Genomic DNA, 70710 nt, shown 5'->3' on the forward strand with positions numbered 1-70710 from the left:
AAAAAAAAATACTAAGAAAAAAAAATAGAACACGTAAATAAGGAATAATAATATAAAGAAATTGACAATTGTATGTGTAAGTATATTACAATAGACAGTTTGTATGTACAGGTCCGCTTATGTGAGGGCAAATTTGGGAGTGTTAGACTAAGTGATTGTGTGATTAGACAAATAAGTGTATGAGATGTTATAAATAGTGTTTGTTTTGTTCCCAAGATTATTGTTAAGCTGTGCATTAGATTGATTGCCTGATGGAAGAAGCTCTTGCCTTTGTATAGCCACGTTCTGGTGTGCTCATAGCTCTGTAAAGTCCGACCACCGTGGCATACATTGTCAAAAAAAAGAGAGAGTGTGCTGGATGTGAGGGGTCCAGCAGTGTATTTTGCTAGCCCCTTTTGCTTACTCTGGGATGAGTACAGTTCTTGAAGTAGAAGCGGAGGGTTTTACCAATAATTCCACCCTCAGCAGTTCAGGCCAGCCACCCTCTGTAGTCTTTTCTGAGGGTTAGATTTGTCTAGGCTAGGCTAGACAGAACAGTTATAGAAGTGCAGGACGGATTGATTCATTTGATGGTTAAGTGGTAATAGTTTGCCGAGTAGGCTTTTTCCAACCAATCATTTTGTGAGAAGTTTTATGAATAAATGGCTTTCTTCACATAATAAACTGATAAGGCGGTGGGTCATTTTTTGTAGGTCACCTGTGAAAATGTGAAAGTACACTACATAAACCCACACAAAAGAATCAAATCGCATGTAAAACCCAGTAAAACTTGAGATTATGACTTGTGACATTAGAGACAAAACACTGTTTAAATATGATAACTATATGTATAACACTGAAAATTAAGAAGCAATATTGATTGAACAATACTGATTATTGATAACAATACTGAGACAAACACTGATGATTAGTACACAACAAAAAAATCTTCAGCTTTTTGTTGTTATTGGGTTCATAAAGAAATAGTAATAGTGTTAGAAATGGCTTGTTAAATGCATTCTATTGAATGAATTTTAAAATGTACATTTAAACTTTCTTATTTGAAAAAGACTTTATATAAAAAGCAAAATAACTATACATGAAATACTTAGACAATTATCTTTTTTTTTTCTTTTTCGTTCTTTGTGTTGTTTTGTATTCCACAGGGTGGCAGACATCATATGGCATGTCAACTGACTGTAAAACGAAAGTCATTCGGCACATCATTTTCATCTCTGGACCGGTAAAAAGAACAACAGCAAGCCAGATCAGTTTTGAAACAATTTTTTTTCAATAAAATTGTTTTACTTAAGCATTTCATGTTTTAGCTAAGACAATAAATTTACAGTCATGCCAACGTCTTTATTATCCTTCACAGAATGTTTACAGTAAACAACATGAATTGGAAGACATACACAAAGGGGACTTACCACCATCTGATATAGCAGTTATCATAGATACTGTTTCTTGAAACTCGCCAGAATCTGAGGATTGGCATTTCGTGTACAGTTGCTTTACACCGAATCAAACCTTCACAAGTACTAACCGAGGTGTGCAAAACCATCCACTACTAGGAATATATCAGCCAGGCATACTCTCCTTGGTGTGACAGTGCCGCCTCTTGCTATGGTATTCGGTGGATGGGGTTGTGATACTTTCACTCATTATAAAGACTATGAACGAACAAGTGCACTCATTCCATTAACGAGGAGAAAGGCATCATAAGCATTTCAGGCATCTATACTTCGCATAGTGGTAGTATGAAACACTTGTGTGCGCACGACCGTATTAGAATCACATTGCATCTACATCTTCGCAGTTTTGGTCGCTTCTAACAAAACCAGCCGGGCACCAACACGCCGACCCGCTTCTCATACACAACGCCTCACAAACTTTCGTTGCACAATAGAAATCACAGCGGCGCGGATCTCGTGCATTTGTACGGAATCGCTCCTTACATGAACACTTATACCCGGCTTTCATAGGAGTACATGTATGTTCACAGGCGCAAACGTGCACCGTGCATTATCCAGAACGACCGCACGTCCTTTGCAAAGACCCCTTGAGAGTCCTCACACAAAAATCCATCCAGTTCGTCCGTGCATGGTCTCGGCGTCCGCGTTCCGTCGCGAGACAGACATGCATAGTGGAAGGCACGGCGCTTCTTCGGTCTCCAAGTTGGTATTCGCCTTCGGAATGTGCGGTTTACTTAAACACTTGTCGTTGGTGTGGAGTCCGCCCAAAAAGTGCCCGACAGGTTATAATAAGATAGTCGAAAAATTTATGCCCTTTTGTTTGGACAGAAAAACGCCCCCAGGTCTCTGCATTTTTTTCGCCGTTTGGAAGTCCAGGGGCTTTTTTGGAAAATGTTGACGGGTTTTTAGTTTGTTTGAACAAGCCGTAATACATTCCAGCAAAAGCGAAATTCCCAGATGAAAAAAATCGTTTTTTTTAATTATCCTTTTTTGATTTCAAAAGTAGAGGCAGCTTAAGCGGCATCGGGAATGGGTCAAAGCTTAAACTTTTCTCCTTTTAAAACCCCATTCAGGATGGTCACATGGGAAAGGAAACCCGCCTGGGGTGTAAAAATACTCGGACCTGCTTGTTTCAAAAACGGATGACGCACAGCGCGCTCCGGGGAGAACACTTAAAGATCTCGAAAATTACGCATGAATTGCCCTTTCAAACTGGTTTTGGGGCACAAGAGTTTTAATTTTATGTTAATTATTCAGTTTACAGGAAAATTTGGCCCGACCCAAAAGAGTTAGTTCCAACCCTAATAAAACACATCAGAACCTGCTAATCAAGGTTTTCAGAATTAGTTGCTTATAGGATTAATGAACTTAGGGGGCTTGATTATTAGTGCTTAAAAACAAAACTCTGGCCGGGTTGTGGCCCACGCGGAGTTGACTGCCTTCTGGTATTTAATAGATCAAGCAATAAGGGAAAGAACATTCCGCTTTAAAGGCAAATCTTTACATCGACCCTGAACACTAGCTTCAATGATCTTTATTCTATCTATCTACAAAATGTAACAGAGTTTTTATACAAAACATAGTATATTCATATACAAAACAAACAAACAAACAAAAAAGTAATATAAGATAACCTTTAGTAAGTTTATTGAACAGGTCTAAAACTTGCCAAACTTAGGCTTTTATATAGGCCTAGTTAATTTAACGTGGGAAGTGGGACTAAACTGTCATCACTTTTACTCACATGCATAGACATATATCGGCGCGAATAGGTTAAGTTTATCTTTCTATAGGTACCCGTGTATCTTTGTCTATACATGACTGCAAACATTCCACTGGCGAGTCCATTTCCAGAAAGAAATACAAAGCTCACTCTACAAACCTTGCCCTTTTCTGACATGTCCCAAATGCCACGTATCGTGACGTTTTTCGGAAAATAATTCTGAAACAAATGCAATTGATTAAACAGCAAAAACATATAATAATGTTATGGTACAAAAAAAAAAGACACTACGAAATATAAAGCGCATATACAACGTGCATTAAACTTAGCCAATCCCAGTGTGGTTTTTTATTATTTTCTACTAATTTGTCCATTATTTACCGAAAAACGATAATTCTGGCAATTCGCCGCATTAAGGACAGAAGTCACAAAAATTGACACATTTTTTATAGGCTATACAAGGGGAAAAAACAGCATTTGAGGTGAGCCTGAATTAACAGTTGAAACTTGGTGCTGACAGGTGAAAATTAACGTTCATATTTGGGGCTTCAGTTAGTCATTCAGTTTGACTGTTGCGCTTTTTATGCTTTGTCAAGTTCCAATAGAAACCCACAGTCAATTGTCAGGCAGTGGCGGTTTTTCAAGCCGCTTTTCTTGAACGATTCCATCGGTGGATAACAAAGACAGACATGAACACAATGATCACAATCAGTGGAATAACCTGAACCTAAGACACAAACCAAAATCCAATAACTTTCGAAAAAACTTTCTTTGCGTGTACTAGAGTCCGCTTTAGTGTGTGTCTTGTTAAGTGGAGGGGTGTTGATTGTTGACGATCCAGAAGTGACAGGTAACTGACTCAGTTGTAGTAATGAACGCTCCTCGTGATTGAGATGAAGTGCGTTTGTATTTCTCGCGTGGGCTCCAGGGACCCAGCTTTGGCCATTTTTTAGGAGCCAAAATGAAGTGTTCCCTAGGCAGGAACATTCGAAACTACCCAAGTATTGAGGCAGACTCTTCCCGGTTCTACCTGACCATTCATCGATATCGATACATTTCCGGCTATTCAGGTTTGATGATGAACTGTACCCTGCGTGCAGTAACAAAGAATTCACCCTGTGATTGAGACAGCCCTGTTGACAACTGAATTCAGGTGCATTCGTCGCCGTCTTGTCATACATTTGGCCAGCTACAAGCCGAAACCTGGGTTTACACTCAAATAATAACTTCTCGGGCGGAGTGTTTTGACACCACCTGTGTGTCACTCGCAATATCCACCTTGCTGACATTCATCGATATCAACGCAACTGACGTTGTCTTTAGCCAATTTAAATCCAGGCTCCTCGCATGCGCACGAAAACCCAGTGGCAGACGGTATACACTTTGATTCGCAAGGTGATTTTTCGCAGTTAATTTTAAGAGCACAACTCACTTTATCATCCTTGAGGTAATAGCCTTCACGACAGTCACAACGAACACCTGCTCCTGCAGTGTCAATACAACGGTGATCACAGCCTCCGTTTTTGCTTTTACAACTTTTATTTCGTGCGCAGAAAACCGCTGCAGTTGTCTTCAGCGCCAAAATGAGCGTTTTTGTTGTACACACATTGAGACAAAAAGTTTTTGGGCACTCTTCCGAGCCGCCGCACTGTATTTTCAAGCCCAGGTCCCATGTGGTAGCCGCATCACCAGCCTTTCATTTTGGAGTTAACGGATTAAATAGTCCTAAAAACGGACAACGTTATATTTGACTTATAATCCTGGTTCTTCCAAGACTATTGGTTTGGCAGCATTCCTTTGAAGAGAAATTTGCACTATATAAAATTGCGCTGTCTCTACACATGAGGGGCTCATCTGACGCCCTCGAGACCATCTTGCCAGCTGAGTGAAATCGACACCCATCTTTTTTCCGTGCACGTGCTTAAAGGTTCGTTTTTTTTTTCCAGTTAGAATATTTAGGAATCTGTTTGGCTCTGACGTCCCATCTGAGCCCCTAGCACTTCTCAGTTAAAATCGGTGGCATTTGTTTTGTTTCTGGCATCAGTAGTCCGATCCAAACTTTAGAATTAAGAATAGTTGTATTCTCCTGCTGCTGGAAAGAACCGATTTGATGCGGCCTGAAGTTCATTTTCATCTTCTCACAGTAAACTAAATTGCCGCCATTATTGATACAGTCTTGCAGAGAAACTCGTTTTTTCAAAAGGTTTTTCTTCCAAATGCAACGGCTTAAGGGCAAGCCTCAACCGTGGTGTGCATGTCGTGCTCACATCGGTCTGTCCGCCAGGAGACAAAACAGAATATACATCAGTAATCAGGTAGCAGCGCATCATCCCGTCAGTAGTATTAATTATAAAATACTACTCTCTTTGAGAGAAAATATTCAGTTCATCGCAGAACTGGAGAAGAACTGTTTGTTCGTAGGCCTCCAAGTACCATAACATACGCAAACTGATGCATCCTGTTTAGAGTGAACAACGCTACAAAGGAATATCTTTTTTAAGCAGGGGCAGGCTTCATTTGTTCTCTTTCTCAGGCGAGGTTCCTGCCCCTGAAACAAAAAAAGCAACTGCCGGTGGCTGCTGCTATGTGTTTGATCTACGTTCCCAGATGTCTCAACCCTATTTAACGCAGCAATGCCAACAACAGTCTAATTTTGGATTTAACTGAGATCTGATTAGTATTATATATATAGTATATATTAGTATAGATAGATATAATATATAATATAATATACTTATATATATATATATACATAACATACATATATATTATAGAACAGCTAGAACCGACTTTACAACATGTTTAAGATATGGCCAGTTGTCACAATGCTAGTGTCCGGTGAAAAATCATATTCACACAATATTAACCGCACCGCATTATTCAGTTAACAGGGTCATAGAATGTGCCATAGGCGGCGCAATATGAAGCTTAAAGATTCTCATGTCCAATTCTACAAATAAAGTTTAAACATTAAAAATCTGAGGACGCTGGTCACACCTTATACTTAATAATACTAATATATATCGAACAGTGCCCTCCATAAGTATTGGAAACAGTAAAGACAAAACTGCTTTCTCTGCTGTTGGAGGTCTGTGGAGTCAAGACATTTGCAAATATGATTAAAAGATGAATATGTGGAATGTCAGATTTTATTATTTTTTTTTTTAGATATTTAGATGTTTTAATGTTTTAAAAGGACAGTACTTTTAGATTTCATCCCACTATTTGATGTGAGCATAAGTATCGGAAGAGATTGAATTTAAGGCGATGTAAAAGATTAAAAAGCTAAGATTTTAGTTGCAGATCCCTTGCATGGCAATCAGAAGCAGTGAGTCTGCAACCCATAGACATCACCAGACTCTTGGTCTTATGCTTTGAAATGCTTTTTCCCCAGCCTTTAATGCAGCAGTTCCAACTGTTGCTTGTTTTGGGGAGTTTTCTGGCTTTATCTCCTCTTCAGCTGGTGAAATTAATGTTCAATCGGATTTAAATCTGGAGATTGATTTGGGTAATCTAAGACCTTACATTTCTTTTCCCCTGATAAAGTCCTTTGACTGAACTGGCAGGGTGTTTTGGGTCATTGCTTTCTAATGACGATTGGTGGCATTTTCTTGAATATTGGTAGCCAAGGATGATTTTGTACCCTTCAAAAATTCATCCTGCTACTGCCATCATACATTAAGTCATCATTTAAAATGAAGAGATCCTGTTCTAGAGACAGTCCATGCTGCCCATGCCATGACGCCACCCCCATCTAAGCTTTACAGATTAGGTTGTAATGCTTAGGATCATTTCCAGTTACCCTTTTTTCTCCATACTTTTGCTTTCCAGTCACTTAGATAAAGGTTAAACTTTGTCTCATCGGTCCATCAAACTCAGCCTTTCTATTTTTGGTGCTGATCAGAGGTTTGCATCTTGCTGTGGTAGCTTCTGTAATTCTGTGTCAAATTGTCCTGTGGACTGTAGATTGACAGAGCATCACCCCAGCTTTCTGGAGGTTGGTTGGTGATTTTACAGACATGTATTTTAGGGTTCATTTTCACAGCTTTTTGGATTTTGTCTGTGCCTCAACTACTGTTGTTTTTTCTCAGGGCCGATTCAGGTCGTCGTCGGTTGCTGATGTCGCTGGTAGTTCCAAACTCTTGATTTCTCCATGCCCTTTGTTTTTCCTATAGTTCTAATTGACTTCCTCTTTTCTTTGAGCATCCAAAGCTGCTTGCTTTTCTTTTCCTTTTCAGCTTCCTCGTCTTCTTCCTGGTTTGTGTGTGTCATCTTCAAATGCAAGACTTAGAATGCAGAAGCAATGAATATAACTGATAAGACACATTCCCATGCTTTTAATATCTGAATGGAGTATTAATGCAACAGGTCACAAAGCTGAAAACACTTAGAAAGACCTGTGAGGCAAAACTGTTCCAATGCTTATGGTCACATCAGATAGGGACATGAAACTCTAAAAGTGCGGATCTTCTTAGCTGGTAAAACATCTTTGTGTTCAGTGATTCACCCAATAATAAAATGTGACAATTCTTGTAGTTTTGTCTCATATTCATCTTTTAATCATATTTACCGATTTTTTTGACTCCACAGCAAACAGATACAATTTTGTCTTATATATATATATATACTAGCCTATATGTTATTATATATACAATAACAATATATATATACTAGCTCCAAAATGAGACTGAAGACAGACTACATGCTTGGCCACAAAAGTTAGTTATGTTTTTTCTGTATTTTACACGGAAACAAACATACTATTGTGTCTTGCTATTGTGTCCTCTACATCCTGTTGCTGATAAATCTAGCCATGGATCACATCCTGTGTTTGTGCTAAGCAGGACAGCGCCTCTGTTTTGAATGGCAGGGAAATGACCTAAGATACCCTTCCGGTGGGCTCCTTTGGACCCCAATGTCAGTGCAGTAGAAGGTTGCTTATTTTTTCTTAGTCATTGGGAATTGTGTTCTTTCCTAACATTGTCTTCAACACTAAATTGATTGCCAAAGTGATGACAGATAATGAACCTCATCAGGAATTCACAAGATAAATAAAAAAAATATAAATATACGCCTGTGTCTCTCGCTCGTCGCTATCTCTCTCTCTCTCTCTCTCTCTCTCTCTCTCTCTCAAAACAGAATACTTTCATCTGCTTAGATTAGTAAACAGTTTCCTTCCTCTTTGGGTTTATTTTATTTATCAGGGATCTCTGATCCATACAACCTCTCATTTAAATTTATCACACACTCTTCATGTTGGTTCTAATCCAAGAACTAACCAAAGACTGTTACAGCAGTTGATCATAAATATTAAATTCAAAATGTATTGTTGATTTTTTTTAAAATGCAGACCTATCAACAAACTCTTATTATGGGAACTATATTGAATAACGTTCATTCCAAAATGGAAAAACATTCTCGATGTTACATAAATATTAAATATTAATACATGTTTGTTCACATTCATACTGCCATGAAGATTTAAACAATGATGGGATTTAAAATCACTACTTTAATATCAGTGACCTCTCATGGAGAACTGGTGACATGACATGTACACTACAAAAACACACACACACACAAACACACACACACACACACACACACACACACACACACACACACACACACACACACACACACACACACACACACAGGCTATAGACTAGAAATGATCAACTTAACACAGCATTCTGTTTGTACACGTATGCTGCATATGAGCTAGATTAAAGGTTTTATTTGTGCAGAAATATAATCTATTTATAAGTACTCCCTCCTTCTTGGTAAATGATTCTGAATGTCGGTATTTCAATATTTTGAATAGATTGTATTTTATTTTTACTTTTTGAGCTTTTGCCCCTCTTTCTCTTTGTCCTTTGACAGAGTCACGGAATGTTAAAAACCGATCACCGATTGCTATCTTGAAATTGTGTATACACATATGTGTATAGACACACACACACACACACACACATGTATATACAGTAGATATATATATATATATATATATATATATATATCTATATATACACACACACACACACACACACATATCTAGCCACCACACACACAACATATAGTATATATATATATATATATATATATATATATATATATATATATATAAAATACATAATATATATGTTTACATTTATTATTTATAATATATATATATATATATATATATATATATATATATATATATATATACATATATACACACATATATATATATATATACATATCTATATATATAATTATATATATATATATATATATATAGATATATATATGTCACACCAACACACACACACACACACACACACACACACACACACACACACACTATTAGGACAATTATTATTTTTCCAAACCCATGCCAGAACCCTTTGTCTAAAAATGACCGTCTTTTATAGGCTTGTCAGTAATCGATCCACTGATATACTTGGCTAACAACGTTTTAACGCCCCCTCGCCATTGCACAAAAGTAAGTGTTTTGACAACATGATCCATATAAAACTTTAATTTACGCACAAAACATTATTACATAATTTATTAAATGGTTTGTGATGCAGCTGTAGTCAGATTCAGTACAGCTTCATCTTTCAACAAATGTTTCTCTGCGAACTCTCATTACACTGCGCCTACAAAACAAAATGCTCCAAACAAACAGATACAGTGCCTTGCAAATGTATTCATACCCCTTCATTTTTGTCACGTTTTGTAAAGTTGCAGCCTTATGTTAAACTACTTTAAATTAATTTTTTTCCCCACATCAATCTACACTCCACACACCAAAACGGCAAAGCAAAAACAGAATTGTCAAAACGTCATAAATTTATTAAAAATAAAAAAACTGAAATAAGTACATTGCATAAGTGTACATACCCTTAACTCAGTATTTTAGTTAAAGCACCTTTACAGTCACAAGTCTTTTTGGCATGATGCGACAAGCTTTGCACATCAGCATTTGGCAATTATCTTCCATTCTTGTCCTCACCTCTTCACCTCTCAAGCTCTGTCAAGTTGGATGGGGGCAGACACACATTTTCAGGTTTCTCCAGAAATATTTGATTGGGTTCAATCCCAGGCTGTGTCTGGGCCACTCAAGCACATTCACGGAGTTGTCTATAATCCACCCTTGCTGTGTGCTTGGGGTTATTGTCCTGTTGGAAGGTGAACCTTCTGCCCAGTCTGAGGTTCTGAATGCTCTGGACTGGGTTTTTATTAATGCTATCTCAATATTTCGGTGCATTGAGATTTTCTTCTACTCTTACGAGTCCCTCAGTCCCTTTCACTGAAAAACAGCCCCACAGCATGAGGCTGCTAATCAGCACACTTTACTTTCTGGATATCTGCAGGTGATAAGCAGTACCTGGATTCCTTCAAACATGATGCTTGAAAATTTTTTTCCACATTGTTTTCACGTGTCTTCACTGAGGAGGGGATTGAGTTTGGCCACACCTCCATAAAGACCAGATCGGGGGAGTGTTGAAGTGATGTTTGTCCTTCTGTAAGTTTCGTCCATCTCCACATATGATCATAGAGCTCAGCTAGAGTGGCCATCAGGTTCTGGGGCACCAGTTTAACTAGGGCCCTTCTCCACTGATTGCTCAGTTTGGCCAGGAGGCCAGCTCATGGAAGAGTCCTGGTTGTTTCAGACTTCTTCCACTAAGAAGTAATGGAGAGAAAAAAAAGAGAGAGGAAAAAAAAGGTCATTTTAAAAGCATTTTTGACATAAGGCAGCAAAATAACAAAATGTGAACAAATGAAGGGGTATGAATACTTTCGCAAGGCCACTGCAGTTCTAGCCATTTAAAATAAGCCATCCATTTGTTCCTGACGCCGGGATCCTTCTGATGTCTCGTTTTTGGAACTTGATTAAATAAATGCTTTGTTCATAGTGAGGAGGACGTTTTTGAGCTTGCAACTTGCAGGTGGTCCAAAGATGTTTCATATGCCAAGTTGACTTGACTTGACTTGTCAGCATATTGTACACTGCAACAGTAAAATGGGCCAACATGACAATAATTTATAGATTTATACATAATATATATTGTATAATATACAGCTATACATAATATGTATAATATATCAATTAGAGATAATATAAATTGTAATTCATGATCACTATAACATGATGATGAACATGAGTAGAGAATGCCACATTCAAAGCAGTCCAGACATGACAAACTGGACTGCTGCACTGAATGCATTTTTTTTTGGTATGTGGGTATCTGCTGCACTGAATGCATTTTTTGGAGGCTTTACATTAACCCCCTACTGTAAAAGAGTGCTAAAATAAACTAAGCTGCTACATTTTATAATGCTGTCACATGAATAAACTTTTGTGCAATTTGTCCAGTTTTTGTGTCTTCTGGGGGGGAGGAAAAAAATATAAATTTCCATACTGTGAAACATCTTGGCCAACTTTTTTTTCTATGCCAAATGTGAAGGATTTCAGTTTCTCAGAATAACAAAGGCTCAGATTAACTTCTCTGCCAATCACTTCTTTGTTAATAAACACATAAGCTGGGTGGGGCTTCTGCAGATGTTTTAAAAGCGTGAAGTAGGGCAAAAGTGTGTAAAAGCAAGTCACAGACAGAGAAGACTACCAGTCATTTGGGTGAAATTTCTTGTTCCAGTGATTTGTTGGCATTACTGAAGGTACATTTACATTTTATTCATTTCAGTAAATGCAATAAGTTAAAGTTCATTAGAGTAATGGGAAGGGATGGTCTATATTCTACTATATTCTAGATACAAACTAGTTGGTGCATAGAAAACACACTTTATCCTAATGAAAATTGATCGAATTGTATTAATACTTGTATAAATTTAATTCATTTAATTGTAATTTATCTGTAATCCATGCAAAGTAAAGTACTTGTGTGCTGGTGTAAATTTACATTCTATGAAAAATGTATTACACATTGTGTGCATCCCTGAAGCATAAACATCAGAGCATTGCACTAAACAATAGATAAATTTATACTATGAATGCAATGTACAACTATATCCAAAGACCAGAACAGCAAGACATGTAGACATGCCAAAGAGAACAGTCATCTATAACTGCGAGATGTACACATGCATTGATCTATCAGGGTATAAATGATTTTAAAATGAAGAGGAACAGTTTGTGGCTGGGATTTCTGGTGCAGAGAATGTCATGTGTTAAATCTGCTGGATGTGAATGTGATAGAGCTAGCTTTTTTTTCACAGCATTGTTATATATTTGTATTGTTATTGTGTTTCCCTCTTTTAAAAAAAAAAAATCCAAACAGATTTCAAAATGCCTCCTCCTGTGGTTCCACATGGCATGTGCTTAAAAGTTGTAAATGACCGCAACATGAAGGGTGGCATGGGCTCTGAAACAAATCCTTTGAAGTTCATGGATCAGGACTACAACTTTTTACAAGACTACTGTCTCAAGACAAGACAGAGATTTGTTGATGAGTTTTTTTTCCCGCCAGATGCCCGTTCTATTGGCGAAGGGCTGCTGAAGCCAGAAGTAATGGCCCAAAGTGGAGTGGATAAGACCAACGGTATGTAGGCAGTTCTTCGTAGCAGTTCTGCGTTTGGCTTGAGGCATCAGCACATGAATTCTGACAATATTGCACAAAATTGTGAGTGTAGTGTATAATATTTTGTTTTGAAGTAGTTTTTTTTAAAGTCAGCTGACTGTGACTAAGTGCCTAAAAGTAAAATTAAAAAAAAAATTAATAAAAACTTGACCTGTAGTCGCATAATACAGCAGATTCTGGTCCTATACAGAAAGTTGAAAAAAAGAATGCCATTATTAAAACGCCATCAATCGAAATGTCCCATACACAGAATGGATCAGTTGACCAATACTGACGTTATATTGCTTTTTTTTTTTCAGGTATTGTATCCAAATGCAGCTGAATTTATTGTACAGACAGTGTCCAGGGTTTGACTATGCCCAAGGAAATGTAGGTATGTCTGGATAACCACAATATTATGCACCGGGGTGTGTGTCCAACCCAATGTCCTGAAGAGTTTAGCTCCAACCAGCTCCAACACACTTGCCTAGAAGTGTCTAGTGAGTCGGGAAGACCTTGATAAACTGGTTATGGTGTGTTTTAATTAGGGCTGGAGCAAAACTCTGCGGGACAGTCACTGTGGCCCTCTAGAAGCAGGTTTGGACACCCCTGCTGTAAATCATAGGGATCCCCTCCCACTACTCAGTCACCACCACACACACATCGGACACTAAGTGGAGCTATAATAAGTGAATTTGTTTATTATTTCATAACTCTTATGGACACTTTAGTGGTCTGTGTACACAAAGTCTAGCACGTGTAATCCCAAGACCCTCATGAAAAAAATATATTAAAATAACTTTGATTTATAAAAGTGTTGCGAAGGTATAAGCCAAATAAATGGTCTAGTCTGCACCAAGTAATGCCCAAACTTAACGAAACTTTAAGACAACAGAACATTATGAGGGATGCATATAAGAAGCTGCAATGAAGAACCTGTCATAAGGAAAATTTAATTTGAATCTACAGCAAAATTTCATTTAATTTGCACAGCAAGTGCTATCAAGTGATAAAAAAACTTACATAATACATTTCCTCTGAAAACAAAGTAAACTAGCAAAACTAGAAAAATTCAGAAATGAGTTGTGGAATATGAAAGATATCAAATGTATTGTGGCAACTGGTGATTTTTTTTCCTCCTCAGGAAACTGCTGGTTTCTTGCATCTGTTGGGGCTCTTACATTTCAAAACAAATTATTACATAAGGTCGTTCCAGACGGACAGTCATTCAGCCACAATTACACTGGTTTATTTCACTTCAGGGTAAGTTCCTCTGACAAATTCCTACAGATTATTTATTTCTGTTTTGACCATGATTCACCAACCCAAGCAATAGTATATTTTGTGTTTCATTGTATCAGTTGTTCATTCACTATTCTGCTTATATAAATTTACAGTTCTGGCGTTTTGGAAAATGGTACGATGTTGTGATTGATGACAAACTGCCGACAATCGGCCGCCAGCTGATTTTTGTGAAATCAAAAACATATAATGAATTCTGGCCTGCATTGCTAGAGAAAGCATATGCCAAGTAAGTGCCTTTGCATCTTTTTATGTGACTTTATAAAGTATCATCTCAAGTACATGTAAGCAGTAGCGCTGTTGTATTCAATTTAAGCATGGCTGTAATGTGATCTGTAGTTCATGTTCATCTCAAGTACATGTAGTGATTACACTGTGGCAAACAATTTTGAGTTAGAATGAATGTTCCAGGGGTGTGCGGCTCCTACTCTGACATGCATACTGGTCGAGTATCTGAGGCCCTTTTGGACTTTACCGGTGGGGTTCATATGCACTACGAACTGAAAACAGCTCCTACTGATTTGTGGGAGATAATGTACCGTGCTTACCAGTCAGAGGTCCTTATGGGTTGTGAAACTCCACCAGGGGTAAGCAAAGAGTGATTATATCTAACATACATGATCATGCCAAACTAAAAACATAAATATATTAAATAAATATTTAAATAAAGGATTGTTGTGCTTCTTTTAATTATATAGATTACATATAAAGCTGCTGTAAGTGATGTCAGTAATCTTGTTCTCACTAACTAGACCACACATTGCCCCATATCTTCAACCACACACCACACACACACACACACACACACACACACACACACACACACACACACACACACACACACACACACACAACACACACACACAGACTCTCTCACTCTGCAAGACCCCTCCAGAAACATTTCTATGTATGCCTAGACACCTATTTTAGTAAAATAAAATCAATTCGGATTCCAGCAACTTTAAAACTTTTACACCGTACCCTGTGTCTCCTGAATATTTTTCTCCTGTTCATTTTTTTTATTTTTCAGAACGAGACACGGTTACCAAATGGCATAGTCCTGGGCCATGCTTACACTGTGACAAAGGTTTACCAGGTAAGACTGCACAAAATCAAGTCTCAGCATGGATCAAGTCTCAAGATACATTTTTAAAGACAACTGATAATGCCTGGAGGCCAGCCGACTTTACACACCCACACTTTACATGTTTAAACTTGATGTAGCTGTTTTTCATAGGTTTTAGTGATTGTTCTGCTAAGACAGTAGTGAGAAAAGGTAAAATCTCTTTGAATGGTCTGTCAGAAATGGATTAAAAATCAAATCATGTGTTTTTGTTCAAAAACTTTTAAATTCCATAGACCCCCAAAATCCTGGTAAGTCTGCAGATTTACCACAGAGACATTCTCACATACACACACACACACACACACACACACACACACACACACACACACACACACACACACACACACACACACACATATATATCCGCCACCATCCCAAAAAGTGATTGGGTTAGTTTCAATTAGCAATTGGGAGGGTTTTGTTATGCAGATCTGGCAACCCTGACTGGTGCCAGCTGTATAATTTCATGTATTAAGATTCATTCATACTGTGTGAGCAGTGGCGGCCCTCATTCAAATTTGCCCGCATTCAAACTCAATTTCAATACCAGCAGTTTGAGAGCGGCTGCGGTTCCCTGATGTTTTCTATTTGCGCTTTGATTTGAACATTGCAAGAGTAGCCTACTTTGATTATGGTTGCACTTAGACTAAGACATAACTATGTATTTATTTATTTATTTATTTAGTTAGTTTGTTATTTTTTTTGTTATTGTTGTTTTTGTTTTTATTATTTATTTCTATGATCAATTTATGAAAAAAATTATTATAGGAGGTCAAACAAGTACAATTCTATAGGTCTGAAGAGACTCATGAAACCATACAAAAGAGAAGTCAGTCAGTTCAAAATATTTCATAGTGCTTGAGTATTGTCTGCTATTGCATATAATAATTCATAGTCAGAAAGCAGAGCTGAGATGGCATTTATTGCAAGATTAATTAAAACATTTCAAATGCATCTGCAGACTATTTTTCCAGGCATGTTTTTCATCATTGTAGATTTCTTAAAATAGTTTACAAAATCTTGTCTAGTCTCATTCTTGTGAACCCTATCTCTTGTGTCTCAGATTTTTGCCTTCACTTTGATGTTGCTTAAATCTGCTTCAACATGTTTACACTTTTTTTTGCATTATAATCTGGCTTGTCATGCCAGCCCAGAAAATTAATTCTTCTTCTATTATTATTATTATTATTATTCTGTTCTCTAATGTATTTTTCATAACCAGGTGTTTTTGCTTTAAACATGAATCTTACTGAATTTTGATACATTTCTCTTAAGAAATTGTTAAATGTTTTAATTAAAAATTTTTAAACTCTTTAGTTCTAAAAGTTTGCTTAAAAGGTTTGTTGACATGACATGCCATTTTCACTGTCACACAAGACAAAAAAAAATTTAATAATATTGTCATCATTTAAAATGTATTTGTCTTACATGGACCCATTGTTATAAAAACATTAGATTAATGTATTTGTCTTACAGTTATTAGTTTTTTTTTTAATTTATTTTATTTTACATTTTTGGGCTAAATCTCAAAATAGTCCTATGATGTGACCATCTCAAGGAAGTTCAATAAATTACAACTTTTATAAATTAAAAAGCATACATTTTTTAATAAATACCTGAGGCATAATTTTAAAAGTGTCTATTTTAATAATTGGCAATCGTTTTTTCATCCATATATTTCTAAAAGCATATGAACTTGATACATTATGTCACTGAAAACTATGTCCTGCGGTGTGACAAACCATATCCTGTTTTTAAACTCCACGGACAACTTTAATAGGAATAGTGTTTTTACAAAAAAATTAAATAAAATTGCTGCATATTTGTCAACTAATATATTTTCCTATCTATATCTTGAAAGATAAATATACTGAGTAAAACAAACTGGGATGGGATGCGGGTGGTAAGGTGAAACTATAGGTATAGGGGCCCCTTTTGAAAATGTGCTTAGGGCCCCCAAAACACTAGGGCCGGCCCTGTGTGTGAGGAACATATTAACCAAGGATCTTAACTGCAGGTTTCTTCAGGGAGATTTTTCATAATCTTCTCTTTAGGCTTCACAAAAACTTTTTCGTTTAGAAAATCTTTTACCTTCCATTTAACACAACAAATAATTAAAATTAAACACTATGCATTTTATTTTCAAATTATGCATTTCATTTCTGCCATGGTACAAAAAAAAAAAAATTTTTAATTTTTGAATAGTCTACTAAAGATACCGGTAATGTTAAAAAGGTTTGCCACATTTTTATACCACTAAATCTGTGTGTTGAAATCATGCTCAACAGGTCATGAGTGGTAGAAACCCAGTTAAGCTGGTTAGATTGTTCAACCCATGGGGGGACAGTGAGTGGAATGGAGACTGGAGGTGACAAGTAAGCACTGCTTTTATTCAATATTATAGCAGAACAACTTCCAGTAAAATCATAAAACAATAAATTGTTATGCAAAAGCAAGGAAAGTAGAATTGATAGAATAAAGGGATACTCCATCCCAAAATGAAAATTTTGTCATTAATCATTACCCCCATGTCATTCCAAACCCTTAAAAGCTTTGTTTGTCTTCAGAACAAAATTTAAGATATTTTGGATGGAAATCGTGAGGCTTGTGACTGTCCCATAGACTGCCAAGTAACTTACATTGTCATGGTCCAGAAAAGTATGAAAAGCATACGTCAGAATACTCCCATCTGCCATCAGTGATTCAACCGTAATATTATGAACCATAATGTTAAGGAGAATATCCGCTGGATGCAAGCAGCGTACACTCTGTTCTGTGTCATCCTTGACACAAGGATACATTTTCTACGTGTATTTTACACTTTGATATGAACAAAAACAGCGCATCCTTGTGGCGCGGCTGACACAGACACAGAAGAGCGTACGCTGCTTGCGCTCAGCTCATATTCTCCAAAATGGCGCTACGCTGATTTGGAGAGACGACAAAGGAGACAAATTGTTGAGATAAAGTCATTATTTTTGTTTTTCTTTGCATACAAAAAGTATTCTCGTTGCTCCATAATGGTACAGTTGAACCACTGATGGCAGATGGACTATTCTGACGATGCTTTTCATACTTTCCTGGACCTTGACAGTGTTACATTTACTTGGCAGTCCTATGGGACAGTCACAACCCTCCTGGTTTTCATTCAAAATATCTTAAATTGGTGTTCCGAAGACGAACAAAGCTTTTAGGGTTTGTGAACGACAGGGAGGTAAGTGATTAATGACTAAATTTTCATTTTGGGGTGGAGTAACCTTTAAAACTGTCAAAGTTATTCTTTTGTCCTAATGTTTATTTTGTATAATTATTTCAGTTCACCTTTGTTGGAACACAGTGAGCGATGAGGACCACAAAACAACTCCTTGTGAATGAAAATGGAGAGTTTTGGTGAGTATGAAACCATTTTTCATATACATTCTTAAAATGTACTAAAACACATTTTGTCTAGGATTTATTTATTTATTTATTTTTTGTAGGATGTCAATGAAAGATTCCTTAGAACTTATTGACAACATGGATATTCTGCTGCACCTGTCCTGATTTTCTGGAAGGGAAGTCTGCTTGTCACTGGGTTTCCAAGATAGTACCACCATGGCAGCTGGTTTCTGGGAGCACAGATGGGGGCTGCATGAATCATTTAGGTGCTTCTCCTGAATTATCATGGCTGGTTATGAATGCAAATCTGCTTCTAAACACCCCTCTCCTGTGATTGTAGATACCTTCTGTAAAAACCCCCAGTTTCTGGCTGAGGGTTTTAATGAGCTTGAGAAAGGCCTGTGAACAGGGCCAGAACAATGTTCTGGTGTCCCTTATACAGAAACCCGACAAGAGACACCCGACGCCGTGTTGCACACCATGGCATTGGCTTCTACGTGTTTGCAGTCAGTATTAACAAAAAAGGCAATAAATATTGTTGCACAGTGCATGTAATGGTGCCTTTGTGTTTGGAGTGTAACATTTATTAGGGCTCAAGCCCGAAGGGGCGAAGAGCCCTAGTTGTTTTTCTAAGAATTATTCTTATTATTATTTATTTTTTTTTTTTATTTTTTTTAAATCTTCCGGGGGTTTTTGGAGGCCTTAACATCTCAAAAAAAAAAAAACTCTTGAAAAATTGGCACACACATTGGAATCTGCGGCCATCAGAACGCCGCAGAGGCTGGGACCCGGGCGTGGCACAGGGGCTCTACGGCGCCCCCTGGGAACACAGTCAGAAATCTTGAACCATAGCGCACACATACCTGCATGTATTTATATGAAACTCTGTACACTTATAGATCTCATTGAGCCGAACAACTTTCGTGCTCTATGAAAGGCTCCGCCCACAGGAAGTGAGCTATTCAGGGCTGGTTTCAAAAAAGCATGCTCTGGAATTTGAAATACTCCTCTGAGGTTTATCCACCCCGTTCTCCACGAACTCGGGAACATGATCTCAAGACATTGGGGATGAAAAAATTGCCAGGGGATTTTTTGATATCTCGAACAGTTTTGTCCGTGGCGAGGGCGTTGAAATTAGGGCAAAAAATTAGAAACAGGAAATGTCTAATAACATCCACATACATATTCTGATTTAGATCAAACTTCATCGGATTGTTTGATGTATGATGCCGATTGCATAGATGTGACTATTAGGAGTCAAAGTTATAGCGCCACCAACTGGCAGCAGGAAGTTTGTCCATTTTCAAAATGCTTTGAATTCAGCATCTTATTTTCACCTCGATTTTGCTTCAAACCTTCATCAGAATAATGACAAAACACCGCCCGATGTAAATCTGTTGTGGGGGATATTGATATCTAATATAGTGTTGCCGTGGCAACGTGTCAATCCTGGAATATTCTGTTCTAGTGATTTGTTGAGGCAGGATAAAATGCTCAGAATTACATGAACCTCACCAACACATAATCAATATTAATGATAGCTAGACAATGTCAAAAGCACATGAAAGGGCGTGGAGGAGGCACTCTATAGCGCCACCTTTTGTCAAAAGTGAGGGGGTTAGTTTTTAGCTACAGACACCAAACTCAGTACATAAATTATTTCTTATCAAGACGGACAACTTTCTAATTCACAGTCATCAGCTACGATGAACAGGAATCAGTTATATTGATTTGAATATGGATTTTTGGAAAAATATATAGCTGTGAATTAATGCATACTGCTCAGAGGATAATACCGTATACAGTTATACCAAGACCAAACTTTTTCTACATGATGACAAAACATTGAGGAACTTTAAATTGCGAATGGATTTTGGATAGCTTGAACGGTTTTTTGCCGTAGTGATTTATTGAAATAACAGTAAAAAAGTAAACATGAATTGTCTTATATTTTCTTAATTGCAGCTTCCAAACACTTCAAACCCATTTTTCATACAGAGAACGTATCATTCTGAGGAAAAATGCATAGTTTCATGACTTTACAACACTGTATGGATAACAGAAAATTAAAAAAACTGTCAGACATCTGGTCTCACTCTGAAGCCACTCTCTCTGTGTGAGGGAAGGGAGGGGGAGAGGAGGGGAGGGGGGTGGGGTTTGAGCTGACAGAGAGAGAAAGAGAGAGAGAGAGAGTTAACATCTCTTTAATCACCAGAAAAAAAGAAAATCAGTAATTGTGTGTTGTTGTTTTTTCTTTTCATCATTACAGCTTAAGAAATCTCTTAGGCATTATCTTTTCAGTCAGTTTAGGGACAAAAAATGGATTATACACAGGGCTTTTTTTTTATGCTGCAAATAATAATTTGAAAATCATTGATACTGACCTATGACAGACATCCTGTGACATGACATTTATCTGAATTTCCACAATCTCATGGACGTAACAGTTACAAACAGATTCAGCTCACAGATGAAGACTAAGCTGTTATGCAGTCAAAAATATTTTACACATGCTTATAGATCAATAAAATTGTTAAAAATGCTTTTTCACCGAGTGCATAATAATTAGTCACACTGATATTCTGGTGATATTTTTTTCCAAGTACATTTAACTATTCCAAATCACATCAATCTTAATAAATACTATACATTTGTTATTTAATCATTTATTAGTGATATATAATTGTCCTTGAAGGCTGGAAGTGAAAAACTCCTTATATTCAGGAGTGCTGAATTATTAGGCATGTTTTCTTGTCATGCATTGGTCATAGAGCTCATTGTAGCGGTGCCTCGGGTGTTGAAATAGATTTGTTATACATTATACAGGTTCACACGTACTCCGTCTGCCGTGCGTATGCAGTATGTGTATGCGGTACAGAAGCAGCAGCGAGAGCGAGTTATTGTAACGCGAAAGCACATTAAATAATGCGCGAGCGCGAATCTCTCTGTTGGCACGCTTAAAACCAGACACGCGTGCACAGATACATGCTGATTTCGCTCAGTGAGCGCACTTAAAACAAGTTTCCTCTGCTCAAACTGTGTCCTGTGCACTCACAACTCTCTATGCTCATGCGCTAGATATTCATTCTTTTCGCACCTTTCTATTTCTAACCTTTTCTGTTCACATCTTTTACCGTGTGCAGTGTGAACGCTCTGATCCATTAACATGGGCTCGGAAAAAATACGCATTACAAACAGAGTGTGTGAACCTGGCGTTACGTAGACATATGCCCAGTGGTATTCTGATCTCACGCTCCATTTAGCCGCGCTTCATTCTGACCGGTTTAGAGAGCAACACCAAACGTGCAGTGTGTAATACCAATCATGGCCACCACTAGATGGCGCTTTAGGATTACTTTTAGATAATTGTTGTAGAAACGTGTAAAGAGCATTTTAAATCTTTTATAAAAAAATCTTTCAAAGAAAAATAATGCGTATTATTTTTAAAAAGCTAATGAATTTTACTGGTAATATCATTTTATATAATCATTTCACATATGTTTATTGCTCATTAAAATTATTTTTAAAAATGGTTATAGATCATGAAATGTGTTGGCAACAATTTATAATAATCTCTCTTTGGTTTACATTAAATACATGCATTAACTAACATGAACTAACAATGAACAATCTGTTTATGTTAGTTAATCCTATCATTAAAAATATGAATATTCATGTTATTTCACAGTACATAAACTAATCTTAAAATAAAAATGTAACCCCCTTGTAACTGTAAGCATTTTTTGTCCAATGGTCATGTCTTAATTTTGCAATTTCTGTATTGCAATAGTTTTGAATATTTCTCATGGGTATTTAATAATTTTTATATATCACTCATAAATGATTAAACACAAAGTTAATGGTAGTTATTAAGATTGATGTCGTTTGAAATGGTAAAATGTGCTTAGAAAATAATCACAATATCAACATGCCTAATAATTATGCACGTGGTGTAAATCAATAAAGGTCTTAGTAACACTTCATAATAAAGTCTCATTTGTTAACAATAGTAAATACATTTACTAACATGAACAATATATTTTCACATAATTAATGTTTGTTGATATTAGTTCACAGTGCATTAACTAATATTAACAGATTATTATTATTTTTTTAATTTTTAAGTTTTAAATATTAACTGACATTGACATGCTATATAATTATTGTTCATGTTCATTAATAGAGTCCATGTTAATAACTGAAACCTTATTAAAAAGTGTTACTAAAGTTTATATATTGTTCTGTGTGTGTGTCTTTCACAGTCTTGATGGTTTGGATTAACCCTTTAATTGCCGAATCCTTTAAAACCAGACTGCCAGAGAGTGCATGTGCCCGGTGGGCACAGTTTTCCCGATGCCACAGGGGTGGCGTTTGCACTGATGGCTTGAGCCCGCCATCGCTGCTTGCAGCTATATTTTTTTTTATTTTGGCCCTTAATGGTTGCTTGCGCGGCAAGTAAAATATTTAAGTTATATCACAGTTTCTGGTGTTAATCACATTGGTTAAAAAACAAAACAAAAAACATACTATTTCAGGTTGTACCAATACATATTACATTATTGGTTATACCTTTCTTACACATTCCTTTTACATGTTCAGTGAAACTAATTTTTGTTGTATTATCTGTTAGAGGAGATCTGAAGGAAGGTTTGGATCAAGCTTTTTCTATAAAAGAACGCCTGTGGTAACAAGTGGGCCCTTTCAGGATGCGAGACAGGTGATGAAATTCTTCAGACTGGAGCCGGGGAGAGTATCTTATCATACCATCCACATACTATCCCAGGAAGAGCGCAGAATTCATCCTGTCCCATTTTCTGCAAAAATGAGATCCACATTCAGTAAGTTGCCTTAATTACAAGGGTTAAACTTTTTTTTTTTTTTTTGTTGTGTGTGTGTGTGTGTGTGTGTGTGTGTGTGTGTGTGTGTGTGTGTTTAATTCAGAAAGGACACAGAAAGAATGGAGAAAGATTTTCTTGTGGATTTTTTTAGGCGAGTCTGAGGTAATAATACACAGAAACATTTTGTAAAAGTTTTAGTATTCTCTCGTTTGAGTTTGTCAATGTACAATCAGCGAATTAAATCTTATCTTTGTCCCCTTTTTTGTTAATGCACCTATAAGATGGAAATGAAATACATTTTATAAATAAAGCTAGTATAATTACACTTTCAGAATCTAATGCATAAACACGCTTCTCGGCATATTGATGATTACACTATTGTTGATTAAATCAAAAATATTAATTTTAAATAGTTTCACTCAAATAATATGAAATTAAATATTATTAATAATATTAAATAATAATATTGACTAGACTGTAATATCATAACTCATTTAATTTCTGCTTTAGGATCTTAAACTCTAATTTTTGTTAAGGTTTTTATTTATTTATTTATTTATTTATTTTTCTGCTTTAGTAGTTTTAACAGCTTTTCTCTTCATTATCTTTCTCATGTTCAGGTCCGTTACACTGAAGAAGTGGATGAAAGATCGAAAACTAAAACACTGTTTCGGCAATATTCTGATCAGTAAATATGAAAGCTAATATCCTATCAAAAAATAAAAATTTGATCCATAATTAAACTGCAGCTGATGTGCTTAACAATATACCAAGCTTCAATCTCTTGAATGTCTTCTTGGAAACAGTACAAAGTTGTTGATGGATGCTGAGAAGCTTCAATGGCTTCTTCAAGAAAACCTACTTAAAGGTGAATGTTTTTAAAAATCCCGTTCATTCTATGTGAAATATACTGAAGCTAGTTTTAAAAACTCACTTTTTGTCACCTTTTAGGGAAAAAAAAAACACTGAAGGATTTGGCCTGGATTCCTGTAGAAGTATAATTGCCATGTCAGATGTATCCTTTATTCTTTAGGCATGTAAATTAAAAACTGTTAAAAATAATTTGTTGAATGATGATGATTTATCTCCCAGGTTCAGCTTGTATTTGAAGTCGTATTGTAAAGAGTAAAAGTTTTAGCTCTAGAAATATTCCATGACTGTAACAATAACAATAGTTCGGTGTCACTGGAAGACTTCAAGGACCAGAATTCATTCGTCTATGGAACCCGTATTTTGACATACAAGGTGAGTAGATTTGAGTCTGGAATTTATCTATGTATTTTATTGTATTAAGACAAGACAAATTTTGCTATGTATTAGGTTATATTAAGATTTCATTTTATTTCCGTTTTTATCAAGAATAATTTTTCAAGTATTTTTTACAGGATATCTTCTACAGCATGGATTCTTCCAAAGATGGCGTTCTGTCTTTCAACGAACTGCAAAAATGCATTAGAGAGAACAGGTTGAGATTTATACAGTTTCTGATTTGCTCTGGTAAACCGTTAGTAGGAGGGTGTGAATGCGATATTGCCTTACCTTAAATATCCCTTCTAGTAATGTTACTGCCAGCATAATAACTGCCCTCTGTGTGTCCAGTGACCCATAAAACTGAACACAGAGGTATAGATATAATATTGATATAAGATGCTCACTCACACATTGCAAATACACTGTATTTATGTCATGGTTATTGTACCCTAGGTCTGCATCTAAATGAAGACATCCTGAATCTCATGTTTGTGCGTTATGGTGGTGCCACTGAACAGATCTCTCTGGAGGGTTTCATATGCCTTGTCATGCGTTTGAACTGCATGGCCAGTGAGTAGGACTCAGTGTACTGGACAGAAACTGTCGCAATGCAATTTGATGTTCAGGAAAAAAAAAAAAAAAAAAAAAAAAACATATATATATATATATGTGTGTGTGTGTGTGAGTATATATATATATATATATATATATATATATATATATATTATATATATATAATATATATATATATATATATAATATATATATATATATATATATATATATTCGATTTATTACATATCTTTTTTCTTTCTTTTCATCAGGAATATTCCAGAGACTGTGTGAAAATGGAAAGATAACTCTTGATGAGAGTGAGGTAGTCCTGATTCTTTTTTTTTTTTTTTTATTTATATTGCAACACATACAAGTGATTAATAGTTTTACACATTTACAACCTGTTTCTTTGTATCTGTATTTTAGTGGATAGGACTAACCATGTACTCTTGAGGGAATGTCTGCTTGCCAGTAGCTTTGCCAACAAATGCAAGAAGCAGCATGAAAAATAAATATTAGTTTGGTGATCAAAAACTAACAACAATCTAAACATTCATTTAATTTATTTTGGTATATCAAACTGATAAACAAATTGTGATGGTTATACCCATTCTTCTTTGTCCTTTTTATCCCTCTATTAAAATGGTTTTCTCTTTTTCTTAAAATTATCATTTGATATACACATTTTATCTGATCAAACTTTTCAAACTGTAGTAATTGCAAAAATTCTGCCTATTTTAATGTATGTATTTCTTTTAACTTTTTGGAAAACTATTTTTCATTGTAAACACTTGGAGTCACTGTTGCTGTAAAGAAAAGCATATTCAAGCAGATGCTATTTTAATGCTAGTATGTATGTATGTATGTATACTGTATATATATGTTTTTTTTTAATTGTCAGCAAGATTGTAAAGTAAGAATATTTCTTAACACAGCATCATATAAGGGGCCATAATACATCCATACCCAGTCATTTTTATCTAAATGGCAGATGCTTCGGCTCTTGCAGGTCTTTGAAACATTGACATGCCAGGAAAAAGTGTTTTGGTGTCAGTTTGGGACCATTGTTTGTCTGATATCAGCCACATTGATAACATCCACAGAAGAGAAGAAATTCAGCTGTCTGTGACATTTCTAATGTATTAATGTATGTAAGTGCTATACTCTATTTTTAGATACACTGTTAATTTTACATACACTATTGATAGGAATTATTGATTTTAAAACTGTAAGATGGAATAAGATTTCTCATCAAAATTTGTAATTCAATGCCATCATTCACTAATTCCATGTGTTCGAGCCCGCGCCCCTTTAATTTTGACCTGTCACCCAACAATGAAACTTTTCGTGTAAGGTGCTAGTTCCTGCAGGTGCAATTACATTTTACCTCTTGCTTTTGAAACAGTTCTGGTTTCACATCAGCTCGGTCAAGAGTCACTAATATATGTTTCCAACAATCTCTGAATTTGCAGATGTTATAACTATACTAGTTACATTGTGTATCTGGCACTGTCTTGTGGTAAGAGGGTTTTTTTGTATAGTGAGAGGCAACGAGTATATAAAAAGCTCCATTATATAGGTAGCAGGAGCGGTTTCTGTCCTGTTTTTTTTTGGATGGTTTCAATGCATCGGCTACGACATTAATATGTAGGACTGTGCTTCATGAATGTTTTGTATAAGAATACGTAATCTTCAAACCTGAATATTTTTTTTTTTTCACTATTGTTAACACAAACCCTAACTCCGAAAAGACCTGAATTGATGATTGCTTTGTTGTGAAGATTGTAATGTTATTGACCGAAGCTGGTGTGTAGGAGCACGCTCAGATAAGCCAAACCATCAGCACAAAGAGATGCGCTGGCATGGCCTATATATGTGTTGTCCTCACTCTTGTCCCGTGAGCAACTTCACAGCACCCCTCCACCACCCCATTGACCTTAACTCTTGTTCTGGCTCTTAAGCTCCAGTAAAAAAAGTGAGAGTATGTTGTGCTATGGCACTTTTGTTATGTCACAGCTATTATAGCCATGATTTTTAGGTAAAACTGTAAGATTGTTTATGAGATTGTAATTCGGGGGGACCATGGCATCACACTACATCCTTGCCAAAAGTTTTTGGCATGACTAAATTGTGTGTTTTGCAAGTTTTTTGGCTGCTTTGTAGGTTAATTTTTCCACATGTTTCTATGAATACTGAAAAACCTATGATAGACATATCATGAGTTTTAAAGGCTTTATATTGCGGCAAAAAAAAAACAAAAAACCAAAAAAAAATATTATATATATCTATATATATAATATTGTATATATGATATATATCTACATAGATATATATCTATATAATGATAGTTACCAGCGTTGACCCTTGTTCTTCAGACAACCACGGCAATTCGCTCTGCTCGAGCTGGATATTACTTCTTGGCAAAATCCTGATTGCTGGCGATCATATTCTTGCCTATAAAGGTTTCTTGCCTATAAGTGCTCTATACGGTCTCTGACTGATAGTCGTGGACCCGAATCAGACAGGCAGAGTTTTACCAACAACGTGAAAACTCGCCTGGTGCTGTTTGGCAGTGAACATGGTTCAACCATTCCAATTCCAGTCACCAGAGAGACTTATATACGCGAAAGGCTAGGTTAGACCCTTGAGTCGTTCAGAAAAGTAGAAGATCTTTCATTCTTCAAAAACACTAATGACATATATTCTATTGTGGTCCATCAATTTACTACCTAAGGCACCAAAATGTTTCAATGGATTTAACGAGTAAATAAAAAAGACATTGCCAAAAGCACTAGTCTAACTCGGCATTGTTCACTCTTAATCCAAGGCCGTCTGAAGAGACCAACAATCTTGCTATCAGACCAGATTTTATATGTTAAAGGTTTACTCCAACCGCAAAACGAAAATTTTGAAATTTTTGCTCATTAAGCACTTACCCCGATGTCAATTCCAAACCCCGTACAAGCTTTGTTTTTGTTTGTCGTCTTCGAACACAACATTTTAAGATAGTTTGGACGACAAAACCGTTAGGCTTTAGACTGTCCCATAGACTGCCAATCATAAATAACCTTGTCAAGGTCCCAGGAAAGTATGCCAGAGCAATCGTCAGAGATAAGTCCATCTGTCATCATTGCTTCAACCGGAACGGTATGAAGCGAGGAGATACTGTTGTGTACATGAAGAACACAAAATAACAACACATTTTATGCAACTATTCCTCTTCTCCTCTCCTTTTTGTTTTTTTGGCGATTGCTCATTATGCTACTATAAAGCCATACCGCAACATAAAATAGTCAAGATCACTGTACGCACAGAATCCTCTGCTGCGCGCGATCGCGTCAAGGATCAGAACAACTGCATGCGTGCATCTTGAAAAGCAAACGTTCTGGAAAGTGCCACTGTCACTTTTGTTGTGCCACAGTGGTGTGGTTTAGATGAAAACAATATCAAAGGCGCCTTTAGCCCGTTGTACCCACAGTCTATTGTAGTATGTTTCTTTTGTGTTGCATCTATTTTCTTCTTTTTATCTATTTTGTGTTTTTTGTAAATTATTTCATCACGCTCCGCTCCAAAAAAATTGGGACAAAATCAGGGTTTTTGATATGTATAATATTTAGACGTGTTGCTTTTTAGTGACCGTCATTCTCGTCGTAATCACCATCCAATGAACTGACCCCGTTCCCCTGTCGGCCCGCCCGCTCCGCTCTGCCTCCGTCTCTCAGCCGGTCAGTCACACGCTCACCCCGGTCCCAGAGACAGGTACGTTTCACAGCGCTGCGCAAGAGACTATATATTGACTACATAGTAAAGTGAACGTTTCCAGTATTAGTTGCAGGAGTGGTTTTAATTCTAGAATGTTAACGTGTTTTATTGTCGTTAGCTTTATGATTTTCGGAGTTGAATGTAACGAGCTGAATGTATTATTTTTTCCGTTTAGGTTTTTCCGTTTAGTGTTGTCGCGTCATGCCCCATTTAGGTTGTCCCCAAGGCACAACAACACAAAGAATATTTTTACCTTTGGATAATCAAATTCCATAATTATATAGTTGGTAAATAGCCTATATATATATATATATATATATATATATATATATATATATATATATATATATCTATATATATATATATATATATAAAGCTTATATAGCATATATTTGGAACTGTACCATAGTTAAATATACGTAACTTTATATTTATCAATTGATTTTTAAATGTACCATGGAGAACTAGTTGTGCATCAAGATGTGCTTTATCAATCACGGCCCGACACTCTGTATATCCAGAGTTGCACCCCTGAAAGGTCTAACATTAAATGTCTTATGAAAATGCCTTTTACTCAGGCGTGCCATGAGAGCTCAGTGCATTGTCAGGGAATCTGCATTTTTTTTCTTAAAGACTACAGAGAACAATATAATGCTGTGTAATAGTGGTAAGTACAGGCACTAAATAACTTAAATGATTTTGTTTTTTGGGTAAAACACAAAACCATTAAGGTCTCTTTATTTTTTATTTTTTATTTTTTTATTTTTTTTAAATCCTCTGTTTTGGTGTGCAGTGTATCCCTCTGGAGATACAGAAATTTGATTATAATAGGACACATAACGTTTTATCAGAGAAGTCCCCTGAACATCAGTGCACTTTCTTAAGGCATGCCAGATTAATCGCAGAGGCACCATGCAGGGCTGTATAAATATTTTCAAATAGAACCCCTTTCCTGGTTGCATAGAGCTTATATCCAGCAGTTTCCACGTCTGTGTAATGGTGTGTTCCTGGGGCACCGCAATTAACTTAACCCAAGCCTGCTGCCATGTTACTTTTAGATAAAAGATGATGAATTAAGCAAACTTGCAGTGATTTTCTTATTATTATCAATGAAGATTTTGAAGAAAGCAGTTTGTTGGATCTTCAAATCATTGATCATTTTCTGATGTACTACTACCACAAGATATACCCGTGTTTATTTGTCTGTACATTCTGCTAAAGTATAGGGGCAAATTTTTGCTAAAGGATTTATTCTTTTTTATTATGTCGGCATATTCACATGTCTCACTGACTGTAGTTCAAGTCAGCTCAAACTGACAAACACAAAGCACTTTTGTTTCCCTCCCTCACAATAAGAGACTCAAAAGTGCTTTGTGTTTGTCTTTGGATCAGCTTTTGTGCACATTGTAGATGGGAACCGAAATTTGCCAAGTCATTCAGCTGCTGTATAAAACCTGTTGAAGTTTTAGTTTATAGTCTATCACATAAAGAATACACATTTTTATAAATAATTTCTAAGTTGGAGACCCTCAAACCCTAATTAATTATGGTTGTATAGAGCAAAAGGTTCCCAACTCTGGCTCTTAAGGTCTATTTTCTTACAGAGATTAGCTCCAACCTTGATCAAACTCACCTGCCTGTAACTTTCTAATCCTGTGAATCTGATTAGTTTGTTAATGTGTGTTTTGATTAGGATTGGATCTTAACTGCAAAAAAAGAGGACCTGAGGGCCAGAGTTGAGAACCCCTGGCACAAAAGTATACTGACAGCTTTGATAGTGTTTTTTATATATTAAAAGATGCTGTCAGAGAAAATCCTTTGAATGTGATTTGTGATTGTAAAAGAGGAAGAACAATGTTGGGGATTTGATTCCTCAACTATGTGTATGTATATGCAAAAAAAATAAAAAAAATAAATAAAATAAAACATAAAAAACTCTGTGGTATGGAAATTGACTTAGATACCCGATTGGACTAGTGCCAAGGCTGCCGATCAACTGGGATTGGGATTTTTTAGGTGCAGGTGGAATGCAAATGCTAGAGCATCTTAGCTGAAACGACAAAAGTGGAATTATAGGGGAACAAATACTTCTGTGAACTTCTGATTTTGTTGTGGTCAGAGAGAGATTGTGATGAGAGGTTTTAGAAAATTACATGGAAGAGACAAGCCTTTGGCCTACTGTGGTGGACATACATTGCTCCTCCTTGGATGATCACGCAGTGAATGTATAATTTAAAGGGGACATACACAGTTTTGAAGAGTCTTTAGTTTTATCAGATTTATAAAAGATAGATATAACGACCTTAGGTTGGTTGGATTGAAGCGGGGCCAATGCACCATATCCGTTCGCCAGGAGTGGCAAAACAAACACACTTTGCACAAAACAACCCGACTTGCATACTTCCTTGCTCCCCCGGAGAAACAAACTGCATCCTCTGTTCCCTTAACGCTGGGTTCTTTGGGAAATTGGACAAGGATATTTTTCTCTCTCTCAAAACCAAAAACATACTTCTTTGGTGACATTGTTGATTTCATGGTCTCTAAAAACAAAATGACAAATCCTGCCTCAAGCATGTCCTCTGTGCAGCACTGCCGACAAACATCCGTAACCCGAATAAAGCAAATTGACACTGTTGCCAATTTCTTTCAATAGAAAATAGCTAAAGCCTGCTTGAAAAGTCGCTAAATGTCGCTAGATGATGTCATACACTAATTAGCATATTCACTACATCATGAATGCGTTGTATTTGCCTTTTACAAGACAATATGCGCTCGTTGTGCGCCGCCACCATCAAGTCTCAGAAAGTAAAGGTTCGTCCAAGAAGTCACACAGATTTGTCTACTTGGCGCTTTTGTTGGAAAGAAAAAAAAAGTCGCTAAAGGAGTCTAAAATGGTCTTATAAATTGGCAAAACTGTACATTGAGGAGGTGGTCTTGCTTTTCGTTTCTGTTGATGTGCATGTGGCCATGTTTAGCATGAGAATCCCAACTCTCTTTTAATAGTGCAAATAAGTCAGAATGCATGAAATGGCATTACACAATTTTTTGAACTTATCCTTTTCCTTTTTTCTACTGGGCTACTAAATTTACCTGTGTTTTAAGCTCTGTTTTCACTGAGCATTAAAGGCATCTTTTATTGGAATTGCACCTCTTATGAGTAAGCTAACATCTCAAAGGTTGTGGGTTGCATCATTTCCTACCATTCAATATACAGTATAGTGTGGAAAGAGTTGTTAAATTGTCATATTTCTATTTTGCTCTTTTTTTCTATGATTTGTAAATTAACTTAGAGTACTAAAGTAAATGTTCTGTTTCCAGTGGATCATCATTGGTAATCTGAGCTAGTTTTCTTAATGATCTTTGTATTTAAATAGATGTTTTGGCCAGTGCCATGTCTATTGCCATGTCTAAAAACACCAAAAGGTTTGCAAAAGTGTTATTTTTTGTCATGCTGTGCCAAACCTTTTGCTGCAATGCACCTTGGCATAAAATCCCTGCTGACCCAATAACGAATTTTACACACAGGTAAGTTTTGGGCTGTCATTTTTTTTCTTTTTTTTTTTTTGTTTTTGTTTTTTAGGCTATTAGAATGCTAAGTATTTACACTAAGTATAAAAATTGAGCATAATTAGTGTTATGATGATACATTTATATTTACACACACAGTTAACAGCTCAGTGTATTGAAGTACATTATAGAAGAAAAAATAATAACACTTTATTTCCACTATTAAACACCATTAGTACCGCGACTCAAAACCCGCGAGCTTTTGGGTTACAAGTTTGACTCTCTAACCCAAACTGCCTTAGCTGCCTTTTTTGCTAACAATACAGGTTTATTTGCATTTTTGTAGACTGTTTGGAATTTCTGTCCACATTTCCCTATTTAGTAGAAAATGATCGGGTTAAATTAAAACTTATGCACCTTACAAAAGGATACACTGACCTGCAGCCTTGTGCACTCAGTTGTTGATAATCACAAGCACAATGCTAAAAAATGTGTTTGTATTTTTGTTTGCCATGCTGCAAAGCATTCTGAGTGAAAAATTCCTCCCCCTGATGTGGTGCCATCACAACCCAAGCTGTGAAGCAGAGATGATGGGAATTCTCCTACCAGGTTCCACTGGAACTTCCTGGTGGGGATCAGAACTACTACCAGAGCTGCACCAGAAACTGTCTCACTGAAACACACACTGTACAATGATGAGTTGTTTCCCCTCCAGACGACAGCTCCAGTTGGCTTGTCGATGCTTGTTTGATGATCTGCCGCCTGATGTGGACATGTTCAAGTGTGTGGAAAGCCGGGCCATCTGTAAGTTAACATTACAGAACTTCTTTGCTAATAAATATTCAAACCTTCTGCCATAATGGCTTTCACAGCTTTGCATGGATTTATGAATTACAAATCTCTCTTCTGTGTATGTGTCCATGTTTCGCTACTGAAGGAGCTGCACTTGCTTTTCTGTTATCAGGAATTGGTGTCAGACCCCTAAAAATAATTGTAGATGTATGAGGTGTCAAGGTTTTTGACTATGCAACAGGGAGATGTATTAGGTAAGTTTTGAGTAGATTCTGGTGTCATACCATAGGTGCTATGTCTACTATTACATGTGTTGTGGGCCAAATTTTTTGATCTTAACCCAGATATCAACTCATGTCTCTTCTTAACAATTAAAATAAAATGGCATCATGCACCATATGATGGGAAACTAGTAATAATATACACTATTTATTTTAACACATTTTGTACATATTTTAGATGTGACTTCAGATATATATGTAATATTTTATTTATTTAGGAAACTGTTGGTTTTTGGCTGCAAATTGGAGCTCTAACTTTTGAGAAGGATATCATTAAAACAGGGTCATGCCAGCTGAACAATCACTCACCAAGGATTATGCTGGGATATTTCACTTCAGGGTGACTATAATAACTGTTCAATATTTCAATATTTAATCAGAAGTTTCTCACATTATAATTTCTTCAACATAAGAAAGTCATATTTTCCATGTGTTATTATTTATCACAGTTCTGGCGATTTGGAAATGGATTGATGTTGTTATTGATGACCAACTTCCAAATATTGATGATGAACTACTTTTTGTGTGTTCAAAAAACGTCTAATGAGTTTTGGCCTTGCTTTACTGGGAGAAAGCATATGCAAAGTTTGTACCATTATTTTGAGAAAAAAAAGTGTCCCGTCTTTATCATTATTTGAATAACTGAAATTTAAATTGACCTACAAGTATGCTGATGAGTGAACTCAAATAAACTGTCTTTAACAGGGGTGTGCGGGTCTATTGCTGACTTGCACGCTGGTTACATATCAGAGGCCCTGATGGACTTCACTGGTGGGACGCATATGTATTATACACTGAATACAGCTCCTGCTGATTTGTGGGAAATCATGGAACGTGCATTCAAGTCGAAAACGCTTATGGGCTGCGGATCTAAAACAGGGGTAAGAAAGACTTTACCAAATCCAAGTCATATATTTGTTACGTCTTTCCAAAGGCAGAATGTCAAATGGATCGTCATAAAAAAAAAAAAAAAAGCACATAACACAAAAAGCTGAATTTGATCTGATCTTTTACTGTCACAACAACAAACTCAGTCTGCTTAAAACACAATACAAATCAGAGCCGTAGCCTTGTACTGTCAAATTAAGGCAAAAAGCAGGCTGTATTTGTGTGCATTGTTATGATTTAGGTTGAAGATCAGATTAGATTCAATGACTAATGTATGCAGAAGTCAAGATTTTCAAAGTATATAAAAGTTTTCTTTTAATAACTGCATACTGTACATGGCCTGCTATGTCTTAATATGAAATGTTTTTAAACTTGTTTTTTTTTGTATGTAACATTAGACAACCCCTGAAGAAACTGAGTTACTTCATGGCATAATTGCAGAGCATGCTTACACTGTGACAGGGGTTTTTGAGGTAAGACCACACACGCATCTGGCTGTTTCAGTTAGTCTCAGATTATAACCATTTTTAATAGGATGCTTCCACGGTGGAATTGAGATTCAGGTACATTTTTGACCTTAATGACGGCACTAGTATAGGCATCCGTCAGTTTCAAGGGGCCCATGGATCATATTGGATGAAGATCACTGGTACAACTTCGGTTGTGATTCAAAAATCCAATTTGGGAATGGCAGTCTCTGCCACAAAACCTGCAGCTTGTTGGATAGGCTGGGTCCTAGCCTTCCTCTGTAGCTGCTTAGTCTGAGACTGCTATTTGAGCATCTCCACAAAGTTAGAGAGGCCTTTTTACACAATCTGTCTCCACTTGTATTCTGTCTGAGGCAGCAGTTTCCCAAGAGTTTGGTTTGATTCCGAGGGGCCTTGAGATGTCATTTACAAGTCTTTGTCCCTCACGTGAGGTCTACCTGTTGGTCGCATTCCATGTGACAGCTTGTCATACAGGAGAATCTTTTCTGAATCCACCCATCACCCATTTAGACAACATGACCTAGCCATCACATGCATCTCTACTTAAGATGGATGAACATGGATGAGAATCCTTGCTCTCAAGGACAGTGCATTTGGGGAGATGTTTGTCCTTCACAGGATGCCTGGTATGTGATGGAGGTAATACTTTCTTGTTGAGCATGCAAAGTCCATGACTCACTACCGTAGAAAGGAAAGGTGTGGCTCACCACACCAGCCTTGTAGACCTGCACTTTGGTCCACAACTCTCTTTGTCATCCAGGAACAGGGTTGTGATACTACTAAGTAGTCTGGCCTTGAATTTAGGGCACAAAATGTTAATGTACTTGTTTTTGTGTTAAAAAAAAAATGAAGAAAAGAAAATTTGAAAAACTATATTAGTAAGCACTACAGCGGTTCATTGGGTTCATTGGGAAAACGTTTCTGTGGTGACATTTCTGCAAAGTGATATTATGTTACTTCTTAAGTTTCACTTTCAAAGTGTTGTTCATTAAGTGGCGCTAAAAGTGTGTTCATTTTTTTTTTATCCAAACCTGGCAACTTTTTATTATGTTGGTTTTTACGTGTCGCGGCCATTTAGAAATGAAATGTCTGGTGAGTGGCGATAAAATGTTAAAGGGTTACTCCACCGCAAAATGAAAATTTTGTCATTAATCACGTACCTCCATGTCGTTCCAAAACCCGTAAAAGCTTCGTTCGTATTCGGAACACAATTAAAGATATTTTTGGATAAAAACTGGGAGGCTTGAGACTGTTCCCATAGACTGCCAAGTAAATTACACTGTCAAGGTCCCGGGAAAGTATGAAAAGCATCGTCAGAATACACCATCTGCCATCAGTGATTCAACCGTAACATTATGGAGCAACGAGAATACTTTTTGTACACAAAGAAAAGAAAAATAATGACTTTATTCAACAATTTCCTCTCCTCTGTGTCTCTCCAAATCAGCGTAGTGCCATTTTGCTCTTTTGTGTCAGCCGCGCCACAAGGATACGTTTTTACGTGTATTTACACTTTGGTTTGAAGCAAACAGCGCATTGGCGCAGGGATGGAGTTTCCCTTTAATCACATTTGAAAATAACAAATAACCTCCTACACTGAAGCCTGCCTAAACCTAACTGATAAAATAATAGAAGTGGCATTTTAGCTCGTTTTACAAGTCTTTGAGCTCTTCATAGTGATTTTTCTGCTTTGCATCGTGGGTGCAATATGTAGATTGAATGAATGTGAGCAATTTGTCACAGAGCCATCAATATTCATAGTGTACAATTCCAGGTTTATAAAAAAAAGCCAAACTAAGAACCAAGTTAGAGCAGAGGTAAGTTGCAAAAGAAAAAGAGGATTTTGTGTGTGCATATTTAATGTGCATATTTGTGTCTTTCTCCTTTTTAATTTAATACTCTTTTACTTACTTTTAATAAATCTCTTAAACTGACATTGATTCCTGGCTATGTACAACAGGTGATGAGTGAGAGAAAATCCAGTCCAGCTAGTGAGACTATTAAACCCATGGGGGCCAAGAAGAGTGGCAAGGAGACTGGAGTGATGGGTAATGGTTACAGTCACAGCTTCATTTAGCCAGTATCATTCACAAACTCAGCAGAGAAGTCTCTGTTTGTTTAAAAGTGAAAGTTTCTTTGTATTTGCTACATTATAGCACCGATGGTCTGCTTATTAATTTTACAGATCACCTTTGTGGGACACAGTTTGTGAGGAAGTCCGCAAAATTTGCCATGAAGTTTTAAATAATGGGGGAGTTCTGGTGAGCATGACCATGTTGGATACCCCCATCCTCTCACACTTGATGTGAGAAATGACTACTTCATATACAAAGTATGAAATCACATTTTACTTAGAAACATATATTTTAACTGCAGGATGTCAATGGAAGACTTTACCAACATTTTTGAAAACATAGACATATGTTGTCTCTGTCCTGATTTTCTGGATGGTTCCGCTGAATGTCAACTGGACGTCAGAACGACATTTTGGCAGATGGAATGCTGAGGGGACTACAGCAGGTGGTGACATAATTAAGACTGGGTATTATTACTGTATTAATATGTCTATATTTTGCACATAAAGCCCTAATATCAATCAGCAATCATAGCAAAATGATATATAGACAAGTATATACCCAAGGCTTGTATAAGTAAGACAGATATAACTTGGAATAAATGCATAGAAATTAAATAATGAACAAATATTGTTTTAATATGTTATAGAGACTTTCTGGACAAACCCTCAGTTTCGGGTGAAAATTGATGAGCTTAATGAGGAATGTGCTAGTGGCCAGCACCCTGAAAATATACTGGTGTCCCTCATGCAGAACCATGAGAAGAGACACAGAAATAGCCAAGATAATTTTAATATTGGCTTCTATGTTTTTGAGGTCAGTATTTTTCATATACTATGCATGTTTACATATGTAAATATGGCAAATAATGTATAGAATTTACATATGTTTGAATCTGATATAGTTTAATTTAAAGTTTCTTTATAAATTGAAGTTGCTTTCATTTACATTTATAGTATATTTATGCATTTAGTAGATCTATCTAAACTTTCTATCCAAAGTGACTGTGAGGGTACGTTCACCCAAAAATTAAAATTAGCCCATAAATTACTCACCATCAAGGTATCCTAGGTGTATATGACTTTCTTCTTTCAGATGAATCCAGTCTGAGCTATATTAAAAATTGTCTTTGACCTTTCAAGCTGTTTAATGGCACTCAGTGGGTGTTGCAGTGATTCAGTCCAAAAGAAGTTAAATAAAAAGCACCCATCCATTAAAAAAGTGTCTCACACGGCTCCGGGGGGTGAACAAAGGCCTCCTGTAGCGAATTGATATGTTTTTTGTAAGAAAAATAATACCCATATTCAAAACATAATAATCATTTTAATCTAGCTTGCGCTTACTGTTATAAACGGAAGCAGATCCGGGCAGATGACGTATGAGGTCGGCTTTGCACCGCTCAGAAGTGACGAAGGCAGAAGAGCAGGGGAGAGATCAAATATAAAAACATGCTTTAGTAAATGCTGCTCCATCTGAATGCACGTGCTGGAGATTAACAATAATAATAACTTTAATCTAGCTTGCGCCAACAGTTTGTACACAGAAAGCAGCTCCAGGAGGATGATGTATTTAGTAAATGCCACTCCATCTGAACGCACATGCTGGACATTAACTACCTCCGACATTCTTCTTTACAAATCCATGTTTTGTACTTCTAATTAGTGACTGTTGTTTTGTTTTTGATCTCTTCCCTGCACTTTCGCCTTCGTCACTTCTGAGCGGCGCAAAGCCGACCTCATATACGTCATCCACCCAGATATGCTTCCGTTTACAACAGTAAGCGCAAGCTAGATTAAAATGATTATTATGTTTTGAATATGGATATTTTTCGTACAAAAATGCATCGATTCGCTACAGGAGGACTCTGTTCACCCCCCTAAACCGTGTGAGAAACCTTTTTTTTATGGATGGGCGCTTTTTATTTAACTGCTTTTGGACTGATGCCCTGCAACACCCGCTGAGTGCCATTTAACAGCTTGGAAGATCAAAGACAATTTTTAATATAGCTCCGACTGGATTCGTCGAAAAAAAGAAGAAAGTCATATGCACCTAGGATGCCTTGATGGTGAGTAATTTATGGGCTAATTTTAATTTTTGGGTGAACTAACCATTTAAGGTACAATTCCCCCCCCCAAAGAAACGTGAGCAATTAGTCACAGAGTCATCAGTATTAGTAGTGTACAATGCTAGGTTTATTAGAAAGCCAGGCTAAGAAACAAGCTAAAGCAGAGGTGAATTGTAAAAAAAAAGAGCAATTTTAGTGTGCCATGCTTTGAGGTTGTGGAGTGGTTTTGTTCTTATAAAGAAGAAGTGGCAGGTGCTTTGTGAAAGTTGTGATAGCCTCAGCACTTTCATTGACGGTTTTTATGCATAAACTGCAATATCCCTGATAGCTGTTTACCTTTTTCCTCTTGTACTTTCACAGATACCAATAGAGGCAAGTGAAAATTAACCTAAATGTTATAATCTTATGGTCCTTTCAAGAAGAGTTTTTTTTTTATGTATTCATTTTTAAAATACACTAAAGATACATTTTATAATTCTTTTTCAGATGAGAAGTCAAAGTGGGAGGTTTTTATCTGAGTTCTTCATTGACAAAGAGTCTGTAGCACAGACTGATGAGTTAGTAGAGTTCAGAGAGGTGATGAAATTCTTCAGGCTGGAGCCGGGAGAGTATCTGATTGTACCGTGCACAGAGAATCCTGGTGAAATGGCCTCCTTTGTCCTGTCTGTTTTCTCAAAGAATGAGACACACATGGAGTAAGTTGTGAAGCATTTTAAAGCATTGCCCAGGTCCCTAAATACTCTGTGCTTAAGGCATATAGTATAGAGGAACCTGAAATTACAGCTCTGTGATGTAATTTTTTTTAATCTATTTTTATTTTTCCAACAGACATATTCAAGAAACTCCTGAGTAGAATGAAGACATTCTTGATGAGGGTGTGGCAATCCTTTTATTACTTGTCACATGAATTGGAATCAGTATGTTCTGCTTTTTCTTTTGAATTAAAGTGTGGCATTATATCAGTTCTTTTCATTAATTCCAAATAAGTTATACTGCTGCAGATAGCGCAAATAAAGCTCCCATATAGGCATGAAAAGCTCTTATATATTTCTATTAATATTGTTCTCCAAAGAAATCAGATATTGCTTGCATAAGAATAATCAGTAAACTTTTTAAAAATTAATTGGTAGCTTCTTTCTGGATGTGGTGACAGCATTCTAATTTAATGAATCCAAATAAGTAAAAAATATAAAGCTAATACCTCAGTCTAGCATCCAGATTTTCTTAGAGTGACACAACAAGGCAAATGTATTGTAAGTATTGGCCATCTGTTTATGGAAGCCACATGAATTCAGAGGAACACATGTCTGTTTTAAAAATGTGTCAATGAAGCTTAAGGGTTTCTTAAGATCAACCAGTAGCACATGGCGTGCACAATTTTAATGTTTGTGGGTTTTGATTCAGGGAATGCATGAACTTATGAAATGTATACCTAGATTGCAATATAAGCCACTTTTGGATTAAAGTGTCTTTCAAATATGCAACCTAAAGTTGAGTGTTGGTTTGTTGTCATTTTGTCCATATTAAATTACGATTAACAAAGTCTTGCATCTACTGTAAATTGTCCTGTCCATGCAATGAAACACATTTAAATCCAAATTAAAAAAATTTAGTGTCTAAACTGTTTTTCAGAACATTGGAATAATAAAAATTTCTGTATATTAAAGCTTGTTACTGAAGCAAGGCCAGCTTGTACATATTTTGGTGATAAACCAAAAATAATCTTAAACTGGCTTAATAGATACTCCCTTTCAATAGCTGGGGAATATGTTATTTATTTTAAAAAATATTGCTTTTGATATTTTCCTGACTGATCTGTGTGTGTGGAAGAGCATTTTCTAAATTTTTGCTAACAAGTGCAAAGGAAGCAAAGTTTCCTACTTTAGGAAAGGAAAACCCAGTCTCCTCTTGCTACAATCACTACAGTTTCCATCTGAAATGAACACTAGTGGCAAAAAAATAAAGAAAAAAAACAATTCAGCAAATTTGATCTACAGTAGCTTTGATTGGATCAGATGGACTAGCCTTCGTTTCCTACATGCATCAGTAAGACTTGGGTGCCCATAATAACCCTAATGCCGATTCACCAGTTGTCCTTCCTTGCATCATTTTTGGTAGGTACCAACCACTGCATACCGGGAACACACCACAAGCTGTTTTGGAGATGCTCTGTCCCAATCGTCTAGCCAGCACTATTTAGCCCTTATCAAAGTCACTCAGACCTTTTTGTTTGCCAATTTTTCCTGTTTTCAACACATGAATTTCAAAAATGGTCACTTGCTTCCTAATATATCCCACTCTTTCACAGGTGCCATTATAATGATATAGTCAATGTTATTCACCTCAATGTACAAAACTGTTAACAAAAACAATTAAGAAACATGATTATTTAAACAAAATACTTTCAAATGTGAAGCCTCATACCGGGAATTCTGGGAATATCAGTTTACAGTATTTGACTGTAAATTATAGGTTTGATTTGGTCTAAAAATAACTGTAAAATTAACAGCATTTTACTGTTTAAATTACATGAAATATCTGGTTAGGGTCTTTTACAGTTTTTTTTCATGTATATAATACAGGAACTTACTGTTTACATATTAACAGTTTTTTTTATTTTATTTTTTATTAGCATTTCTACAATATTTTTACAGTTAAAATTACACTCATCTTTTAAATTATTTTTCCTGCAAAGCTGTGCTTGTGATGCTAATCTTCTCTATGAAGAATGAGCATTTGTTTTCCTTTGTAAAAAGGTAAATCAGCAAAGGTTCCTTTATTACTTACTGGAATGTCCTTGTATTGCATTTATATAGCATTGTAATGCACTAATGAACATAGGTCAGGAAACACTTAACTTTAATATTGATACAGGAGATGATTCACAAGTGATAACTGAGGAGGCATTTAAACAGCTGACACCAAAGAAACATCTATCCTCTGAAAAAGCTTCGCTCAGCACCCTGCCACCCCAGCAAGTAGACTTAAATGCCTGGGTCAGTTTCATGCATGAGTTCATGGGGGATCCAGGAACAGGGTTGGAAACCACTGATCAAGGGAAATCTGTTCCCAAAATAATCACAGTAGAGTGTCTAACCTCCTGACAATGAGGGTGTTGTTGGTATAAGGTCCAGCCAAGATGTGGCTTTCTTAAGACTAAAAAGCCTCACTGAGCTCTCCTATTCTACAACCTTAAAAGAAGTGTCAGCAAGCGGCTAGAAGGTAATCAGTAATGATGTATAGAGAAAAGCAGCATATTGTAAGCATTGCAGACAGCACAGCGTGAAACTGCTGATCTCAAAGTTACCCTGCTGAACATGGGAGAGCGTAGCAGTGGATCTTTGTAAACAGGAATGTCTTTGCTGTATCCGATTTCAAATGCTAGGCTATTCCAGATACACAGAGATCCTGTCTCTCTCTTCTCTCTCCAGCTTGAATTTTGCTTGATTTGATATCAGTTTCACATTCCATTTTCCAGGTCAGATCATAGTCTAAGAGACCCAATTTTAGCAAAATTTTAACTGTAATTTGCCCTTACTTCCTTTGTATATTAGTATAGAATTTTTTTTTTGCGTCACATTCAAACCTGTATGAATGAGTCTACACTGCCATCTAGTGGCATTATATAAAACTATAATACAGGGAGGAACAGCAACCGATCATCACCACACATCCCTAATTTACAGCAGTCACAAAACCGTTCACACATCATGTACGTGTCACAAATATATATTGACATTGTGGTAGGCTACATATAAAAACTCCTCTGCACCTTATAAGAAAAAAATGGAAGCTTTATAATAAAAATTACTCGTTTGCAGCAAACTAGCCTATAGTTTTTATGTTTTGTCTGCAAATGATCTGCTACTATTGATCAAGCATTTCACAAAGGTGGGGGAAATTCTGTACGCCACTCAAATCAAACAAACTTTAATTTGGCCCATCTGTTTGGGGAAACTTAAATGGAACAATTTTAATAAACAATAAAAATGACTTAGATAAAGAATAAGCCAATAAGCAATATTTGTACATCCTATAGTTTAACTCGAAATTATCGAAATTAGAGTCGACTGACTTATGGTTTTGACATCAGTGCTTCATGGCGAACTAACGTTAGCTAGCTTGTACTGCAATTTTCATGTTGGATATTTGTATTATCTCAAGTAAAATACTACCAGTGCGTGTCTGGAAGTTGTCACAACTTTAATATTACCTGTCTGACGGGTTTACTAGAGACTTTATTAATTACTAGGGTTGGGAACCGAGAACCGGTTCTTATTCAGAACCTGCAATTTCTAAGTATCGGTTCCGAAAACGGTTCTGGCGTGACACGTGACCAAGCGCTGTGAGCAGCCTTGCGCCGGTGTTCTGATGATTTGGCGTTTCCCATGAAGGATGTCACAAACCAAATAACAGAAACGCCGCCCTGCCTCTTTAATTACTGAACACAATGTTTCCACCGCTTCGTGTCTTTAACTGCCGAACACGTTTCCCACGACTGTACAGGTCATTTCAAGAGTGATAAACAAAGTGATAGAAAATATTTATTTTCATGCATTTTACATGTTTTAAAATGTAGAAACCACTCATTGTATCACACCATCTCCTGACTGCATTATTATTTGTAAAATAGGGCTTCATGGAGTGTGTGTATACATGGTTATAAGTATAACAGTTTATATTTCATTAATTTAGGGAAACGAACAAGTGTCTTAGCCCTCAAGGGACTTTTTAGCCAACCAGGTTATTCCTGCTTGAAAAGCAAAATGTTATTGATAGTGTAAAAAACATAAACTTTGAAGCATATGCTGATTGATGTACTAGCATTACTCAACATTACTTACTACCTTCCAGCAACACTACATTCAATGAAGGTAAAATAGTAAAAAACATAATTCATTTAAATGGAACCGGAATTGGAACCTGAAAATATGTATACTGTAATATACAGGTGCATCTCAATAAATTAGAATGTCATGGAAAAGTTAAATTTGAGTTAATTCAACTCAAATTGTGAAACTTGTGTATTAAATAAATTCACTGCAGTAGTTTTAAGTCTTTGGTTCTTTTAATTGTGATGATTTTGGCTCACAAAAACCCAAAAACACCTCAACAAATTAGAATATGGTTCTGCAAATCAACTAATCAATTCAAAACACCTGCAAAGGTTTTCTGAGCCTTCAAAATGGTCTCTCAGTTTGGTTCACTAGGGTACACAATCATGGGGAAGACTGCTGATCTGACAGTAGTCCAGAAGACAATCATTGACACCCTTCACAAGGAGGGTAAGCCACAAACAATCATTGCCAAAGAAGCTGGCTGTTCACAGAGTGCTGTATCCAAGCATGTTAACAGAAAGTTGAGTGGAAGGAAAAGGTGTGGAAGAAAAATACGCACAACAAACCGAGAGAACCTTATGAGGATTTTCAAGCAAAATCGATTCAAGAATTTGAGTGAACTTCACAAGGATTGGACTGAGGCTGGGGGTCAAGGCATCAAGAGCCACCACACATAAACGTGTCAAGGAATTTGGCTACAGTTGTCGTATTCCTCTTGTTAAGCCACTCCTGAACCACAGACAACGTCAGAGGCGTCTTACCTGGGCTAAGGAGAAGAAGAACTGGACTGTTGCCCAGTAGTCCAAAGTCCTCTTTTCAGATGAGAGCAAGTTTTGTATTTCATTTGGAAACCAAGGTCCTAGAGTCTGGAGGAAGGGTGGAGAAGCTCATAGCCCAAGTTACTTAAGTTCCCACAGCCTGTGATGATTTGGGATGCAATGTCATCTGCTGGTGCTGGTCAATTGTGTGTTTTTTTGAAGACCAAAGTCACTGCACCCGTTTACCCAAAAATTTTTGGAGCACTTAATGCTTTATTCTGCTGACCAGCTTTTTGAAGATGCTGATTTCATTTGCCAGCAGGATTTGGCACCTGCCCACACTGCCAAAAGCACCAAAAGTAAAATGACCATGGTGCTGGTGTACTTGACTGGCCAGCAAAACTCAGCAGACCTGAACCCCATAGAGAATCTATGGGGGTATTGTCAAGAGGAAAATGAGAAACAATAGAGAATCTATGCAGATGAGCTGAAGGCCACTGTCAAAGAAACCTGGGCTTCCATACCACCTCAGCAGTGCCACAAACTGATCACCCTCCATGCCACGCCGAATTGAGGCAGAAATTAAAGCAAAAGGGAGCCCCTACCGAGTATTGAGTACATGTACAGTAAATGAACATACTTTCCAGAAGGCCAACAATTCATTAAAAATGTTTTTTTTTTTTTTTTTTTTTTTTTTTTTTATTGGTCTTATGAAGTATTCTAATTTGTTGAGATCGTGAATTGGTGGGTTTTTGTTAAATGTGAGCCAAAATCATCACAATTAAAAGAACCAAAGACTTAAACTACTTCAGTCTGTATGCATTGAATTTATTTAATACACGAATTTCACAATTTGAGTTGAATTACTGAAATAAATGAACTTTTCCACAACATTCTAATTTATTGAGATGCACCTATATGTTGAATTTTGACATTGGCAACCTTTAAATTAAGTTAACAGTAAGTAATAAACAGTATTGAGCATTGAGTAGTTGAGTATTGTGCATTTTTCCTTACCACTATTTTTTAAATAGTTGTTTAATTTTTTTTAATGGAACCGGAATCAGAATCGGAACCGGCAAACGTTAGGCAGAACCGGAACAAGAAAATTTCGAAAGATTCCAAACTCTATTAACAGATCCAGCAAAAATAAATAAATTAATAAAAAAAAATAAAAAAAAAATTAAAAAGGCCCATTCACGTATTTGTCGGACCGATATTACTACAACTATTAGAATACAGGGTTCATACATAGAGAGATTTTGTCGTGAGGCATGTCAGTGGAATTTTTTTTTTTTTTATTGGCGCAGGCACTGCCTATTAATTACTCTGTGATGGAGCAAACTTATAAGATGAAACAGCCCGATCTCACGGCAATTCATACATATTTTAAGAGGTGGCTAATTCGTATGAATTCGTACGATCACACTCGTTCAAATTTATACGATTTTTGCCAAATTGTATGCATTTTACGAATGACCTACACCTAACCCCACCCCTAAACCTAACTGGCACTGGGGTTTAGACAAGTATTATATAATAGTACGAGTGAGGTCATACAAATTTATACGAATTAGCCACCTTGTAAAATACGTACGAATTGGTTGTGAGATAGAGTTGGATGAAACCCCCTTGAATGCTGATACACCTAAAATATTTACTAAAATACCCAACATTACATAAAAACTCATACCGTTCTGTCGATTTGTCCTACCCTGTCAGATTTTGCTACCTTCCATTAAAACAGTGGGTAGTACAATTCGACAACGAAAAATGCTGCCGATAAAATTTATTTATAGGTTTATTAACATCTACACCTACCACAACCCTAAACCTACCCTTACAGTAATGCAGATACATTAAATATTGTTGTTTAGCATGAGAAAAAAGGACACAATATTGATGTGCGCATGTGCAGTAAACCCTGGTAGGAAAATCTGACGGGTGGGATAAAATGTCAGGACATCATAAATGAGCATTGCCAAACAATTTGAGTCCGTTCTAAAAGTGTGAAAGAAAAAAAAAACACAAATAAAAATAGCCTAATAGAAGATTCGCGAATCAGACGACATGCGTGACAGTTTTCAGCGATCTAAAGAAAGAACATGGTCTGACGAGGATTCAGAAGATTATTTTTGTTAGAGAAATAGGAAAAAATTACGGGTCTGTTTTAAGAATATCAGTGCAGCAAAGGGGACGTGGGCTGTGTAGTATGGGACGCTGCTATTGTCTTGTCAAAATACCTCGAAATAGAACAATTTTACAGTGTTCAGTCTCGTGTTAGTACGTAGTCTCGCGTGGCCAGACCTTCAAACTGAAGGTCTGGAATTCATGGCAGCTTTCATTGGCCAAGGCCCGCCCATGAGGCCATTTGACTGACATGTCAAACAACCAATCACAGTTCGTTTCGTTCAGCGGCACGTTTCAATGCGTGGAAATATCACCATAATAACAGACCGGTGTGTAAAATTCTGCGAACTTTAAATATTTCACATACTTTTGAAAATCCAGTGTTTAGTTGCTCGTCATCACTGTGGCTTTCTTCTGTTGTGAGGAGGTTTGGTGCCACGGTATCTTTGTTTCCAGATGAAACGTTAAAGAACACAAAACACACGTCTCACGGAAATCCTGTAGAATTCAACCAATCCGATGGCGACTTCGACACTCCTGAAGTGTTTCCACTTTTGTATCCCATATGCATCAGATATTTAGCCAATGGTCTGTGGACGTGACGTCTGAGGCTGAGACTATTTAGTGTTTGGTGTTTTGTGTATAGTGTTATTTTGTTATTTAGCAAATGGTTTTTGTTCGTGTAGTCCATTGACGATATTTCTCTTCACTGAAATTGCTCCCTCCACAGCAGCACTGCGCTATTAGCAGTGCATGCCAGCTCGGAGAACTGGGTAGCTCTGTGAACTGTTTCATCCTGTCAAAGAATTACTCAACCTCGAGCCAGTAGCCTTCGAGTATGAGATGTGACGGAGCATGTGATTTGTTGAATTAAGTGAACGAATACGCCTTTCACTGAACGAGTTTCGTTTGAGTCTGAACGAGATTGAGAGATCTTCTCTTTCGTGAACGAAATGACTGAACGAGATTGAGAGTCATTCGTGAACGAGTTAAATTAACTGGTACATCTCGTTTTGAGTCTGAACGAGATTGAGAGATCTTCTCTTTCGTGAACGAAATGACTGAACTGGTACATATGTATTTCATAGCCTATCTCGTTCGTGAATGAAATGAATGAGAGTATACCGGGTCAGTCGGCCATTTAGCATGTCAATCTCGATCAGCAATCAGCAGATGCAAAGCACAGTTATAGGTACTGTGCACATACGCTTGTTTTCATATTTAGCATACAGAACATAATTCCAAGTTTATACCGGGAAGTTTAATCCCCGATTTATGAATGTGAAATATATTATATATGAACTGTCTGACCAAACAATTATGCAAGAAAACCTCATGCTTTGTTCATCTGAACAACTTATTTAGACTTTATTTAATGCGATTATACACACATTTTAATAAAGCCAAATCGGGTTTTGTAACAAGTGAATACGTTCTTCGACTTAAGACATAACACATAAGACACTCTTTTTTGCCACCTGCTGGTGTATTTGTGTAATATGAAGAAATGGTTACTGAACGAATCAGTGAACGAATCTGAACGAATCATTTTGGTGAACGAATTGAAAATGAACGAATCTCTTGAAATAATCAAAATTTCCACCACTATCATACAGGGACATACTCAAAAAAAAAAAAAAAAAAAAACTTTTTGAAAACTTAAACAAACCCTGAAGGAATATATTTGGCAAAGTAATACTCCATCAAACACCTAACTCGTTTTTTTTTTTGGTCATGTTTTAGCATGAGAATCCAACTCTTTAACAGTGTAAATATAACTACATGCATGCATGAAATAGCATTAGACCTCGCCTTTTAAGGGGTCATATGACGTTGCAAAAAAGAACATTATTTTGTGTATTTGGTGTAATGCAATGTGTTTATGCAGTTTAAGATTCCGAAAACAACTTATTTTCCACATTTTTTTTTTTTTTGTTGCTATATGCTTATGCCTTTTTGAAACACGTTGATTTTTATAAAGCTCATTGTTCTGAAAAGCGAGGTGTGCTATGATTGGCCAGCTGCGTTGTGATTGGCCGAATACCTCAAGCATGTGATGGAAATGTTACGCCTCTTACCATACTGTGATGCTGTGTCCCGATGCCATGAGACAAAACCAATAAAACCCATTACAAACGAGGCATTTGTTGCATCCAGTGGGGACATAATTACTGATTATACTGACTTATGCTGTCTTTTTACGCGTTTCGTTGCATATCACGCCACAAAAACATAAAACCATGTCTTCATTTATGATTGGAGAAAACGACAAACAACAAGCTCTACTCTACACTGTTCAAAACTCACGTTTGAATCATCATTGGCAAATCCTTTACATATGAAAACGTACTTACAGGCTGTGAGTCAGAAGCGTCAGACTGTCCTTGCAAAGTTGGAATTGCCCCACTTTATAGAAACAGTCTTTGTGCACAGTCTGCATTGTAGGCTACTCTCGTTTTAGGAAACAGTCCTCTGTAAAATGTGCTGCACACATCTGGATATTTGGGTTGAGCTTTTCTGGAACAGTGTTGTAAATAAAACTTAACCACTGATTTCTAGTTGTGTCCTCTTTTGAAAGACCAAACAAAGTAGTTTCGCTTTCACAAAGAAACACACAGAGTCTCCTCCACAACATGGTGGCAGCAACAATACTACAACGAGAATCAAAGTTTTATGGCCTTCTTTCTTTGTATGAACATTTGGGCGGCGTTATGCAAATCTTCCCACACAGTGACATAGACATGCATGGATGAGTCTTATCTTTTATAAAGAATATCTCTTTGGGTTTAAGACTTTAGTATTTGCAACTTTACAGATCTTCTTTATGCACCAAGATCTTGTAACACCCCAAAGAGAAAGGAAAACTTGAAATTGCATCATATGACCCCTTTAATCTCACAATTGTTCAATCAGGAAATTATTAATTTCTTTTTATCACAAATAAGTGAACAGTGGGTCCAATTTTTGACGTCACGTCCACTCTAAAATTTATTTTAAAATATTCTGTTATGTTTTATTTTGTTAATGAAAATTATTATAATGAATAATTGGTAATCAGTTTAGAATTGTTTTTTTCTTATATGTTTTCAATATGGAGCTGGAGTCCTGTTAAAAGGCGTTCACACTAACAGGGTTTGTTGGTTTGTTTGCATGAGTCATATCACCAACAGTCACTGTCATTCATACCACCAGCATTCGCCTGTCAACAAAAGACAGCTTTTGTTTTCTTTTGTTTACAGGGTGCCTTTGTCAGTCTTTTGTAATAGGCTGTCCCTTTATAATGAACGAAAGCCAGTTCTTTAGTGTCATCACCTTCTAGGAAATTACATCATAGTTTTTGGTGGGGGAAAAAAGAACAAAAGCACAAACATCATATTTTTAAAAAGAAAACATATATATTTATGTGATGTTGTGTGGCATGGTCACTGTAAAACAGTTCAGTCTGCTAAAATGAAAACAGTCTTTATTATAATATAAAAATGTAAATAGTTGGTTATTATTAAAGTTGACTTTAAGCTGACACACTCATCTAAGCAAACTCTCAGTCCATCAATCCTTGCTGTACAATTGCTAACTTTTTGCTATTTATTTTCATCCTTTTTGGCATCCTGTTTATTTCCATGCTATTGAAATGTCACTTATACACATTTAGAGAAATACTTCCTTAAATTAATACACAAATATATTCAGTTTCAAAGGTATCATTTTATTTCCAGTCATATATCCCTGGTAGAGAATATACTCTCAGTCACACCACTGGATTGAGTTATCTGCACAGCCAATATGACTATGCTATAAGAAAACCCAATGTATTATTGTAATATATGCTTATGCATAATTTTCAGGTCATCATTATGGAACAATGTGAGTGAAAAATGACCAATCCAAATGTCGCTCTTTGGCCATTGGCGGTGAGATCTGGTAGGCATTAAATGTAGTTTCAGACTGATCTTTTGCTGCATTAAACATAAATCAAATATTTTCAGTAACACATATTTTACTGTAGGATGTCAATAGTGGACTTCACTGAAAACTTTAGGGGCATTGATATTTGTTTCCTCAGTCCTGATTTTCTGGACAGTTCCTCTAAATGCAGATGGACTTCCACATGCTATTACGGCAGCTGGGATGCTGGGACTACAGCTGGTGGCCATCCCAGTAATAAAGGTACGTAATACCTTCACTGAGAGTGAGTGAAATCTTAATACATTGAGGACCTTACTAATGTTGAGAACCATTAAATGTTCAACAAGTAAACATATTTGTGTAAACATTGGCTTTTCATTCTAAGTTAATTCTAAAACCTTTGAGATTTGCCTATATTGATTTTTGTTCTATATTGAGTTATATAGTTATAGTCTATATATGGTGGAATTTACTGATATGTAATTAATTATATAATAGTGGTGGGAGGAATTTGGAATCTCTTTCAGTTTGCTCAATGGTATAGGCTACTTGTGCAGTGACGTACTATGCTATGCTATTTAAGATCATTAAATCTGAGCACAGAATTCCAGAGCCTAGGTCAGAACAAAGAGAACAAGTCAAAACAAGTGGGAGAAGACTGCTCGTTTAGGTTGTTACCCTTGAAGGTAAAGTATATTATTTATATCTTCAAAATCGAATGCATCCACTGATTATATTGCATGTCTCTGAATAATTATCAAGACATAACAAGCTGATAACACAGGCTCATCCGGGTAACTGAAGTCAGCTCTGTACTCTTGCAAGGAACAGTTTTTCTTGGTGGAAGCTTTGCAGTAGTTTAGCTAATAAAATATTAAAACTTGATTCAAAATGGTGTACAATTGTTTAATTATGTCATCCTGGTATTGCTCTTGTTTCATACAAATGCAGCTGCTGTCATTTTACTACGATTGTTTAGTACGCTGAAATGGATTATAAGATAACTAACAAACTAGTAAGGTTTTAAAACATTTTAATCTTAAATCTTTTATTGCCTTAATTATTTATGTGGTGAAATGTTGTGTAATAAGTTGTTTGACTGCACCGTTTCCCTTAATTGTCCAAGTTAGTTTGAATTTGCCCGCTTGCTCATGTGTTCACGGAAGTGTTCACTTTGCGTTCAAATATTTCAACTGAAATCAATATTTTGTGTCTAATTATTTACTTATGTGGCAAGTAGCCATGTAATAAGCAGAATAATGTACACCCAGCCAGTTGTTATCACAGAATAACCCCCAACAGGGTAATCAGGACACCGATGCGAAGCGGAGGTTGTCCAGCCAGTTGTTATCGCAGAATGTACATTATCCCTTACTTATTACACGGCTCTGTGGAATACTTGATTCTGATTGGTCAGTCGCAACATTCCAAGGTATGTTATCCCTGGATAAAAACCTGTAAAAGACCTGTAAACAACCATTCAAATAATTTAACTCAAATCAATATTTTGCATTTTATTATTTACTTATGTCGCAAGTAGCCGTGTAATAAGCGGGATAAGTGCTTTGCGTCAGGGTCCTGATCAAACTGTCAGGGTTTATTCTGCGAGAACAACCGGCTGGATGTACAATATCCCTTACATGTCTTTCAAAGGAACAAGACTAAACTCACAAACAAGTCAAACAAGTCCCTTATCTTTTAGGTCTTTGAAAACAAAACAGCATAACATAGAGCTGTGACATCTCGCCAGATGTGACACCTTTATCTGTTTTTCATTATAGCTTATCATAAGAAACAGACTTTTGCAACTGAAAAAATGCCTCCACCTCTTGTAAACCAAGAAACCCAGGATTGAATCCACCACAAAAAACAACACAGGCACTCTCGACGACCCTTTGAAATTCTTGGATCAGGACTACCAGGAGCTGCAGAAGAGCTGTATCACCAGTAAAAAGATATTTGTTGATGACAAGTTCCCTCCAGACAGCAGCTCCATTGACCCAAATAAGAAACTTGAACTGGATCTGGGCCAAATCGAGTGGTTGAGGCCATCAGTAAGTTACCTGTACTGACTTTTCATCTTCAGACCTTCAGTAACTTGTTTAAAAAAAATCATTGTCAAAAGTATTGCAAAATGTCTCTGAAGGGTTGTCAGAACAGGTACACCTGTCACATTTCCCAGCACGTCTGATTTACAATAGTGGCAAGATATCTCTAGTGTCTTGAAAGCAGACCCAAAGTGCATTATATGAATCTAAATGCCCTTTTCTAGTATTCCCAAAACCCTGGGCCAAATTTAATTGTATTCTCACCGTTTAGAAATTAGTAGCAGACCCTCAGCTTATTGTCCAGGGCGTGTCCAGGTTTGACTATTCCCAAGGATCTTATTTAGGTATGTTTATTTATGTATTTCTATACATACTCCAGTAGACATGTTATCTACCCCGTAAATGATGTCACTGTATATACTGTACACCAGCCTTTGGTCAACTCATTGAATTATTTGTTTCTTTAATGTTTGTGCCTTTATCTCAGGAAACTGCTGGTTTCTAGCTTCAGTTGGGGCTTTAACATTTCAGCAGGACATCATGGACCAGGTCATGCCAGCTGACCAGTCATTTGGTAAAGATTATGCAGGGATATTTCACTTCAGGGTGAGTTCTTTTGTCTTTTTTTAGTATAACTGAATACTGTTTTAAAGTACATCAGTCCTTAAGCCTAATGTTGTGGTTAATTTGTATAGTTCTGGCGGTTTGGGAAATGGATTGATGTTGTCATTGATGACAGACTTCCAACAATCAAAGGCGAACTCGTTTTTGTTCTTTCAAAAACATCTAATGAGTTTTGGCCTGCCTTACTGGAGAAAGCTTATGCCAAGTAGGTGCCAGTATGTTGTGGTAAAATATTTTTTCTTATAGCGTTGAAATTATGTTTATTTATTGAACATGAAATGATTTCACCATTATGGTCTTTAGTAAATATTTTTTTTTATGTAACTTCATTTTAAAGTTGCCTTTAAGATGGAAATATTTATAATTTTACATTGTCACAAATATAACAGTCATTTTATAATCATCAAAAATTTGAGTATTCCAACAGCATGTTTGGTCCACTGTCGTATATACTTGATATGTACTTTTACAGGGTGTGTGGCTCATATGCTGACATGGATACTGGTTTTGTGTCTGAGGCTCTGGTAGACTTCACCGGTGGCGTCCATGTGTGCTTTGAACTAGAAAAAACTGCTATTGATTTGTGGAGCCTGATGGACCGTGCAGTCAAAAAAAAGGCTCTGATGGCCTGCGACACCCATCAGGGGGTAAGCAGTGACCTCAGGCTTGATCTTTCATTACTGTAACAGATATTATCATCTTGAACATCTAAAGCATTGTAATTGAAGCATTTTGTTAGGTTTTGCAATTGCATTAACTAAATCTAAATGAATACAGTGAATATTTTTACAATGTATGATGTAGGGCACAATGTAGAGCATTAATAATACATAAAACAATGCTATTTTTTATTTCCTGCTACATATTTTACTTTGGCAGCATTACTGATATATTACGTTTTTTTTTTTTTCTTTTCATACCATATCAGGAAAAATCTGAGAATGTATTACCCAATGGTATTGTTCAGGGCCATGCATATACTGTGACAGGGGTTTTTAAGGTAAGTACCATCAGATTTCATAGCTTTCAATATAACCCAGGTTTTTAATGGCAAGTTAGATCAACTGCGTTCCAATTTTGCTTTCAGGAGCACATCCCTTATATAGAACTATATGTAAAGGCATTAAGCTAAGTTACATGGCCTCTGTTTTATTTAATCTTTGCTTTATTTTATTAATGTGATATTATTTTGTATACACAATTCTAGCTCTTTGAGACACATATTTTGATGTTTTTCACAAAATTTCTTTCAAAAATGTGTAAATAAAAATTATAATGTCAGTTTCTAGCTAGATAGATTCTGTTGACAATTCCATGACAAAAATAATTGAATCCCTTAAAAAAATAAAATCTAGTTGTCTGGCAATGGCAGGCTTTTCTGAGTTTGTTCACCATAGAAACATCACTAGTTAAACGAACAACTTAAAGATTTTGTTTTAAAAAACATTTTACTTTTTATTAAGTTCCCAAGTAGTGCCCTCAAGGCTCCGTTCTGGAACCTGTCTTGTTTTCATTAAGCAAGAGGTTGATTTTGAGTTACACTGATAATATTCTTGTCCTATAATAAGTATAATCCTTCCATATTGACAGGCTTATAATATAAAAAAGGTGTTTATCAACAGACTCGCTTTATACTTCTTTTAATCATTGTTGTAATCGTGTAGACCAGTGTTTATTTACTAATTTCGTTGCTAGCATACTCCACCCCAAAATGATAATTTTGTCATTAATCACTTACCCCCATGTCGTTCCAAACCCGTAAAAGCTCCGTTCATCTTCGGAACACAAATTAAGATATTTTGGATAAAAACTGGGAGGCCTGTGACTGTCCCATAGACTGCCAAGTAAAATACACTAGTTAGAATACTCCATATGCCACCAGACGTGCAATCTGGGTTATATGAAGTGACAGGAACACTTTTTGTAAACGAAGAAAACAAAAATAACGACTTCATTCAACAATTCCTTTCTCAACAGTCTCCTCTGTGTCCCTCCATATCACTGATGAAGTGACGACAGTACTTGTATCATCCGCGCCACAAGGATGTGCTGTTTCTACGTGTATTTAGCTTTGATTTGAAAGAAAACAGAGCATCCTTGTGGTGACATGGAGAGACACAGGGGAGACTATTGACAAAGGAATTGTTGAATAAAGTTGTTATTTTTGTTTTCTTTGCTTACAAAAAGTGTTCCCGTCACTTCAAATTACCCCAGATTGCACGTCTGATGGCAGATGGAGTATTCTGATGATGACTTTCATACCTTTTATGGACCTTGACACTGTTATTTACTTGGCAGTCTATGGGACAGTCACAGGCCTCCCAGTTTTCATCCAAAATATCTTAAATTGTGTTCCGAAGACGAACTGAGCTTTTTAAGGGTTTGGAATGACATGGGGGTAAGTGATTAATGACAAAATTTTTCATTTGGGGTGGAGTATCCCTTTAAGTTACAGATGAGCTCCACCCTTTGGTATGTCCTTTGTACGATTTGTACTCGTTCATGTGTATCTCTTATGTCAGGTCTGTGATTTTGCAAGAGTAGGTTCTTAGAAATAATTTGTTGTTCTTAATTTAACTCAAAGCATTGTGTGCAGGCAGTTCAGCCCTCAGGTAAAATGTTATTTCATAATGATCCTGGTGAAAAACCTATATGGCATATTCTGAGTTTAGGTGACATCCCACAGAATAATAGCTGCCCATGATAAGGGTTTAAAGAGTTTTATCATAAGCATTTTGAATTAAAAGTGTCATGTCACGGTGTAACAGGTAACATTCCGAGGAAAACCAGTAAAGCTGGTGAGAGTGTTGAATCCGTGGGGAATGGGCGAGTGGAACGGTGCCTGGAGTGACAAGTAAGACTCACATGAAACTATATAGACTCACTAATCACAACATTGATAAAGTAACACTGTTTGTTTGTAACACTGGATAATTAATGATTATATGAATCAGAAGTTTGGGTCTTGTATTAGGTTTTTAGTATGCTTAAACAACTTAAAGTTAGCAGGTTAGGCTACAAACATTAGATCTTTAAAACTAAATGTAGCTTACTATGGTGGATTGTCTTTATGTCCCTGTCATATATGTATTATATAGGATAAAATAAGAAGTATACAAATCTGAATTTCATATTCATTTCTTTTTCTATGGCTCTTTCTTCACAATATTACAATTTTATAAAATTTTAAATAATTCCAGTTAAATAATAGTTTTGTGTGGATGCTGCCAGTTTTGGCATGTTACCATTCAAAGTTTATTACAAAATATTCTAGGTGTTCCTTTTTATTTATTTATTTATTTTCAAGTAAGACCTGAAATTTGTTGTTACAACCAACCAACCAAGAAAAACCAGCATCACCAAGTTACATCACCAACAGTCACTATCATTCATATCGGTGGAATTTGCCAAACAATCATTAATTAAATTGTTATCAATGAATGATCTTTTTGTCATCTTTTGTGGCAGGTTGCCTTGAGTCATTCTTTTGTAATAGGCTTTCCCTTTATCAAACAAAAGCCGGTTCAGTAGTGACATATTTTTTTTGGTGGGTAAAAAAGCACGAAAGCACAAACATCAATTAGCAAAACGTTTTGACGAGGTTTTGCGCTGTGGTCTCTTTAAAATATTCCAGCCTGTTTGAAATGACAAAATTCTGTATGATAATATAAGATAAGATGGTTAAATGAAGCTCCAAACAGGCTAGCAATGACAAAAGCATAAGATCCTACGCCCCCTGCAAATCACTCTCCAAAACCACGCCTCCTCCAAAACACATGAATGCGCACAACCGGCTAACCGGTGACACAATGAGGGATGACTTTGGTGGAGAGTTGAATGCAATGCAGTCAGATTACCTCATGTCTCATTCACTGGTGAGAAAACAGTACAGTACAAAGTGCAAAATATTACAGTTATAATGCCTTCCATCCTCGATCTGTCTGATATAGCATAATGAAATGCGCTGATGACGTATCATGTCTGTGCAAACGGTGCAGATACAATTACTAACTTTATTTTTCATATATATATATATATATATATATAGTATGCTGTTTATTTCTGTGCCATTGAAAAGACAGCTTTAACATTTTAGAAAAATACTACCATAAAATAAATAAATTATCTTTATTTGCTATTATTTTATACTTATAACTTCCTTTTGTTTATTTAGCACAACCCCATGTACAAAATTTTAACATGCTTTGCACAACTTTCAGGTCATCACTGTGGAACAAAGTGAGTGAGAAGGAGCGAACCACTTGTCGTTCTTTGGCCAATGATGGAGAGTTCTGGTATGGCATTAACTGCAGTTTCAGATGTGACCTCTTGCTGCATGAAACATTAATAAAATAACACATATTTTACTGCAGGATGTCAATGGAGGACTTCAGCAAAAACTTTGAAGAGATTGATATTTGCTGCCTCAGTCCTGATTTTTTGGACAGCTCTTCTAAATGCAGCTGGGCAACAACATGCTACAATGGCAGCTGGGAATCTGGGACTACAGCTGGTGGATGCATCAATAATAAAGGTAGCTCATATATGTATTATAAGAGAGAGGCAAGTGTTAATTTTATACAATTGCATATAGCACAAATACTTTATTGATAAAAATATTAGATACAGCATGCATATGCAACATGCAATTAATGATCAATGGTGTTTGATTTAAATGTTGAACAAGCAAACATGGGTGTCTACATGAATACTTTTGGCCATATGGTCTGTGTTTGTGTGTGTGTGTGCATCCTGTATATGTGTATACTCTATGTACCACAAAGGTCTGATTCAATGGATGTCTTGTAGACTCTTTCTGGACAAACCCTCAGTTTCGGGTGAGGATTGAGGCGCTTGATGAGGAATGTGCTAGTGGCCAGTGTCGTGAAAACATACTGGTGTCCCTCATGCAGATCCATGAGAACAGACACAGAAGTCTTGTTTCTAATTACTTCATTGGCTTCAGTGTTTATCTGGTCAGTATTAACAATAACTCTACTGGACTCACAGAAAATCTCACTGAATGCACTCATGTTGGTTTCCACTTATTAATGGTATGTGTTCCATGTTTTTCTACTTTAACAGATACCACCAGAGGCAAGTAAAATACAATTCTAACTTAATAGTATTAAACTGCATAATCACATTTGTTTTGCTTTGTAAGTACATAAATTGCTTGATATTTGTAAAATAAACTGATAATATTTCATTCTTTTTAGATGAAGGACGAGAAGTTTCCTGCCAAGTTTCTTCTACCGCAGACGTACCGTGGAAGAGAGTGAGAACCTCGTCGATAAAAGACCATGTGATGAAATTCTTCAAGCTTGAACCAGGAGAGTATCTCATTGTACCCTCTACTTTCAATCCTAAAGAGTCTGCAAAATTCATGCTGTCCATCTTCACAAAGACTGAATCCCACAGGAGATGAAAGAATCCTGCAATGACATATGTATGAGGCTATAAGTGTCTTGCTCAAATAGCAATGTAACAGCTCATGGTCTGTTCACGCTTTGAACCTACTGCCTTTACCAGTTTAACCCATCTAGATTTTTTCTCCTCTGTAACCACTCAAATGGATTTGGAGTAACCAAGCTGGTCATACTCTTTTTCTTCTACATCCCCTTCTGTACTATATTTTGTTCATCAGTGAGCTGTGAAATTAATGTTATTAGTTACCTTTGTTGTTTATTTGTTTTTGTTTTTTTTCTGTCATGCTTTAACTTTGCGTATTGGTCAATTCAGACAGTAACATAAAACAACCTTGCCAAAGGCCATTTCAGTATGTAGCCAATCAGAAGGTTGTGTTTGCAGAATTGTGAAGAAACAACAAAACGAATTTGGTTATGATTTTGTTCTAAGATAGAGAAATTTCAACAGTAAAATTATAATGTGTAGTTGTCAAGTGGTATGCAGCTACCAAACAGTGAAATGTACACTACCGAACAATAATAAAATATACATTTAATTCAAAACATTAATTCACTGGTTATTTTTATGCTTTCGGATGTCTGATTTCAATTACATTTTTTTTTTCATAAGCTGCTCGCTTCATGTGCCGAAACAGGCTATACAAAAAGCTAACAACAAACTTAATTTTCTGAAGGCCACCTTATGCTAAATGCGGGATTCGGCACTCATCATATAGATAATGACACCAGGACAGACGACGACAACTCATGGGAGAAGTTTGTACAGACTATATTGTTCCAAATCCAGTTATTTATTGAATATTATTGGTATTTTACTCCATTTATCTTATGGAGTGATGACTGGAATGGAACATTGTAGTTAAGGTTTTCTTACACTAGAGGGAAGTAGTTTACTAAACAATTAATGGACGCCGCAACACAGTAACGTGGGAGAGTGTCGTTTACATCTGGGGCAGGGCAAGTTCAAACTCAAACTGGAAACGGAAATGTTTCCTGGAAACGGTGTGCAACTGGGTTGTTTTTATCAAAATGGCAGTCCAATCAGCAGCAGCATGTATATAAACCACAAGGAATTAAAGAGGCAGCTCGCACAATGTAATTAACATCAAAATAAATTCACAAGAGCAAGTATATTGTTTGCATGTTTATTTACATTAAAGGCAAAATAAATAAAATAATAAGAGCACAATTATAGACCTGGAACTTCTTTAAGTCTGTCTAAATATCATTTAGTAATTGCAATGTCCTCTGGTCCGAATCCTTTCCTTAGGAAGGTGTGCTAGACACTGATTAATGTAGCATAAAAATACTATACATATTTATATATTTTGCTATTGTATTGTGGAGTGACACTTTCATAAACTTTCCTGTGCTTAAAAATGGAAATGGTGGTGCCTTGAACACCCTGTTCTGATGACGCAAGAGTTGCAACTATGGCTTCTGAGAAGGCCATTCTTTGTACTCTGACTAAATTAATTCGATTTCATGCGACATATAATATTTAAACACAATATTTTATTATATTAGATAAGTAACCACCAACAGATTGTTTTTGGAATGGTTTGGAATATGATCACAAAATGTTTTAGGCTTTGTCACCTCTGTCCACTTTTGCATCACCTCACACAGACCCAATATAAAATCAGGTGTAAATGGGGTGTTAGAAGGACCAGGAGCAGATATTATTTAAAGTGATTGATGTTTAAATTATTTTAATATTAAGATATTATTAAAAATGTAATTGTATAATATAGAGTGATATTTTCTTGTCAAGCGGATGGTGTAATGAGGGTACGTAAACAATAGATAATGTTTTACAGACTACGGAGTCTCTTACTACAATCACAACGTGTGTATGTTCATGTTGACACAACATACACTGAGCCAATGCATGTGTACATCATTTACTTGTTTTTTATGTTTTGCATTTAAAGTAAATTTTCTGTGTCATATTTAATGTAATTTGCATTTCTCAGTCACTGTTTTCCCCCACCCAGAAAACTGAATACTTGTCTTGATTAGTATCTTGATTGATGTCACTTTAGAAAATTTGACCTTCGGATGACCTCTGACCTCCTCTGCCTACACAAGCACAAAAAAAGCAGGATATCTATCTGAATGAGGACTTCCAGACCAGCTTCACAAATAAACTGGTAAGATAGATGCAACAGAGCTGGAGTTACCTTGTAATGTGACACACACAACACAGTCACTTATACAGGTGCATCTCAGTAAATTAGAATGTCGTGGAAAAGTTCATTTTATTTCAGTAATTCACCTCAAATTGTGAAACTTGTGTATTATATAAATTAAATGCACACAGACTGAAGTAGTTTAAGTCTTTTGGTTCTTTTAATTGTGATGATTTTGGCTCACATTTAACAAAACCCACCAATTCACTATCTTAACAAATTAGAATAATGGTGACATGCCAATCAGCTTATAAAAACTGCTGATCTGACAGTAGTCCAGAAGACAATCATTGACACCTTCACAAGGAGGGTAAGCTACAAACATTCATTGCCAAAGAAGCTGTCTGTTCACAGAGTGCTGTATCCAAGAGTGGAAGGAAAAAGTGCAAGAAAAAGATGCACAATCAACTGAGAGAACCGCAGCCTTATGAGGATTGGTAAGCAGAATCGACTCAAGAATTTGAGTGAACTTCACAAGGAATGGACTGAGGCTGCGGTCAAGGGCATAAAGAGCCACCACACAACTGGCTACAGTTGTTGTATTCCTCTTGTTAAGCGCACTCCTGAACCACAGACAACGTCAGATGCGTCTTACCTGGCTAAGGAGAAGAAGAAACTGGACTGTTGTCCAGTGGTCCAAACTCCTCTTTTCAGATGAGAGCAAGTTTTGTATTTCATTTGGAAACCAAGGTCCTAGAGTCTGGAGGAAGGGTGGAGAAGCTCATAGCCCAAGTTGCTTGAAGTGCAGTGTTAAGTCGGTGATGATTTGAGGTGCAATGTCATCTGCTGGTGCTGGTCCATTGTGTTTTTTGAAAACCAAAGTCACTGCACCCGTTTACCAAGAAATTTGGAGCACTTTATGCTTCCTTCTGCTGACCAGCTTTTTAAAGATGCTGATTTCATTTTCTAGCAGGATTTGGTACCTGTCCACACTGCAAAAAGCACCAAAAGTTGATTTAAAATGACCATGGTGTTGGTGTGCTTGACTGGCCAGCAAACTCACCAGACCTGAACCCCATAGAGAATCTATGAGGTATTGTCAAGAAGAAAATGAGAAACAAGAGACCAAAAAATGCAGATGAACTGAAGGCCACTGTCAAAGAAACCTGGGCTTCCATACCACCTCTCAGCAGTGCCACAAACTGATCACCTCCCTGCCAACGCAAGAATTGAGGCAGTAATTAAAGCAAAATAAGCCCCTACCAAGTATTGAGTACATTTACAGTAAATGAACATACTTTCCAGAAGGCCAACAATTCACTAAAAATGTTTTTTTTTTTTTTTTTATTAGTCTTATGAAGTATTCCCAATTTGTTGAGATTAGAATTGGTGGGTTTTTGTTAAATGTGAGCCAAAATCATCACAATAACGGAACCAAAGACTTAAACTACTTCAGTCTGTGTGCACTGAATTTATTTAATACACAAATTTCACATTTTGAGTTGAATTACTGAAATAAATGAACTTTTCCACAACATTCTATTTATTTGAGATGCACCTGTAACTTGTTTTGTTTTTGTTTTGTACTTTTGGCTGGAGGGAAATTCTGATTTTAAATGTAAATAAATGTTGGCGTTTACACTATTTAATTTAAATGAGATTAGATTCCCCTTTGCATATATGAACCCTTTTAAAAATTAATGATAATAAAGTTTTCTTTTAATATTGTGCTTTAAAATGGTGCTTTTTGGTTATGTGATGGTTTCATAGAATATGCATTCAAAAAATCTGATTTCACCACCCATTTTTGGGCCCTTGAAATGTAGCACTGGTTACTAGCCTTCTACATTGCTTCAGACCGGTAACCCCTTAGGCCCTTACCTGCTGGACATCAGCTGTACTCTCTCTCTGCACCCTGCAGAGGACTGCCAGGTCATGGAGTTTGCTAGGGTTAAACCCCATTAAAAGCCCAAGTGGAGCCATCTGTGCTGTCACTGCAGCTGATTCTCTGGGTAATCCCATACACATAGCCTTTCAGGTTTTTAGTGCTTCTGTTGCATCTATAGACATGTATACAGATGTTCTTATTTAGTGGCTAAAAAAACCGTGCCAACTGTTATTTCTCATCACATTTCTATGTTATGTCTCTTCACTTAAGCATGTGCATCCACAAAAATGCAGCAAATTGTTAAAACATTAGCGATAAATCACCCCAAAATAAAAATTCAGTGTTGACGGTAGCCATTGACTTCCATGTTGTTGTTTTCATACTATGGAAGTCAATTGCTATGTTTGGTTACCAAATTCTTTCAAAATATCTTCTTTTGCACTGAACTGGGTTTGGAACAACTTGGGTGAGTAAATGAGTTTCATTTTTTTTCGGTGAACTATTCCTTTAATTTAAATAAGTGACGATAATTCATGTAACATTACAACACACATACATAAAAAAAAAAAAAAAATATACACAAATAATTTAAAAACAATTTTAATAAATACTTTTAAAAAAACAAAAAAAAAAAAAAACCATAAATATAGTAAAATAAATAAGTAATGGATGAGTATCCACTTGTCGGTTAAATCCATATGAATCAATACTCATGCTTTTGCCACAAGGCAGCCAAACAGGAGGCACTGTACAGCTACAGCAAGCGCACGTGCGCCTCAAGAGGAATGTTCAATGACTTGCTTTTTGAATTACATGTAACAGAACTGACGATTGCATTAGAAAATTAAAATGACGGGTCAAATTTGGGAGTGAAAATTTTTTGGTTTCATGTAAATGGCTATGGCTCAATACTAGTTCTCATTTTTTTAACAGTAACAGCTCACATTTTTTACTCAGAAGATGGCTCACTTCCCCCTGCAACAGTTTACTATGGAAAAACCACACTTCCTCTTTCGCTCTGGCTAATCATGCCAGATGACAAAGGCACTTCTACAAAAGGGGTATGAAGTCAGGGCCTGAAAACTCTTAAAATAGTCTATGATTTATATTATTTTTTTAAACAAAACAGAGTAAAAAAAGAGGTGTTTAACCTAAAAAAATTAATAAATGTAATATTTAATATTTATTAAACCAGATATGTGTGGTTTTATCAATAAATATTAAACAAACAAAATCCGCAACACAATGTTCAGAATTAATAACAGGTTGACAATTTAGTCTTTCTACAGTAACTTGGTTAATGGTGTTCAATAATTGAGCTTAGCGAATACATTAAATGCAATTAAACAATAAGCAATAGTCAGAATACATCATTTGTAAGAATTAAGTTGTCTCCCAAACATGTAGAAAAGGTTCAAAATGTCAGTCGTTTTGTGCTAACAAGGCTGTACACAACTCTGAGTTCCCTTGAGAAAATCACATACATATGTTTGATGCATTTAAAAACAATTTATGGTATTTTATAAGTTGATGTTATAGTTCTCACTTCAAAAACCATGGGATCTAATGCATGGTACACAAAAGACTACCAGAATAGTGGAAAAGTGCCAAATGTTGCTGAACAATTTTGGGGCAATCGTGGTCTAATGGCAAGCGACTCGGACTTGTAACCCAAAGGTTGCGGGTTTGATTCTCTGTACCGGCAGGGATTGTAGGTTGGGGTTTGTAGTGAATGTACCAGTACTCTCTTTTCACCCTTTGATACCACGACTGAGGTGAGACCCTTGAGCAAGGCACCAAACCCCCAACTACTCCCCAGACGCCACCGCAAAAATGGCTGCCTACTGCTCAGGGTGTGTGTTTCACTTGGATGGTTAGATGCATAGCACAAATTCAGAGTATGGGGACACCATTCTGGCTACACGTCATTTCAGCTGAAGAAAACTGCTGACTGTTGAAAAGCACAACAATGAAGAGATACTTTTTACATGCATGCAGAATTTACATTGATCTTTACTGTGTAGACTGTGCGTAAACAAACAGAGGCTATTAAGATGGTAACTGATGTGTTGGAAACAAATTATTAATAACAAACCGACAGGATGGCTGGCTTTGACACTGTGACATCTAATGAGATTACTCAGCACAGCAGGAAAGGATCTGTGACATACTGTTTTACACATCACGGGCCATCTGGGCCCTCTGATTGGTGGACAGTGACGTCATGTGTCGTGGTTCTGTTCTGTTTTGCAGCAAACTGGCTGATGGCAGGGGTGACAATATGCAGACATACAATTTACAGAGCAAAAAAATAAATAAATAAATAAAAAATAAAAAAATTAAAAAAATTCAAGCAATTAATTTTTGTTGGACTGAAAGAATACATCTAATCTTAGAAACACCAACACATCCATAAGTCTTTTTATAGGATTATTCTTGATTCAATACAAACTGAAGTGCAATAAAAAAAATATTTGTGGGATAATGTTGACTACCAGAAAATGTTCTTTAAAAAAAAACCAAAAAGTGTGAGGCAGATACAATGGAAGTGAATAGGGCCAAATGGGTTAACCTCACTCAGTATTTCAAATGTATTTCACATGATATAAACATGTTAATGCAAATTTACTGATGATTTTACAGCTTTCTACATCCTGTAATGACCATTAAAATGACAAGTACAACTTACAGTTAAAATAATACAAAAGTTCTAAACAGAAGAACTAGTACTTTTATAAAATTCTATGCTAATTATTTTCTTTGTAAGTGCTCAGTTTATGCTCTTTTAAAGTGGTATAAACATTATGCCAGCAAAATGCTATTGATTGATAATTTATATTCATTTGTATTGCACCCCAAAATATTTATACCTACATTTTGTAATTAAGAACATAATATATGCAATGCTTAATATTTAGGGTTTATGAAGAGTAGTATACTCTAAGAAACATCCATAGAAATAAGGCCTGCTGTACTGTTAATATGAAGGAATTATGAAGGTTAATATGAAGGAATTTATATTTGAAAACAATATGTTTACAGTTTACATTTTCAGTTTTCTCTGTTGATTTGTGGTCACACTTTAGTTTGGAGACCAGTTCTCACTGTTCTATGACATTTGCCTGAATGAGCACCTAATTTGCTGCTATTAATATTTAGCAAGGATAGTTGTTAAGTTCGGTAAGGGGGTAAGATTAAGGAATCTAAAATATGGTTATGCAGAATACGGGGCATTAATATGTGCTTTATAAGTACTAATTAGCAGTCACTATGCTAGTAATATGCAGGCTAATAAGCATAAGCATTAATATAATAGTGAAAATTGGTCCCTAAACTAAAATGTTACCTTTTTTTTTTTTACTTACAATGTAGTGAAGTAATAGTGATTAGCAGGCAGCACTAATAAAAACTAACTGATGAGTGAAGTGTGCAGGAAGTACACCTCAAAAACAACATGCAGAAAAAGCTTTGATCAAGATCTTAATCCACCCAAACACTAACTTGACTTAAAACTATCAACTCACAGCCAATGTAGCCACACCCAAACAGGGCCTTATCCGTATTTGCAGTGTTGCCAGATCTTACAAACCAACAAAATAAGCAACCTTTAAAAAGTGTAATTATGATAAGCATACATGGCAACATTGCAGTGCTTCCCAAAACAATTACATTGGGCTTAGGTTAGCAGTAAAAAGCCACAGCCACCTGCCAAGTCTTACAAACACTGAAGCCATTGTGTACTGTAGAGAAAATGTTTCTAAATGCATTGTTCTTGCTTCAGGACACAACCCCTCAAAAAGAGGGCGAGGGACAGTTTCATTAATAGGCAGCCCTGCAAAAGAAACACATAAGTTAGATATTTTGTGCAGTGCATACTAGACAAGCACAAAGGAATAGATTTAAGGCAGTTGCTAACAAAGTTGCATGAGTTCTGTTAAGCAAAACCTCAGCCGACTTCACAAAGCGATGGTGCGTTCGGTAATGTAGCATTACCATTTTGCCTGTCAGTGGGTGGCCTGCAGACAGATCTAAAGCTCCTGTCACACACAGGCTTCTGCTGGTGGTGTGACAAACTAACATTAGGAAGTGGTGCTGTGGCCAGTTTCAAAGTACCAGGCTGTGAGCTCTGTGTACGATGCAGTTATAATCAAACCATGCAACGTAAACCCACAGTCTGAAGAAGTGGTCTGATAGATCCTCCAAAACCGTAATTTCAAACTGTCCGTTTGAATTCAATTGTTGCATATAAATGCTTAACGCCACACTAGGGCTTTCAGTGTGAGTTATTATATTTGGTACAACTTTTACAGGTTAAAAATGTTACAAACCTTCCTCCCCAGTCTTAAAAATTTGGCCCATATGGGGTTTTTTTAAACAGTGAAGCGCGATTGCAGGCCGGCGAAACACCTTTGACTGTGCTTTGGACATGTGATGTTTGATGATTATGGAAATCAAAAAAGATATTAAAAGAGTAATTTACATAAAAGGAAAAAAAAATTGCTGAACAATGGCGCTACTCAAACCGATTTGGAGAAATGTACCATTACATGACTTGCTCAGCCAATGGCAGTGAAATTGGTGCCGTTCAGTAAGCGTCCAAAAGCTGATAAAAACATCCACAATAATCTAACCAAGTAATCCACACAGCGCCGTCCATCAGTTAATGTCTGTGTAAAGCTGTATGTTTATAATAAACAAATGCAAATGAATACTTGTAACTTCCATCTGTTGCTACAGCTAAATACTACGCATCCTTATACGAAATATTGCTCTTCTTTATAGTGAAAGGCTTTTTTACACTGTGACTTTCATACGTTTTCCTTCAGGCATTTACAGCTATAGCTTTTTTTGCCACCTGCAGGTTTGCCAACAATCACTACATGAGTATTGTCATTTATAAGTTGGAAAATACATTTTTTTTATAAGAGGTCCATAGGAAAATCTGAGTTATTATGGGCAAGTTTCGGGGGAGACGGGGGAGATATGCTTTTTGATGAAAGAACAAAGTGTTGTAATGCTTGACATGTGTACAGTTGACAGTGGCCTCAAAACTTATTTGGATACATAGTAAGCCACCAGGTACGTTAATAATGTTTCGTTATAAAATAGCAAGCTACGCACCATCCATCATACACCCTTTTCACAGAACATTTCACAAACGATGTTTTCATAAGACTTATAATTAAACCGAAACATATTAGTTGTCAAATGTTAAGGAAACATGATCCTTTGCCTCGACACCTGTGTGAGCTTGAAAGGGACTCTCGAAGTTAACATCATATGTCCACTAAAAACCCTTTCTTGAGATCGGTTCCCGTTGGTTAAAAATGATGTGAAAAAGTCATACATTAAGTAGTGTCTTAAGGTTGTGCTCTAAATTCTAAAATGGACATCTTTCAACAAGACATATTTCAGAAACATTTTGTTCATGCTAGAGCTCGTTAAATATATATGGACAGCATTCCACTAAATCCATACAAAATAAAAACACACATTGTGCTTAGCATACAAAAACAACTACATAAAATAAATCAATTCACTGGCGACGTTTTCGCCATTGCATAAATCGACCCTAAATACTTGGCAGCAGCGGGCACACTTTTCTCAAGACCTGGGGACACAACACACTCTCAGTATACATATTGTATTCTGGGCATTCTAGTCAGAAGTCTTTCCCTCTACATCTGTAATGTTGGTGCAAAAGGCGTCAACTCCCCTCTCACCTTCATGTATGTGGCTTGTCTGTTCCTACCTCTTCCCATTGACTAAGCGCTTTTGTCGCGGGCTTTGGCATACTATCAATTTCTAGGAGATGGGTATGTTATGTGGCCCCCGGCCAGTATTAGAATGCAGATAAAATCCCCACTGGCCGCTTCTCTTTCTGTTTGACACATGTCTCGGACCTCTTTTGATAAATTTCTCCATTTGTTAGCCACAAGCCACATGCTTACCACATCTTTGCATCCACTTTCATCTATATGTGAGTATGCAATTCACCATGAAATCGTCTGACATGAAACAGAACCAGGGAGGGCTTAAATTTATCTCAGTGACTTGTTCTTTTGGCCATGTGGATTAGGTTGTAAAGGTCTGTAATTTATGAGGTGTTAGTAGTCAAATAGATACCCCAACTGCCTTTGAACTCAGGAACAGCCAGGACGGGATTATGGGGGCTAGGGTTGCAGTGAGAGAGATGGCTCCATTCAGTTCTGAACCACAACGGAAGAGTGCTAACTATAAACCACTTCAGGGTGCCAAATGAGGAGGCATGGGTATCTATTAAGAACTTACGCTAAAATTCTGAAACAGAGGGAAGCCATGTCGGAGAAGAGATAGATATATCGTGAGTTATCGAGTAGTTTCAAGTAGGGTAGCGAGTGCCAAAAAAAAAAGTGAATTCTATGGCTAGAGTTTCGTGGCGTAATATGGGGAACAGCGCTTTTCCCCTGCTTGCTTCATCGTTGTGTCTTTTTTCCACAACAATAGTCCCTGGGGCACCCCATCCCGTCCCGTCCCGACGTGACCCGCCCCGCCCATACCCCCTGTAGGTTGGATTTCGAAAAAAAAAAAAAGTAAATCCTCCTTTCTCGTCCCCGGCTAATCTCTTCACTTCCTCCAACACCCCAGCAAAAGATGTAATCACAACACCCCAACAACGTCTTGATAAGAAGCAAGGACTGAACCCCTAACGCGAAACACTACACCCCGCGTAGAGATTTTGCAACCCCGACCCGACACTGAATCAAAACTTGTAACCTCTATCCCCCCACCCCCAACATGACATCATAGGGTCTTCCCGCTGCAGTTAATTTCATTCCTACCCCTCTACCCCCTACAACAATAATTTACTATCGTTCGCTCATATCGCACCCAGGCCCTCACCCCTACACGACCTCCCACACCACTACAGCCACCCACTGCTGTCTTCCAAGCACAACGCCTGCGCCATCTAGAGTGATAGCGTGAATTCTCCCCCATAACACCCATTTGCTCGTCTCTGTGTCCATTCTTCCTTAGTCTCACCCCAGCAAACTGAGAGGTCTTTTCACGGGCTTCTTACCCATCGGCGTTACCGTCTTCCTGTTGTCTGGCGCTCTTTTCTTCTATAAAACAAGCGTGCCACCTCTACCGCCAAACTTCTCTGTGCATCTGGGTCACACATCGTTGTGGTAATCATGCATCATAGGACAGTCACTTTCCACAGCAACGTTACCGAATGTATTAGCTTATAGTTCGACACCATCTAAGTTTCCAGTTCAGATGATGGACTCTCGCCCTAATAAAACTGAGTAGGACCTCTTCGGAACAGGTTGTCTGTTCTTTTTTACTCACGCACTCTCCCGCACTAGAAAGCCGCACGCTCGGACTCCGCCCCCCCACGTTCCAGTACGAGCCTCGTGAGAATGTTGCCAACCGCCAAGGGGAAATCCAACAGACCCTTTGTGAATAACGTTTTGTCAGCTGGGGTACTCTAGTGCCACCTTAGACCCGGGGGCTGGTCTCGCGCTGTGCCCATGGTACCCCCCCTTTACCCCGAGTGGGTGGAGATCCTGCACCAAGAATCCCTAAAGGACTGCACTGACACTTTGGTTCAGTGAGTGACACATATGTATGAACCAAACTTTGTTTGTAAACGTGCGGAAGCCAGAGAGTAGGAAAAAATTATGCAAGTATGCAATGGCTATTGTTATGGTTATGGTTATGGGATCTTACGTGAATCAAGTCTGTTGGAGAGGGAACTGGAGCACAAAATATAGAAAAGGTAGTTGTTTGCTTTTGCACAGTTCAGAGTTTTTTTTTTTTTGAATTGGGAAATCTCTAAAGTCGCAATTTGTATGACCTCTGTTCAGTTCTCACTGGATAACAGATCTGTCATTGAGTCACCATGGGAGGCACCCCATTGGTT

At 36.7% G+C, this 70710-nt stretch overlaps 1 long non-coding RNA gene and 4 pseudogenes across 1 annotated transcript; 4 read left to right on the plus strand and 1 right to left on the minus strand.

Annotated features, from left to right (window-relative positions):
* Nucleotides 1-4434: 4434 nt before the first annotated feature.
* LOC122148240 lies at nucleotides 4435-5507 on the minus strand (annotated as a pseudogene).
* A 2351-nt stretch (nucleotides 5508-7858) lies between these two features.
* On the plus strand, nucleotides 7859-25728 carry LOC122134636 (annotated as a pseudogene).
* Nucleotides 23043-24072, plus strand: LOC122148204. The gene is made up of 3 exons (XR_006162187.1): nucleotides 23043-23387; nucleotides 23491-23549; nucleotides 24008-24072. It is a non-coding gene; the product is annotated as an uncharacterized LOC122148204 (long non-coding RNA).
* A 5993-nt stretch (nucleotides 25729-31721) lies between the features above and the next one.
* Nucleotides 31722-40058, plus strand: LOC109055940 (annotated as a pseudogene).
* Nucleotides 40059-52468: 12410 nt separating this feature from the next.
* LOC122148203 lies at nucleotides 52469-58884 on the plus strand (annotated as a pseudogene).
* The last annotated feature ends 11826 nt before the right edge of the window (nucleotides 58885-70710 follow it).

The sequence above is a fragment of the Cyprinus carpio genome, chromosome A17 (genome assembly GCF_018340385.1).
Source record: "Cyprinus carpio isolate SPL01 chromosome A17, ASM1834038v1, whole genome shotgun sequence".
Classification (NCBI taxonomy): domain Eukaryota; kingdom Metazoa; phylum Chordata; class Actinopteri; order Cypriniformes; family Cyprinidae; genus Cyprinus; species Cyprinus carpio.